Source organism: Talpa occidentalis, unplaced genomic scaffold, assembly GCF_014898055.3.
Source record: "Talpa occidentalis isolate TD23 unplaced genomic scaffold, MPIMG_talOcc4v2.1 talOcc4.5, whole genome shotgun sequence".
NCBI lineage: Eukaryota > Metazoa > Chordata > Mammalia > Eulipotyphla > Talpidae > Talpa > Talpa occidentalis.
Window position 1 is genome coordinate 54,342,608 of NW_023604861.1, and position 72,089 is coordinate 54,414,696.

Below are 72,089 nucleotides of genomic sequence, written 5' to 3' on the forward strand. Positions count from 1 at the left end.
TGAAACCATATAGACAAGAAGTTGGAAAGCTGGGCTGCAAATTTTAATACTAAGAGCTCAGTCTTTTTCAGAATTTCAAGACTGATGAGCTGGATACCTGCCATATTCTCAGTGTAAAGGCACAGAGATGTATACTACAGCAGCCGATTTCACCTAGAAGTAGATTGACTCAAACAAAATATCTAGAGAAATCCAGAGCCAGTTTATTCTCAGATTTCATTTATATCAGTAACTGAAAATATTTTCTTAATAAAGAAAATGGGAGGGCCTCCCCTGGTGGCGCAGTGGTTGAGCACTAGGCTGTGAAGCTGCCTGCCTGCAGCCTGTGCAGCGCTGGTTCATCCCCGGCCTCCTGCTAGGGTCCCACATGGGTCGCAGACCTCTCCTGCCGCACGCGCTGCTCCCGTCAGCAGCGTGTTTTGTCAGTCTGCCTGTTCTGTTCCTCGCTCTGGCTCTGGTGAATTCTCTCACCCTCCCGCGCTTCTGACTGTACCCCAGTTCTTGTATAAATAAATAAATAAATCTTTAAAAAAGAAAATGGGAGACATCATTGGAAGATAACATCTGAAGCCTCAGGTTCTTTTGTACACTGTGATTAACCTGCAAGCAAATATTTGTAGCACATAGTTACAAAAATATGACTAAAATAAAAATAAAAATAAAAATAGTTGATAATAAAGATATAGTTATTCCAGATGCTGTACTTAGCAGTCAGTAACATTGTAATGATTTATATGTTTAAGAAAATAGAGAAAAAATTGTAAAAATAGGTGAAATATAAAAGTAGCATCAGAAAATTATCTAGAATGAATCAATTTGATATTCTACAACTAAGAAAAACAGTGATATTAAAATTAATAACCCAGTATGAGTTTAGCAGTAGATAGGATGCATTAGAAGACAAGGGTAATAATGTTGAAAAGAGAACAATAGAACATATCTGAATTAATGCACAGAAAGTAAAATGGGAACCACTGAACAAGTAAATTGTCTGATGTGCTAGAATAATGCAAATATTTATTTATTTTTAAAGATTTATTTATTTATTTATTTATTTACACAAGCACTGGGTACAGTCAGAAGCGTGGGAGGGTGAGAGAATTCACCAGAGCCAGAGCAGGGAACAGAACAGGCTGACTAACGAAACACACTGCTGAGGGGAGCAGCGGGCGGCAGGAGAGGTCTGCGCACCATGTGGGACCCTCACCTGGTGGGCGGGCATTGAACTTGTGCTGCAGAGGCTGCAGGCAGCTTTGCAACCCAGCGCTCAACAGCTGCCCCACTGGGGAGGCCCTAAAGATTTGTTTAGGTGAGGGGTAGGGGGAGAAGATTCACCAGAGACAGAGTGTGGAAACAGAACAGGAGGAATGACTGAAATATACTGCTGAGGGGGGCAGTGGGTGAGTCAGGAGAGATCTGCTGCCCCATGTAGGTAGCTCCCTGGCTGGGGATCGAACTCACTCTGTGGTGGCTGCAGATAGCTTCATAGGTTGTATCTTAACCCTTTGTGCCACCAGGGAGGCCTGAATAATGTAAAGGTTTAAATGAAGTTTAATAAAGGAGAGGATGAGTAGGACAGAAGCAATATTGAAGAATGAAGAGTCAATTTAAAAAAAAAATGGAATATATCAATGTACATATTTTAAAAGCTCAGGGAATGCAGAGTAGATTAAAAAATGATCATACAAGACTATAAAGTAATAAAATATTGAAAATAAAGAAAAAATCTTAAAAGCAATCAGAACAAAAGAGACATGTTAGTATCAAAGGAACAAAAATGACCAATATCCCAACAGGAAGTTTGAAAACCAGTAGATAATATAATGACAATTAAGTTGCTGAAAACAAATTACCAAATCATAATTCCATACCTTCCTAATATATCTTTCAAAATGAAGGTGGCATAAAACATTTCCATACAAAGATTGAGAGAATATGTCAGCATCCATACTGAACCAAAAAAGAAAAGCTAAAGGGATTGGATTTTTAAGCAAAAATAAGAAAATTGAAAATATGAATGAGCAGGAGAGAATAAAGAACAAGAGAATAATTATGATGGCAAACAAGTGAATATTGATATGCAAACTATTACTATTATGAATAAATTATGTGTAGGATTAATATAAATGACAATTATAATGTACAAGGTATAAGCAAATACTTTTTAAAGTTGTAAGCAGTCCTGAGAAACAGGAAACTTTCTTTGTGATAATCCCTGTGATATTCTGAACTCCTCCAATACCCTGATGATGCCTTTTCTTTCCCCTTAAATCTATGCTGATAAATGAACCTCCTTTCTGTTCAGGAGTGGATTTTTTATGGAAAGTTGTGTGGAGATTCCTCAACCTGCTAAAGATGGAACTTCCATATGATCCAATAATTCCACTCCTAGGTATTTACCCAGAGGACACGGAATCATTAATTCAAAAGGGCACCTGTACCCCTATGTTTATAGCAGCACTATCTACAATAGTTAAGCTATGGAAACAACCAAAATGCCCAAAAATAGATGTCTGGATCAAGAAGATGTGGTACATATACTCAATGGAATATTATTCAGCAATCAAAAAAGATAAACTCATGCAATTTGTAGCAAAATGGATAGAGCTGGATCATGCTCAGCAAAATAAGCCAAAAGAAAAAGAAAAATACCGAATGGTCTCACTCATAGCAGGAACTTAGAAAATCTAAATAAGGGACCAGGAAAATGACTATTTATAGTAAAGTAAAAATCAAAATCAACAACAACTAACTATAAACCAGAGACACACTATGGGGGGGGTGAGGAGAGGAGGGATTAGGGTCAAAATAATGGGGGTGGGAATTGTATGGGGAATATAACTAAGATGAAAATGCATATATTATACGAAAATGAAAAATGATGTAAAAATATATAAAAGAAAAAAGAAGAATGGCTTTTTCATTTTGGTAGTTATCCCCGATTAACTTGTAAACAGTCACAAAATTGTCTCTTTTTTCTAGAAAAAGGATATGGAAAAGCTATGTTCTTCCAGATAATTTATGATGTACCTTTGCATTGTATACTCTTGCAGGTTATGTTTCTTTTTGAATATGATCCTGTGTTAAACCCAGACATTCCACAAATTGGTGTTGGCTTCCATGATGTAGTTTCCAGACTTTTCACTTTTTGTTTCTTTTTCTCACTTGTATATTCCCAAATCACTGATGATTGTTAACACTGTTGTCAGAGTTTGGCCTGAGTGGACTATCCCATGGCCTATGAACCTTGGGAGCAATTAATATGTGAGCCTGTACAGATGCTATCAAGTGTTTTTTATGTCTTGATCCCAAAGGGAAAATCTAAGAATGTAATGATTTTTTTGTTTTTAGTGATGACTCATTAAATTCAGGATGTTAAAAAGCAATGTGATTAATTTTTTAAAAGAATGGAGAAAGACCCAGAGCCTAGATATTACCTCTGCATATAGGAAATATATCATAGTTTAAAACCACTCTGTCAAACTTATCATAAGTTTTACTCTTGTCTAGTCTGTTTCTCTATTTTTTTAACTCTTTCCCCTTACTCTCCTAGTGTCTATGAAAATTAAATTGAGTTCAATGTTGACTTTTTAAATGTGACTATTCCAGCTTAGATAATACAGTGGTTTTGAGGGGAATTAGAAGATAGGCCCCTCAATTCATTTTTCACCTAATAATTATCTTGATTTAGAAATAGGATGAAAGCTGAGGCTGAGAGAATTGGGTAAAGGGGAATTGGGTAAAGGTTTTGATATCATGGAAGCAGAGGGACACATGGATAAATAAAGGAAATAACCTCAATAATAAAGAGAGGAACAAAAAATGGAGGCAAAGATGTAGACATTTCAAAATTGGGAAGAAAGCAGATGTAAATATCAATTGGCTTGACTTTAAAATTTACAGCTCCAGAATTACATTATCCAAGAAACACGAAATCTTTTTAGTGTTTTACTATGGTTTTAAGTTTTCTTATGTCAAGATGACATGTCCTTTTGGAGATCAACTACTCAACAAACATGAATAATTATGACAAATTGTTCCGAAAATGAAAATCAAGCTCTGTAAGTTTGGGGCCTATAGAACAATCAAAAGATAGCAGAATAAGAAATAGGATATACTCTTTCTTTTTTTTCCCCCTCTCATGGCACTCTTGAATATAAGAAATAAATTCAGAATATATTCGCAGCAGGCAAGTAGTTGTGTTATCTGCTGTTTGAAGAGAAAGAAGATAGGAATGCATGGCTTGAGTAGGGAAACAAGGTGAATTGATACATTTCTTGACCATCTAATCAGTCTTGAAAATGTATACATAAAACTCTGCTGAAGGATATTTTTGTTGGTATTTTGCCATATTATGTAAGTAATGAAGAACCTTTTAACATTTGTTTGTTTGTTTTAAAGGTAAGACCAAAAAATACACCACATCAATACTGGCAGTGATTATTTCACATGGACTAGGCAATTTTCTTCAAATGTGCAGTTTATTTTGTACAATTTTTTTTAAATGTGTACTTTATTTTGAAGAAAATATGGTTGTCATTAATGTTACTTTTATTTTTTTCTCCAATGTTCTATCTGGTTCAAGTAGTACATTTTAAATTTTGTTTGGTAAGTTTATTGCAAATCTGCCAAAATTTGACATCTGCAATTCTTAACATATGTTATGTTGAGAAAAACAGAGTGTTCTTTTAATTAGATGTAATTTCAGACCTATGAACACAACAAAAAAAGTCCTTTTTTTTCCTTTTTCTTCCAAGGAATGGATATTAATCCAGTTCAGTAGTTCTGAAACATGTTGGCATATTAGAATTAAGATTTTCCTGGGGAACATCTATAAGTTGTCATTCCTCTCCACTGCCCCACCAATACTCTTTCCAAGTTTCCTTCTAGATGCTATTTTGTGCACTTTTTAGGCATTATGCTATATTCTGGGATTACAAGGTTCATGAACCTCTTATCTTTCTTTCCAGAACCTTCTGTTGTCTTCCAATTCTTATAAGAATATCAATGATATGAGATGGTGGAATGAAAACTATGATTGGTAAAATCTACTATGGTCTAGAAACAAAGACAATCTGGCAAGTTAAGGAAAGTTTACCAGAGGAGTTGACATTTGAATTGAGAGTTGAAAGATGAATGTTGTGGACTTCTAGTGAGTCCAAGACTTGGGACACGGCAGTGAGGGAAATCAGACATGGGGGACTGTAATGTCTAGCATGCAGTAAATCATTTATTGTCTTAGTGCTCATTAAATGCTATTTTAATTGCAGCAGGTGTAACATCAAAGCATACCATATAATGATAACATGTATGAGTGATTAGTCTATTTTCTTACTAGTATCTGTTTACTTCAGACAGTAGGGTACCAGGTGGTTAGTTCTCATGCACATAATCTTATCGCCCCCTAGCCAGAGCCTGGGAAGTTCGCTCATTATTTTTGTTATTCTCAAACTGTGGAGATGTACGCAGGTCACTTCCCGGCTCTCAACACCAGGTCCTGTCACCCAGACGTTTTCCTCTGAGACACATATGTTTTCACATGCCTTAGGGACTTGGGTCAAGGCCCTTCTGCTCACTGCACAGGGTCTTTCCATTTTGTTATTCTCAGACTGTGGAGATGTAGAAGCCTGACTCCACGCAGGTCACTTTCCAGGCTCTCAACACCAGGTCCTGTCACCCAGACGTTTTCCTCTGAGACACGTATGTTTTCACATGCCTTAGGGACTTGGGTCAAGGCCCTTCTGCTCACTGCACAGGGTCTTTCCATTTTGTTATTCTCAGACTGTGGAGATGTAGAAGCCTGACTCCACGCAGGTCACTTTCCAGGCTCTCAACACCAAGTCCTGTCACTCAGAGGTTTTCCTCCGAGACGCATGTGTTTACACATGCCTTAGGGACTCGGGTCAAGGCCCTTCTGCTCACTATGTGGGGTGTCCTCCAACAAATATAAACAACTAGATAAAAAAGGGGTTTTTATGTGAGAGTATATATTTTTATGGGTGCAGTTTGGGATTATTTATTTAAAAGAACATTCCAAGCAAATATGCACTCTAAGCATATGCAAAAGTATGAAGGAGAGAGAATGTACTGTGTATGTTAATGTAGTTTGGAGAAATGGTACATGTAAAAGAAGTGGCAGCTGTTCAGAAGGTAGGGGCTATGTTCTGAAGTAATCACTGCTGTAAAATCAATTCAAAATGTAATAAAAGAGTCTACTCAGAACCAATTTGAGGACCTGATTTAGGAGAGCAATATCAGATTTCTCTGAGTGACTGCTCAGCTCCTTCAGAATTTTGGGCGTTGATTTCTATAGATAAGTTACATACACAGAAAGAGTATATATAATTTTCACTTTCCAAAGGAAAGAAGACATCTAGTTAATTTCTAACATTTACAGTTAGCTAAAGGAGGTTGGTTTCTAACAAACTTAGTTAATTGGTAAAGGAGAAGCATTGTTTATAATGTCAAAGGACTCCTTGATTGTACAGAGCTAATTGAGCGAGAGCTATCTGTATTTGAGAAGATGTAAAGATCAAACTTTATGAATCTCGCATTCTAAAAGTACCCTTTGATTGTGAGGATACGATCATGCTCCTTCTTGGAATTTGAACACATGGCAAGAGCCTCCACCTGTGGGCTTGTAGACACCACCTTTGTTTATTTCCAGAGGGTTCTTCACAGTCACCAAACTGGTGTTCTGCTGACTCCAGTCTCTTGAGGCAGCTCATGCATGGCAGATGTAGATATTTTCTGATAGATAACGATGCAAATTTTTTTTTTCTTTACCATAGGGAAGATTTGAGGAGTTACAGTAAGAACTTCAGCATTTCTCCTGAACACTTAGGGATGATTTTAAACAAAGATATAATCATATTTGGAATTTCTGCTGTCTTAATTCTCTTACTGATTGTCAATTCACTCTTGGATTGCCCATTCCAAGGCAAGGCACAATAGCTTCACTGTTGGAATGTTCTGTGAGCTTACTTCTGCCATCTTCCTTCTTATTGTCCTACCATTGATCAACACGAGTTTCTACTCTGTTCTTCTTTAGATACTTACTTCCCTTGAAATGGTGATTTTGGTTTCTCTTCTTTCTTTGTTGTCACTGTTTCCTTTCCTACCTCCTCCTCTTCCAACTAATCTCCAGATACTGAAATTCTTCAGAATGCATAGCCCTTCTTTCTTGTCTCTAACTTGTCTCCTAATCAAATCCATTTTATAATTTAAAAAAATCAACAGGGTAATACAGTATAATTTATATCTACTCTCGAGTATCATCTCTGAATTCCATTTTCTGTGTCTAAAAATTTATTTTATATGTCTACTGATATGTTAATAAAGATCCCAAGATGTATTAAGTCCAAAATTGATCTCTTGACTTTGGTGTTGACTTTTTTTCACTCTGTACTTCCCCACCTTTTTAAAAAAGATTTATTTATACAAGAACTGGGGTACAGGTCAGAGGCATGGGAGGGTGAGAGGATTCATCAGAGACAGAGCAGGGAGCAGAACAGGCAGCAGGCAGATGGATGGAAAACACTGCTGAGGGGAGCAGTGGATGAGACAGGTGAGGTCTGCCATGCCATGTGGGTATCTCCCTGGCTGGGGATCTAACTCAAGCTGCAGAAGCTGTGGATGGCTTCAAAGCACTGCGCTCAACCCGCTGTGCCACCGGGGACTTCCCTATTTTATTAAAAGTTACTATATAATATGGCCAGTTTTCCTGTCAGAATCCTGGGGCTATATCCTTGTTTCCTTTCTCTCCTTCAAACTTATTCCTAACCCTTCACTAACTCTATAATTTCTACCTTTGAAATACAACTTTCTCTTCACCTTCATTGATTGCTGAACTGTTGTTCAAGTTACAAAATTTCTCACCTGGATTTCCTCAAGAGCTTTCTCATTAGTTTTCATTTTTCTTTTATAGAGGACAGCATGACACCACTTAAAACAATTAATTTTCCAACTCGTATTGTAGTGATTCATAATATTGAGCCAAATGGCATGCTATGTTATTTAGTATCATTCTGAATTCTGTGTTCATGTATTTGTTCATGCTCTGTGTATAGATGTAACAAATATTTATTATCATACCTATGAATAAATAAAAATTGCAGCATTTGTGGAATAAAATGCTGTAGGCTCATGAATTACCAGGTGTTTATATTTGTGATTGCATCTGTGTTAGTGAGATTGGTTTCATAATGGGCCATCATTTTTGCCAAATACAAATGTTTATTAATAATATATTGTTAAGAGTTAAATAATCTCTCAAGCCTCCAAAAGAGCAAAAATATGCAGTTATTTCCAGATGATGTTTCTGTGTGAAGTATTCTTTTTGAAGGAAAGAAAAAAGGGTATCTGGAATTTCCAGAACATGTTCAACCTGGCATTGAAAATGGGCTTTCTCACTTTACCAATGCACAGAATGAGCAGATAGACTCAGAGCAGGAATCCAAGTTCTTCTGCAGGAAGAGGGCCAGTTTACACAGAATCTAATGATGGCTAGTTAATCTGAAGTCTCTTTGAAGGAATACTTAAAACCTGTAACCTCTCAGACATTTTCCTGTGACTAATAACCACCAACAGATGTATGCAGAACAACAGCTTGAGAAATACGCTGAGACCGTTTTTTTCCTCTCTTAGTGTCTTGTTTACAACCTTTTTGTCGAGGAATGACTATTAAAGATGGAGAGAAATTGAACTGACTTATTATTGGAACACTATAATTCGATTTAGAAGAAATTGTTGGGAAATATTTAATAAAATCTTGAACAAACAAATGCATTTATTTCTATCATTATTTATTAAATATTATCTACTTAAAAATACACCTGATTAAGAGTCATAGGTATATCAAGATGAAATAAGATGTTTCCTAAAGTTCAAAATGTTATAGGAAAGAATACAAATTAATGTGGCAGTAACACAAGAGTGGTTCGAATGTGAGGCAGAAGAGAGGTTCCACCCAATGCAGAATGTGAGATTAGAAGAGAAAGGGATGATTGACTGGGAAAATTAAGATAGGCACCATGACCAGTTGGGATTTGAGTTGAGATTTCAATATGAGAAGGAAAGAAATGTGGTCAATATTATACCAGGCATATCTAAAAATATGTCAGGAGTAATGAATTAGTATATCCGGTATTTATCAAGGTTTAATGTGAGGTTATATTAGTGTAAAATGGCATTTTATATCCCTTTTATTAGTTTGTTTTTATTCTATATTAAAGATTTATTTATTTATGCAACAAGAATTGGGGTACAGGCCAGAGATGTGAAGGGTAAGAGGATTCACCAGAGACAGAGTGGGGAACAGAACAGGCAGACTGACTGAAATACACTGCTGCGGGGAGCAGCAGGTGAGTCAGGAGAGGTCTGCTGCACCTGTGGGTAGCTCCCTGGCCAGGAAGAGAACTTGTGCTACAGTGGCTGTGGATTGCTTCATAGGTTAGTCTTAACCCCTTGCGCCAACAGGGAGGCCCAGTTTTTCTTCTATAGTAGAGTGAAATTGTTTCAAGTTGCTGACAATGGAATGATACTGTTAAGATTTGGAGTTTAAAAATAAAAATAAGTTGTTTTTCTTCACACAAAATATGACAAAGAAACTCTAGTTGAATGCCAGTTTGGAGATTATTGTTATGGTCCATAAAATAAATCATAAGTATACAAAGGATATTAATGGGACCCAAGGCTAGGTTTAGCGAAATCTGAGGAAAGAGATTCAGTAACTAGAGAACAAGATGAGTAATTAGTCTTATCATCAAGACAGCTTAAGTGCCTGTATGGGTACTCACTAGCTAATGATGTTATCAGATATTTTAGCCACATTTCTACTAAGAAGAAATAATGTTAGGAAAAGAATATCTTTAAGCAAGAAAAATAGGGCCTCTTTGGTGGCACAAGGGGTTGAGTCACAGCACTATGAAGTTGTCTGCAGCATGAGTTTGATTCCTGGCCAGGGAGCTGCCGACATGGTGCAGAAGACCTCTTCAGTCGCCCTCTGCTACCCTCAGCAGTGTATTTCAGTCAATCTGCCTGTTCTGTTCCCCACTCTGTCTCTGGTGAATCCTCTCACCCCTCACACCTCTGACCTATACCCCAGTTCTTATATGCATAAATAAATAAATCTTTAAAAACAAAACAAGAAAAATAATGAAAATCAAAATTTACATACCCAAATTAAGTAAATTGAAAATATGCTGTTTTTATCTTTTGATATCACTGATTTTCCATTTGAATGGATACATGCATCATGAGGGACCTAAAAATCAAATTTGAACTCTTTGTGTAAAAAGAGCAACATACAAGGAAGGCATGATGAAATCTCCAGTCCAGAAATGCTGTGAATGGCATGAGTTTTTATCTTTTTTGATTGCTGAATAGTATTCCATTGTGTATATATACCACATTTTCTTGATCCATTCATCTGTTTTTGGGAATTTAGGTTGTTTCCATATCTTTGTGCTAAAATTCTTGAAGATTGAAATCCTTGAAGAGTACCTTGTTACTCTTAGTTTCAACTTCCTATAAACAGAAGTTGAATAACTTTAACATTTAGAAACTAATCTTAATGACTAAGAAAATGATATTAATCCATGCAGGGCACTATTAATATTTGAGTTAAATCCCTGACCTCTAATAACTCATGGTTTAAATAAAAATAATAATGCACTACTGAAAAGTAAGATAAACATATAAACTTTTATCTTCGCATTTACTTTTTACTATCACTTTCAGTTTTTTTTTTTTCATATAAAGTAGATAAAGTCCCACAGAGTATCTTTCCTTAACATCCAGGATCTGCCTCTGTTCCCTGTGTAGGGACATCTCCTGAGGATGAGAATACTGCTGTAGCCTGACAAAGTCCTTTCACCCACTTCTTAATTTCTGTTGTTGGAATTTGGTTGTTTTTTGCTCAAAGCATATATACTTTACAAGTAGTCCATCATAGGAGTAAGAGAATAAGTGCTCAGACTAGAAAGTCATACTGTGTGGATTCAAACTCTATTTCTGTCCTTTGCTAATCTGGGCAAGTTACTTAAACTGACTGTGGTCCAGTTTTTTTTCTAAAATACAGATAAATATTATCTCTATTTCATATAATTGTCAGCATTTATATACAAAGTTCTGTCATTTAATGAGTGCCAAATAAATGGAATCTACTTTTAAAAATCATTCTTATTGCTATATAACTTTTTTGTTTTTAATGAAACTGTCAGATAGTCTGGGTGAGGATTGCATATATTTATGATAAGGAAAGTTGTTTCTCAGTATGTTTTTATTGAGGAAAATGGATATTAAGTAAACCAAGTCATAAATGAAAAGATGGAAACATTTATTAGAACAGAAACTCAAGATGATTGGCACAGTATGGGGGAGGCTGTGAGAAGTATTGAGCAAGGAAGCTGGATTTGTTCAGTGCAGGATTCAATGCAGATTTGAGAAAATGATCTAAGAATCAGAGGTAGGTATTGAATTTCCTGTATCCAACGTTCATTTCTTGTGTTTGGGAATATTGGCTTTCTTGTAGGAGGTACTAAGAGGTTCCTAGTTGACAATGTAAATCCAGTCAGGAAGGTTACACTTTATTACTTTTATTTTATATCATTCTGTGATTGTATTAGCTATGCCAGTTATTGTGTAAGACAATGGAACACAACGTAACTAAAACATATCTGTCTGGATAAGTAGACATTATTGTTTTATGTAATGCAAGCTATGGGATATGTAAAAGAAAGAATATGTCAGTAATAATGCCATATGCTTCCACCACAATTTTGTATTATTGCTCTTAGGTTTCTGTTTTCAAATTTAGTACTATATTTTGAGTGTCTTTTGGAGATGGTCTTGTCATGGTTTTGGTGCTTGGCGCATGAGACAGAAAATTCTGAGTTTCTTGCTGTAGCATGAATACAAATATAAAACTTTGTTCCAGGAGAGTGCATGGACTAGTGCAGCACCACTGGCAGAAATCACATGGTTAGAAACAAGGTGGAAATGTACACACCTCAGGCTGTGCTGATGAGAGATGAGCATCAAATATATTCAACTGCATCAAAGTAGCCATTATTTTCAGTTTTCATGTGTACACAAGCAGCTTAGTGCTTTTTCTGCAAACCTTGACACTGCTGAATATCCCAGATGGAACTAGAGACTCTTCTTGTTGCTATCTGCAAATTCAGTAGCAGAAAAATAATTGCGTTCAAATCTAAATGTCTTGAGAATAATTATAATTAACTAAGGTTAAATTTTTTGCCCTCATACAGAATGGCTAGAAATAGACAGTTATAAGAAAAATAAATTCTATTTCTTGGACATTTGCGTTGGAGTCTTTAAAAGTTCATACAAAGGATGCCTGATCTAAAATTAATATTTCAAATTTGGTGATCTTTCTAAACAGAGACCTGAATACTACTCCCTCAGCCCCCATCACTGTTACATCCAATGTTAGATAGTAGTTCCCAAAAAGAAATGATCATTTCAGCTGTATTACTGAGTATATGGAAACTATATAGAATTAAGCTTATTTTAATAATTCCTTCTCTAGTGTTGAAAGCATATGAGAATTCCTGATTACCAGAAATGGACATAAATAAGTCATCAACTACTATGCAATCTCTTCAAAGCAGAGCTTACATTTGTAGAAAAGGGACTGATATCTGCATGTTTACTGTATAAGAATCCAGCCAGGCAAAAAATTATGAGTATAATATGTGAGATCCCCTAATTTGGAGCACTGACAAAGTTGGCACTTTGTTTTATGTGAAAGTCAAGTAGTTACTATAAGTTTTAGGGCTGTAGCTCCATTGAATTTCTATCACAATCATTTTTTTTTATGCATACAAGAACTGGGGTATAAACCAAAGGTGTCGGGGTGAGAGGATTCACCAGAGAGAGTAGGGAGCAGAACAGGCAGATCTACTGAAATACACTGCTGAGGTGAGCTGTGGGCGAGGCAGGAGAGGTCTGCTATGCCATGTGGGTTAGCTCAAACTTGGGCTGGGAATCAAACTTGTGCTGCAGCTGCTGGCAATAGCTTGATAGCTTTTGCTTTAAATCCCTGAGCAGCCAGAGAGGCCCCTCTATCACAATTCTTTAATTCAGTCCTTGTTGCCTGACAGAAGCCATAACAGTAATAACCAAATGTATGTGCCTTTATTCCAATAAAATTTTATTTACAAAAGCAGGAAGTAGGCTGGATTTGGTCACTTTGTCTAACCTTTAGTTCATACTCTAGCTATATTTACAGGTACTCCTGTTTGGAGAATAAATTTTTTACTAATTAGTTTATTTTTTGATTGTGGTGACATTTGGATTTTCACCATCAGCTATCACCTCCATTGGGTACCTATCACCACATCCCCCGTAGTCCACCACCATAATCTATTATGCATAATTACTGTTAAGGTTATGTCACTTTTTGTATTTGAGGGAAGGCAGCAGGTTAACTGCTATATTTTTCTACCCTGTGTTAAGGCATGTTAGGAACAGGAAGGTAGCTAAGGATTAAGGATTTTTGTTTATTTAAACATATATCATTTTTTACATTCTTAGACAATATTTGCTTTCCCCCACCCCCTCAGATTGAGTTCCCATAGAATTTCCTTCCCCAGGGCACCCGTGCACCATCACCACAGTCCACTGTGCTCCTCCTTCCCTCCCTCTCACCCCTCTCCCTTCACCTCCCCTGCAGTATGTCTTAGATTTATAGTTGTCTGTTTTTGCTTTGTTGTGTTTTGTACTGTTATTATTTTTTACTGATATCTTATTTGGTTCCCCTATATTCCTGTTGTAAGTGAAACCATCCGATATTTTTTCTTTTTCCTTCTGGCTTATTTCACTGAGCATAATTCCTTCTAGCTCCATCCACATTGCTGCAAATGGCATGAGTTTATCTTTTTTGATTGCTGAGTAATATTCCATTGTGTCTACATACCACATCTTCTTGATCCAGTCATCTATTTTTGGGCATTTGGGTTGTTTTCATGTTTTACCTATTGTAAATAGTGCTGCAATAAACATACGTGTACAGGTGTTCTTTTGAATCAGTGTTTTCATATCCTTTGGGTAGATCCCTAGTAGTGGAATTGCCGGATCGTATGGTAGCTCCATTTTTAGTAGACTGAGGACCCCCCCCAGACAGCTTTCCACAGTGGTTGGACCAGTTTGCACTCCCACCAACAATGAAATATATATAGAAGAAAATATAGGTAAAACACTACAAGACATACATCTCAGAAACATCTTTAAAGACTCATCACCCAGAGCCTCCCCTGGTGGCGTAGGCAGTTGAGTGCAGCGCTCTGAAGCTGTCCACAGCCTCAGCAGTGCTGGTTCGATCCCAGCCGGCCGGCGAGGGTCTCACATGGCACGGTAGACCTCTCCTGTCGCACCCACTGCTCCCCTCAGCAGTGTATTTCGTCAGTCTGCCTGTTCTGTTCCCCACTCTGTCTCTGGTGAATCCTCTTACCCTCCCGCGAATCTGGTTTATGTCCTGGTTCTTGTATAAATAAATAAATAAATAAATAAATGAATAATTTTTTTTTAAAAGAGGGTTCATAACCCAAAGCAGTGATAGTGAAGGCAAAGATAAACACCTAGGATTACATCAAACTGAAAAGCTTCTGTACAGCCAAAGAGACACTAACCAAAACAGAGAGACATCCCACTGATTGGGGAAAAAAAAATTTGCACTCCATTCAACTGATAAGGGACTGATCACAAGATATACAAAGAACTCACACAACTCAACAAAAACAAAATAAACAATCCAGTCAAGACATGGGCCGAAGAACTCAAAAGACATTTCTCCAAATGTTCAACATCCTTATCATCAGGGAAATGCAAATCAAAACCACACTGAGATACCACCTCACACCAATAAGAGTGGCACATATCAAAAAAACAAGCAACAACAAATGTTGGCAAGGAAGTGGTGAAAAAGGAACTCTCCTACATTGCTGGTAGGATTTAGGATTTTTTATCTGAAAATCTGTTCACGTTGAGACTAATAAGGTATTGAATACTGCAGGGCAATTTTATACCTACAAATGTAACAATATAGCTATATATGGTAAAAACAATCTGTGGCTGTCCCTGAATGAGTACTATCAATATGAAGGGGGAGAGAAATGATAATTTGTAGTAAGAGAAAATCAAACTAATTGTGGTTCAAAGTGGCTTGAAACTCAAGTATTGGTGGTATTTCATGAACTTCAGGGAAAAATTTATTGAACTCTAATTTACACATTGCTTATTATCCTGTTTCTGTCCAGTTTTTTTTTTTTTTCAATTCCCATTGTATATTTCTTTTCAAGTTTGTTCTTGTCAACTACTTGAAAGTTGTAATTATGGAATTGTTTGATTTATTTTTCATGAAGTTCCTTAGTTAACTTTAGCTTTCAGATTTTTCTGTTTAGTGTTTGGTGTGATTTCAGACAAGTTAGGAAACACATTAATTCATTGTTTGGTTGCTGAAAACAAAAATCATTTACATCATTATTCACATTTGGTTTAATTTTCCAAGTATTGTTTTTGGAAACCTTGCTGATCAGAAATTACTAGTCATTTCTCATCATGGTGTAGAAATCTTATTGATGAATATTTATCAGTTGTTATGTAAGATCTTTCAAAGACCCCACAGAAAGGAAGACAATGAGTCTATTTTCAATAAAAATAAGTGCTTAAAATTTTTAAAAATATTTTAAAGTTTACAGATAAAAAGAAATATATGTTCAAAGGAATATAAGAGAATATAAAAAGAAATTTCAACAAATAAAATTGTAGGGTAAGGAAAAATGTCAGGCTTTTTTGCCATATAGTCTTTATATTTACAATTTTCTTAGCAAACATAAACAATGCAGCCATGGCCCACAAAAGCAAATACATCACAATATAACAGAATACAACAGAACACAAATAAGTCCAGGCAGGGCACCAACCTAGTGGCAAGACAATTATTGGTACCAGCAGATGAGCCACCAAATCTGCTGCCGAAGGCACTGCTCACATGAGGGAGGGGAATCACTCACGGCATCTACTGTAACATGCCAGGAGCCGTCAGGCTTCCTGGCCTTCTCTGGCTGTAGTCTCGGCTACAAGCCACACACAGCATCCACCCCCAGGATGCACTCACTCTGGGATTGGCGATTCTATTCTGTTGGGGGTAATCGCCAACCCTCAGGGTTTCTGTCTGCAGTCGCTCCAACACTCGGCCTTCATGGCCACCCATGCGACTCGCAGACCCCTGCACTCAGGCCAACCCGATGCACAAGCACATGGGGCGGGGATCCTTGGATCCAAACTCTACATTCAGCTTGGGCTCCACCCAAGCCATGTTCCCCACCCGTCCCCCAAGGACTGGGTTCCTCAGCTCCTCACCCTCACTCGACAACGAGCAGGGCATCACCCACAGGTGATTTTATGAGACTCACTGGCCCCTCAGCTTACTTAGTGCTTAACAGCCGCTCAGGGCTTCTCAACTTAGCATCAGCACCAGCTTTTGCCTTCTCAGTTGCCTTTTCTCCTCTGCCTGGCTGCTGGGCATGCACAGGCTGCTTTTGGCCATCAAGGCCCACTGGCCACCCCCAGATTCTCAAAAAAACATAACCTGCCAAGGTCCTCCGCCTTCTGGTGGGATTGTCAGTCCATGTCCATTAGTCCAAGTCTGTTGGCCTCTCCCTGCATCAGCACTGGTGAGCTCAGAATCATGGTCCTCTCTTCACCGATGATTTTTGCTGCCCCAGGGGTCGTTGGCTGGTCCTCTTGGGCATCTCCTTCACGCAAGATCTTGTCCTGTAGCTTCCGGACCTTGCCCATCTCCTGTGCCACCATGATGCCTCCAGCATCGTCACAGGGAAACAGTCTGTTACTTCTTAGTCCCTCCAGGTCTTCGGAGAGCTCCAATACCCGTCTGTATGGATCACCTTGCCAACTTATGCCAATTGTAAAGGGCTGGACAGGACACAGTGCAGGTTTTCTATGATCCAGCAGACTGGGTAAAGGAGGAGTCAGAGTCCTCAGTGGTTTTTGCAGGCTTTTTATTGGGATTTACCCGGTACACAGCAGCCAGGGGTGCTGGGGGGCTGGGAGGCTGGCTGTCCTCCCAACCCCCAGCAAATCCTCACTCTATCTGGGCTGGCGTTCTCTGCTTCTCTCTTCCTTCTCAGCTTCTGCTTCTGTTGGCATCCCCATGACGCCGCCCTTATAAGCCCAGTCTTAGCCCAGGTGAATCCCATCTACCTATGCCCACACCCTACTCCAGGTGCCCGCCATCAGGCATGCATTCGGGACCGCAAGGATCCATCATCCATGCCTGATGGCAGGAGGATAGAAAAGCCTGAGATTTTTTCCTTATCCTACAAAAATTCAACTACTATTTTGTCCAACTACCTTTGGACAATTTCATATTAGTATTTAGCAATGGTAAGAGTTCTAAGATATTTCATCTTTATTCTTTTTCTGTTAATGATGAGATTTGTGTGCATTCCATCAACATTTTCCAGTTGGTACTCCTTGTGATTAGCATTTTCCAGTTAGCTGCTTCTACTTAAAGTTGTAGTTCACTGTTCTGAAATGGAGTTAATATGACTAAATGAAATGAGACAGGACCTTGCACTAGTAGGAAAAATGGGAGAGTAGGAACTTTATTACACTCCCAACTGAAACAATTTTTCAAAAAAAAATTTTTTTCAAGAATCACATTGGCTAACTAATAATAGTGATGCCTGAGAGACAGGAAACAGGTGAGATGAGCTCTGTTAACACCCAGATATCTGTGCTGAGAGACTTTTCAGGCTAAAGTGCAGTAAAGGAGAATCCAGGTGGAACCTAACTAAAACATAGAGCTGGATGAAGGGAGACTAAGAAAGGTAGAGTTTACAGAACAGAGGAGAGAACTGCATAGAAGGAGAACTCCACAGATCTTGAGAGCACCCCCTTGAGTATTCAACAGTGGACTGGTCAGCACCTGCATGTGAGAAAACTAATAGAGGGCAGAAAACGAACCACCAGCAAGGATTAGAGGGAGCAGTACCTCCATGCACACAGGATCTGGAATAGTACCTGTATCCCCCAGGTTAGAAAACTTTCATAGTTCATTGGAAATTGAGAATAGCCTCCAAAAGAGTTATCCCTAAATAGTATGGAAAAATTAGCCTCAGATTATACAAACATCTGGTCCTGCCAAACAAATCTTTAAAGCAATACCTCAACGGATCACATTTTTTCCAAGTAACTTAACTACATCCTAGAAAAAAGTTTAAGACTATTCAGAGTGATACAAAATATCCAACACAAACAAGGAAAAAATTAAATGTCTGACAACCATTGAAGAATTACAAGGCAGGCAAAGAAACAGGAATATATGGTGAATAATGAGGAGACAATTCAGTCAATTAAACTGACTCACCCAGAACTGCACAACTTTTAAAAACAGCAGAGAACATTGAAACAGTTACTTTAATTATATTCCAAATGTTCAAAAAGTTGTAGAGAGACATGGACAATATACAAAGTGCCAAGTTGAATTCTAGAGATGAAAACTGCAATATCTGAAATGAACAATGTAGTGGATGGGATCATGTCAAGTATATATTGCAGAAGAAAGGGTTAGTAACCACAAAAACATAAAAAATAGAAACTCTAAAATGAACATACAGAGAAGAGAATAAATAAAATAAAGATACACAGCAGTGATCTATACAAAAACTTTAAAGTAGCCTAATAGTTGTCTAATCAGAACCCCAGAAAGGAGGGAGAACAAATTATTGAAGAAGTAATGATTGAAAAATTCAAATTCAATCCCACAGATGCTAGAAACAAAACATCCTAGGAAAAAGGAAACAAGGAAATTTACCCAATACACATCACAATCAGATTCAAAATCAGTGATAAAAACAAAATCTTACGTCAGGGATAAAGAGGGAGAAAGGCCATGTAACATTAGAGGAAGTGAAAACAAGAAAGAAAATAGAGGAACAATGTCTTTAGTATACTGTAAGTAAAAGCTATCAACTTAGATTTGCACGGTCAGCAAAAAATTATTTAATCACAATGGTTAAAAATAATGATATTTTCTCAGATGGAAAAAAATTAAACAATTCATTTTAGGAGATTTTGCACTAAAAGAAATATAAAATGATACCAGATAGAAATATGGATTTCTATTCATATCCAAGTGTACATAAAGGAAATAGCACAAGAAATAGTTATTAAATGTGTAAGCAGATAAAATCTTTGTTACTATTTCAATCTTTAAAAAAATAACATACTTTCAAAATATTTAGGAAGAAAATTAGAAAGTAATTTGAATTGAATGGACATTAAAACATGTAGAAGTTTGTCAGATACAACTGAGCAATACTTAGTGAGGGAATTTATACTGCTGAATACTGAAATCGGTAAAAGGAATATTCTTAAGTCAAGGTTTCAGCTTCTATCTTGAAACTATCTTGAAACTAGAAAACTAAGATCAAATTAAAATCAAATATAGCAGAAGAAAACCAATAAAAACGTAGGAGTATAATTAATAAAATTGAAAAAAAAAGGCACTCAAAAGAGGAAATCTGTAAGACAAAGCATAATCTTTGAAAAAATAAAATTTATTGACAACTAGCTAGGTTGTTTAGGAAAAAACAACAGAGAAGACACAAATTACCAAAACTGGGACTGAAAGATGTGATAACACTCAAGGTTTTTATTTATTTTTATTTTAATCTTTTAAAATTATATCTAAAAGGGCAGGTTTATTATTAAAAAAATGTAAAGGATGCTTGCACAGACACAGCAGGCAGAAAGAGCTGCCCCTGAAAGGGATAGGTTTGTGAAAAGAAACACCTGCATAGTCACAGGCAGACAGTCTTGGAGGAGAGCTGCCTCTGCTGCTTTGCAAAGGGGGAAGGTTGGTGAAGAGAAGTACCTGTATAGTCACAGGTGGGCAGGGGAGCTTACACTAGAGATTTTTATTTAATTCTTTATTTTATTTTTTAAATAAATTGATTTTTTATTTTTTACATAATTGTTCATTTTTAAACAATATTTGATTCCCCCCACCCCCTCAGGTGTGGTCCCCATAGAGTTTCCTTCACCAATGCACCCGTGCACCATCACCTCAGTCCCCTGTGCTCCTCCCTCCCTCCCTTTGATCCCTCTCCCTCCTCCTCCTCTGCAGGGTATCTCTGATTTATAATGGTCCATTTTTGCTTTATTGTGTTTTGCACTGTTGTTATTTTTTTACACTGATGTCTTATTTGGTTCCCCTATATTCCTGCTATAAGCGAAACCATGCGATATTTTTCTTTTTCTTTCTGGCTTATTTCACTGAGCATGATTCCTTCTAGCTCCATCCACGTTGCTGCGAATGGCATGAGTTTATTTTTTTTTTTTGATTGCTGAATATTCCATTGTGTATATGTGCCACATCTTCTTGATCCAGCCATCTATTTTTGGGCATTTGGGTTGTTTCCAGGTTTTACCTATTGTAAATAGTGCTGCAATAAACATAGGGGTACAGGTGTTCTTTGAATCAGTGTTTTCGTGTCCTTTGGGTAGAACCCTAGGAGTGGAATTGCTAGGTCATATGATATCTTCATTTTTAGTAGACTGAGGAATCTCCACACAGCTTTCCATAGTGGTTGGATCAGTTTACACTCCCACCAGCAATGCAGGAGGATTCCTTTTCACCACATCCTCGCCAACATTTGTCGTTGCTTGTTTTTTTTGTTTGTTTGTTTAAAAGGTTTATTTTATTTATTTATTTATTTATATTATTTAAATATTTTATTTTATATAATTCTTACATCTTTTTCATTTTTGCACAATGTATGCATTTTAATTTTGGTTATATTCCCCAACAATTGCACTCCCCCTTATTTTGACCCTACTCCTTCCTCTTCCTGCTGTTGCTTGTTTTTTGATATGTGCCATTCTCACTGGTGTAAGGCGGTACCTCAATGTGGTTTTGATTTGCATTTCCCTGATTATAAGGGATGCTGAACATTTTTTCATATGCCTGTTGGCCATTTGCATTGCCTCTTTGGAGAAATGTCTTTTAAGTTCTTCTGCCCATTTCTTGACTGGATTATTTACTTTGTTTTTGTTGAGTCATGACACTAGAGATTTAAAAAAAAAAATTGTGGAGTATTTTGAACAAAATTAGGCCAACAAATTGAAAATTGTGTGAAATGGACAAGATTCTTGAAAGACACAGGACCAAATTTCACTGAAGAAAAATGATAATCCGGATAGCCCTACATTAAGGAATATGAATTTGTAGTTAAAATCCATCCTTCAATGAAAACTCCAAGTCTATAGGTCCTATTGGGAATTCTACCAAACGTTTAAGGAAAGTATCATCTCAACACAAACACTTTCTAAAAACTGAAGAGAATTTTTCCCAACTCATCTTGTGGAGCCTGCATAACCATGATCCCAAACTTAGACCAAAAAAACAAAACAAAAAAAAAAAAACACCTATTATTAAAGACCAATATACTTCATGAACATACTTATAAACACTCTTAACGAACTTTTGCATAATGAATATAACATGACCAAGTAGAATTCACCCCAGAATGAATGAAATGAATGGGGTGGATTTAACATTCAAAATTAATTCCATATAATGCACCATATTAATAAACTAAAAAGAAAACCCACATTATTATTATCTCAATAAATGTAGAAAAATCATTTGAAATGCAGGGATTGAGAGGATTCACCAGAGACAGAGTAGGGAGCAGAACAGGCAGACTGATGAAATACACTGCTGAGGGGAGCAGCGGGCAAAACAGGAAAGGTCTGCTGCACCATGTAGGTAGCTCCCTGGCTTCTGGGGATCGAACTCGTGCTGCAGAGGCTTGCTTCAGAGTGCTTAACCCCTTGCGCCACCAGGGAGGCCCAGTTACATATCTTTTGTAAATTCTCCTTAAGTACCTAAATTTTTTTGATGGCATTATAAATGGCAAAAGTTGAGATGCAACTTTTTTTCCTGAAAAAGAATTCTAAGTAAAGTTTGAAAAAAAGCACTTTTTTTTCAACCTGATAATTGATATCTAGGAGACAAGTAGTGATGTTAACTTCAACATAAACATACTTAAAACTGAAATACTGAATGGCTCTTTTCTAAGATCATGAAGAATAAGAATGCTCACTCATAACTTCTTTTTTTTTAAAGATTTATTTATTTATTTATAAAAGAACCAGAGTACAGGCCAGATGCGTGGGAGGGTGAGAGGATTCACCAGAGACAGAGTGGGGAACAGAACAGGCAGACTGACAAAATACACTGCTGAGGGGAGCAGTGGGCGAGACAGGAGAGGTCTGCGGTGCCATGTGGGACTCTCGCTGGGTGGCCGGGATCGAACCAGCACTGCAGAGGCTGTGGACAGCTTCACAGTGCTGTGCTCAACCAGGAGGCTGAGCCCTGCGCCACCAGGGGAGGCCCTCTTATAACTTCTATTTGACATTATTTTACTATTCATATCCTGTAAAATTCGACCCCATATTATCTCATAAAATAAGACAAGAAAATAGCAAAAGCATCAAATTTGCAAAGAAAGAAGTGAAATTGTCTTTATTTTCAGACATAATTATCTGTATAGAAATATGAGGTAATCAACAAAAAGATTACTTAAACTAATAAGTTCTGGTAACAAGACTAGAACTAACAGGTTCTAGTAACAAGTGGATTTAACAAGTTTATAGAATCAAGATCAGCACACAAAAAAACCAAACAACCAGCAATTTAGATAAAGAAACAATGCCATTTATAATGCTGTCAAAAAAATTTAGGTACTTAAGGAGAATTTACAAAAGATATGTAACTGGGCCTCCTGGGTGGCCCAAGGGGTTAAGCACCACACTGTGAAGCAATCCCCAGCCTCTGCAGCACTAGCTCGATCCCTGACCAGCCAGGGAGCTACACACATGGCACAGCAGACCTCTCCTGTCTTGCCTGCTGCTCCCCTCAGCAGTGTATTTTGTCAGTCTGCCTATTCTGCTCCACACTCTCTCTGGTGTATCCTCTCACCCCACATCGTCTCTGGCCTGTACCCCAGCTCTTGGATGCATATATAAATAAATCTTTAAAAAAAAAAAGATATGTAACACCTGTACAATTAACTATAAATTATTGGTAAGGCAATTAAGGAAGACATATATAGTCTGAGAGATGTTATTTTATGTTTAGGTGACAAAATATTGTAAACATTGTAAGCCATCCCTAAATTAAAAAGAATGACCATGTTAAGTATTGTCAAGAGAAGTTGGAACTCTTGCATATTTCTGGTGGGGATGCAAAATACTAGAATTCTGTTAGAGTATGGTTTGGCAGTTCCCTTAAATGTTAATCATGTACCTTCCATATAGTCTTGCAATTCCACGCCTCCATATTAATCCAAGAGAAAGGGAAAGAAGTCATACATACAATATGATTCAATTTATATGAAAAGCAGACAATGTAGTTACTTGTAGTGAGATAAGTTAGATTTGTGGATATTTGGGGATTAGGGAATGGAGAGGTAGGGAGGCAGGAAGGTGGGAATTATAAGAGGCATGAGGAAACTTTGGAAGGTGATGGATATGTTCACAGTGTTAATTGTGGTGATGGATTTATATAGGTTTATAACTTGCCATAACTAAAATGTTTGTAGTATAATCCAATTTCACTTCAATAAAGCTGTTAAAAAACAAAAAAATAACTTTTAGTAAGAGTTAATGGGGAAGTTTGCCCAAACAATTAGCTGTTTTTTTAGGTGGACCCATATCTACATTTTAAAATAACATCTAGTTGATCCAGATGTGCAAGTTCTTTAGACCTTAACTTTGAAAATATTGCTTTATAGAGATTTCTGCTGAAACCACAGTCTTAAATTCAGTGTACTCAAACTTACCATATGCCACTTAAGCAAAGGATGGTTAGAAAAAGAGCTGACATCAGCTGAAGTCTGGCAGCACTATTGTGAAAACCAGTGTTTGCCATGCCTGAGCTTGTACTTGTTGGGAAATGGACATGTGATAAGTTGATTGATGGTCTCATTTAAGAGTGCAGGGCAAAACAAGAAATAAAAGTAAACTACTGAGTTTCATTTTCTCCTATAAAACTGGAGATAACAAAACTCTTCAGAAGCTTAAAAGATTAAATATTGTCTATAGAAGCACATTTTGCACTGCTTCTTCAATTTTTAGAAAATATCTCAATAGGAATTGAGTAAGAATGATGTTTATTTATTTTAAATCTCCACTTTAGGGTTTTAGACTTCTTTATTTTCATATATTTTTAATTTTTATTTATATTATTATAATTCTCTTTATACTTGAAAAATTGTTTTCTTGAAATGTTTGAGATAAAAATATATTTTGTAACAAGCATGTGATAGTTTTAATAATTAAAATGTTTAATAATTAATAATTCCTCTTTAAATTTTATTTTAAAACATATTTACATGTGTCACATGAAAGAATCTTTCCTTTACCATAGAGATATGCTAGTTTTTTGTATGTGTTCTAGCCAATACTGAGTTCCTTTTCCTTCTCTGGTTAAAAAAAAACAACAACAGGGCTTCAAAGTTAACAGCATTTAAAAAGACTTCAACCTCACTCCTGTAGTTAGAATTACCATGTTTAAAGTCCAACTCTTGAACATCTAGTTCATCATCAAATTAAAATCCTGAAGGAGCTAAATGCATGAATTTATCTACTATTTGTTCTATATAAATAACTTGTGATTCTCCTAGAGGGTCAAATAACATGCTCTGTTTGGAATAGCCATCTGCGTCAATGATATTTTAATATATTCTTGCAGTACCACCTGTGTAATCATTTCCTCTGAATCGTTTTGGTAAAGTCACTCCACATCCTGTCCTGTTGAGATTGAAGCCCCAGGATCCTCTGTATGAGTACTGAGTTGGTAGAACATTTGGTTCTTTTTCAGGAAGTCTAAATGCTAAATAGAGTAGAACACATCGTGAAAAATTTCAGAAAGCATTACTGTTAGATTTTTTTTTTAATGGTTTCTTTTTTTTTTTTTAATTTTATTTGTTTATACAAGCACTGGGTACAGTCAGAAGCGTGGGAGGGTGAGAGAATTCACCAGAGCCAGAGCGGGGAACAGAACAGGCAGATGGACCGAAGTACACCGCTGAGGGGAGCAGCGGGCGGCAGGAGAGGTCTGCGCGCCTTGTGGGACCCTCGCCAGTGGCCGGGGATCGAACTGGCGCTGCGGAGTCGCAGCCCAGTGCTCAATCGCTGCACCACCAGGGAGGCCCTACTGTTAGATTTTTATATTTCACTTCCTTATCCCAATTGCTCCTCAAACAAACAAACAAACAAAAAATGCTTTCAGGGAATTTAGTGATACTTCACTACTGAACCTCCCATCCAAGCTAGACATGTATGTTCTAGCCTGTTATCTTCTGTTTAGCCTTCAGTCTCTCAATGACTGCCTTCCAAAGCGTGGTATAATCTTGGCAAACTATCACTGCTCAGTTTCTCATCAGTATGTATTCTATTCCTTCACTTCTCTTATTTCATTTAGTCCAAGCTAAGGATGTTATTTTGTGAGATCTAAGTAAATTGAACCAGTCTCTTTATCATTTTCAGCAAATAGTTTTCTGCTTCTCCTTTGCCATGTAGTAGACTCTTACATTATTTCAAGTCTTAGTAGTTAAAGTTATCTCTGTGCCTCTTATATCTAGCAAGAACCTAGGAATAATTAATTGATGTATTTGTGTTTGTGAGTTACTATTTATTTTATTATAACTCATGATGAATTCTGAATTATTGATGATTTGTCTCTGCCCTTTGAGGAAAATAATTGTTTGATTAATCTCTTTAACCACACATTAAGTGTTACATTAGGTTTTCAGTTGATTAATGATTGTTTCATTGTGCTTTGATTCTTTATGGAAGAATAATTAAAGAAAAACAAGAAACGCTAAATTTATTCAATTTCCTTTAATAAGTATTTGTTATTTAAAAAACAAAAAGAGGTATAAAGTCCTGTTCCCAAGTCCAAACTTATTAATGTAAACCTTGAGTTTTTTGAATTACCCAATTTGAAGTAATTCTCTTTATACCTGAAAAATGGCTTCATTGAAATGTTTGAGATAAAAATATGTATTGCAAAGAAGCATATGGCAAATATTTCAGGAGTACAAAATTAGTTGTAGAAATAACATAATTTACTGGTAAACCCACATTGTATTAGAAATGTGTAAAGCCTTTTGTTGTGAAAGTTTGATTTTTTAATAGTGAGCACCCATTTTTTATAACATTGCATGGAGAGGTAACTGCTTGCATGCATTTTTAAAAATCATTATATAAATTCAAGGCTAGGTATTCTCGATGGGATAACAACTCATCATTAAGATTTCACAAGGATTTTCTTGAGGGATTACAAAATTAGCCAAAAATTTTAATGGTAAGATGTAAAAGCCTAAAAAAAGTGTTGTATTTTCCTCAAGTCCTATCCCCCAAAAGGCTAACCCTATAATTTCCCTCATGTTTTGCATTCAGAAAAAAAAATTAAATTTGCATTCAGAATTATTTCATGATTGCTTTTTTGTGCTGATTGTTCATTTCCAGAAGTCAAAGTGGCTCTCATAATTTCCCTTTCAGATCAGGTTACTGATTTAGGGTTTTATAAAATTTGTTGTCTGGTTCCTGGATTTTCATTGAGAACGACCTTCCCTTGAACGTCTTCTAGATCCTGATTAGGAAGGATAGAGAACAAAAGATTGCAAATGTTATGAAACATTAGAATAATGTAATTTAAAAATATGATTTTCCATGCATAGTCGTATATATAAAAATACACCATTTCTTATTGTAATAAATGTTGGATTATGTTTTCTTAATAATATTCTCAGTTTATGGTGATGAAATCAGGGTTTCTCTTGAACAAAAGTATTTGAAAATAATTTTAATGACTTTAGTTCTTTGGAAAATTTGGATGAATTTGAATGTTAAGAAGAATTTTTGTAAAACCTTCAGTTATAAATATTTGTACAATTAATTCCTTCATTCAAATGCCTATATTGCATTGGCCCAAAGACAGAGATGTCCAAAATGCTTTCATAGACCCTTCTAATTATATTAGAAATTCAACCTGTAATTTGTTAGAAGTTCCATGAGAGACACCTTTAATTTTTTGAATGTATAAATGTAAGGAACCTAAGTGGGAGATTAGGAAATGCACATATTATAGTCACAGAGAAAATTGTAGTGAATTGGTGATATATTTCTATATATATAGATATATATTTCTATATATATAGATATATATATATATGGATGGCATCTATATATTTATATAAAATTTTGTACATAGTAACACTGATATTTTTCTCTATGTGCACACAGTTCAAATCTACCTGCAACTTACTTTTGTTCAACTCTGGTATTTAAAGATACTTTTTACTTTACTTGAGTCTGTCTCAATGGTTCAATATGTTTAGCAGTTTGCCTCAATATAATTCATGATTATAAGATACATAATGAATATAATTACTTTTCCTTTGACATTTGTTAATGATAGATTTTACTAATAATGCATAACAAGAATTTATTTCCTGATTCCTATCATAAAATACTTTGCTTCAAAAGAGGCCAACTTTTCTTTCTGACAACTTTCAATAAAATATTAAACACTCTCCATTTTTTTGGTTTCTCTTAATATAAAAACTTAAATCATATCTGCACATTATTATAGCCAATACATTTACCTTGAACTCTTTTGTTGACTTCCATCTTTCTCAAAGGTGTATCTAAAATTAAATAGTTATGATTATAAATACTTTGAAATTATGACTAACATTAGACAAGAGACCGTTGTTAGGCAGAAAAGTATAATTTCATATAACCATCATTTTAAGATGTAGATATTCTTTTGAAGTATCAGACTTCTGTTTCTGTAAAATTATCCTTATAGTTAATTATACCCTTACATTATATGAGGACAACAAAATATCACTGACCTAGGAACTCTAGGAATATAATAAGCAATCAATGAAATATATGCTAACATAACCCCAAATTTTGTTCTTATAAGACCATTTTAAAAATTAACTAGTTACAATAACACTTTCATATTTAATAATTTCATGTGTATTAATAACTATGCAGGTTTCTGTTGTTATAGTTAAAAAATACTTCCCAATTCCCTTACTTTTATTTGGACTCATCAATAAGATCCCCTAGTAGGCCTAAATTCACATTTTTATTCTATTGCTGGGCACTTGAGATCAAATAATAAATGCATTTTATAAATGATTTATATACATTTTTTGGCAACAACTTAATTTTTCTGCTTACCTTTATTCTTCCTCCCCATTTTTACTTCTTGCTTTTCATATATCATCTATCCTCAACAAATGAAAATTTCTATCAAGAATAAACTTTCAATTCTCTGAAATCCCATAAAAATGAGGCATTAAATTATCACCATTTTGATTGTGTGATACCAAGTTAAAAGAAAAAAGGAACATTAACATTAAAAATAGATTTAAAGAGTTCTTTGCTGTCTACACTGGCCCTTTCTAATAATGAGCATTCAATTAACTAATTGTTAATTTATTATTACTTTATATAATATCAAAATAAGACATATTCATTGTAACAAATAAACATCTTTACAAGATAGTGTGAGTAAAGTGCAGAAAATCAGACTTGTTTTCAGTGACTCTCTGCAGTCTCAGAATGAAGGAGTTGTAGCAGGTCTCAATTAGAGAAGCAACATGTAGGAAGATAATCAAGAGTAACCCACACCAGTGCCTCTCTCCTATCACTGGCCTTCTGAAACCGGCAGAGTGTTTCAGCCCAATTCTTTGCCAGATTTTGCATTTTTACTTGACTATTACTCTAGAATTTAAGTTAGGATGTAAAATGTGGCTTTATTGACCATATTAATGTTCATTAACCATAATATTGACAGTAGCTAACATTACCAAGATCTTATATGGGTTGAGATCTTATATTAGTAGATCTTATATTAGATCTTATATGGGTTGAGATCTTATATGGGTTGAGATCTTATATTAGTCCAAAGCATTTTCATATATTATCTCATTTAGATGTAGGTAACATTGTTGTCCCTACTTTTCAGATGAAGAAACCAAAGCAGAAAGGGTCAACGTAAGTCAATTTGTGTTGGAACCAACATTGGAAACTATACTGACAACCAGATTCCTTATTCTCTTTATTTTTTTAGAAGTGGGGTACAGGTCAGAGTTGTGGGGGGTAAGAAGATTCAACAGAGAGAGCAGGGAGCAGAACAGGCAGATGTACTGAAATACACTGCTGAGGGGAGCTGCAGGCGAGACAGGAGAGGTCTGCTGAGCCATGTGGCTTACTCCCTGGCTGGCTGGCGATCCAACTTGAGCCGCAAAGGCCACCGACAGCCTCACAGCGCTGCGCTAAACCTCCGGAGCCACCAGGGAGGCCCCTTATTCTCTTTATTTATAGCATAGGTCTTTAAATATTTTCTTGGTAGATATGTTAAAATCTTCCAAAATTACTTTCTTTTCTTCCTTTTTCCAAAGCCCAATGGTATCTTAATTACGTTACCAGTTTCAGTAAATGGAGTTCTACTTAAGATAAGCATAAAAAACTCACTTCGTGGCATTATTTTAAGTTTTCTGAGATATTTCAGTGACAAATTGCAGTATTATCACCAGAGGGACTACTTAGACATGATAATAGTCATGATTTAAATGACTAGAAATACAGTCAATTTATCAAAATGTACTCTGTACAACGGTATTATCTGCTCTGGCAGAAAATATCAAATTTTGAGTAAAAACACATAATTTGGATATATTCAGTTATCTATACTTGCAGAAGAAAAAAAAAAGCCAGACTTGCATGACATGATCTTTATTCGCACCAGCTTTTTTGTGAGTTGATGCATCTGAGGATCTCAACAAAAGTATGTTTGTGACTCAGTGATGGCCCAATGGTTTTACAGAGCTGGAAAAATGAAAATTAGCATGTCCAATTAATGTCAGAGATTAGTAGCTACACTGCTGAGATGAAAAACTTTGAAAATGTTTTGATAAATATTTTTGATGTGATATTGTGGAAACTGATGCTTCATAGAAACAGGTTACAGAGTCTATTAGCTGAAAATAGAATACCGCATATTATTAACTTGAAGCAGGTATATCTTCTCTTGACTGAAGCAATTCAGTTCACTGTTTATTATGAGCTTGTCAACAGGGACTTATTTAAAAGTGAGGAAAATATACTTACCTGAGGTTGAAGCCTAAATGAAAAAGCAATACAAACAGGTGTGGCTACTAATTGATCATTCTCTAAAAGCACTGCCATTCTACAAAGCTGTTTACTATGGTAAGGAATGAAGAAAAACAGAATTCAATTTTATCAACTCCCTGTTATTCTGGCAGAGTTAAAAATTTGGGAGAAGATGAATAAAGTCTGTTTAATTTTACAGGAAATTCGGAGTTTATTATCGCTTTGGGTGGGCTATATGCTCCTAAAGGAAAGTTTTGTGCCTTACATATACATATCTTTCTACTGAGGAAATTCAACTACCAGTTGAATAAAAATGATTTTTATGATCGTTACGTAGTCTCAACACAGTTGAAGAATTTTATCTGTATTGAAATAAAGAATTAATAATTGCCAAAATTACACATGCTCCCAGGATAATTTATATATGTTTTGGACATGGATACATAACTTTTATGATTTTAATCAGAAAAGTTACCTGGATCATACTTTGAATAAATGCCAAACTTCAGTTGTATTTCTCAGTTTGTAGGTCATTTCAAGGAGTATTTTTGGCTTTTATAAATAATTAAAATGCTTGTTTCTCTAAAACAATTTGCCATCTAGATATTTGTAGTTAATAAAATAACTACATTATTTATTTATTCAAATGCCAATAGCCCAAATTATGTTTTATATATTTTATATATAATAACACTTATTATATCTTCAAATAATTACCATTTAGAGTTTGTGTAAGATTTTGAATTCTTTTTTTTCTCCATTGCTTTTAAAAGTAGGTCATTTTAATGCCATAGACAGAGAACATTCCATACTTAAAGACTAAGATTAATTTCATGTGCAAAGTAATTTACATCTCCAGGTATGGATTGTCACTCAAACTGTTAGATGAAATAGACGCCCATTCTTAAGAATGTAGTTTTGGCAAAGAAAATTACTAAAGAAATATTTTTTCTGCTAGATTTATGCACTTCAAGATTCCATAAACATGCCTTTTATTATTGTTGTGAGAGCAGTGAATACATTTTTTTAAATATAAAAAGTATTTCATTTCGGTCTTCTTTTAGCTACCAATTTAAAAATATTCCCATTTCATATACTTAAAACATCTTTACAATTATCTGTATCAAGGCAATATATATATATATATATATATATATATATTCATTGCTCCCCAAGCTGTAAACCAAAGAACTTTTTAAAGACTGTTTAAAGTAGCAATTATTTCTTCATAACTACCATTGAACAATTAATCTCTTAGAACAGCACTTGATGGTGTCTTTTTTAACCTAATTAAAAGAAAAGCCTGAATTCTCAGTCTTTAAAAAGTTGAATAACTCAATTCACCAGAACCTGTTAAGAGGTTAGTTGTTTCCCTTTTACTAACCTCCCTGAAGCAGTCTTTTAATTTCTTCATCTTCATATAAATGACCATCACCACCTTCAATGAATTTGGTGACCTTGGTGACCTCTGAGAGGATACATGTTTATAGCAGATTGGTTTAGATAAGAAAAAGACAGAAAATATGATGTGATATATAGTGTCATCTGCTCAGTAATGAATTCCAGACCAACATTCTGTTCTTTCTTGTTTTTTGTGTTTTTTTTTTTTCTGATAAGCCAATTTTTTTATAATGCTATTGAAAATATGTAACAGATGTATAATAAAACAATCAATATGAACTGTCATTGACTTTCATTCCATTTTGAAATCAGTAATTTCATTCCAAAGTACTGATTTGGTATGGCATGTGAACAAAGGAATGACATGAAGTAAAAAACATGTAAAAGCTCTCAAAGATTATTTTAGACTTTGATACAGATAGCTTAGCTGAATTCATAATCTTCTTTTTCTAGTCATACTGACCTTCTTGAAATAATTTCTTCAGAGTTTCTTCTGTTTCTCCACCACCACCAGCAGTGATTCTAGTGTATTTTATTTCAGGTCCTAGAAGAAAGACAATTTAATAAGATCTAGAATAGATTAGGCAAACTTCCTCTGCAAAGAACCAAATGTTAAGAATTTTATTTTATTTTTGTTTGTTTTTTAACTTGAAAATTCCCTTTTATTCTTTCACTTTTAGCAGCTTTATTGAGGTATGATTTCCATACAATTCAGTCATTGTTAGTATGCAGCTCCTTGGGTTTTAGTAAAATACATACAGTTACACAACAGCAGCATACATTAGACTGCTTCCACACTGAAGCATTTTAAGTTGACATCAGTGAGTAATTATTCTGGAAGATAAATGACTCATAGCAAATGATGATCAATGTGTGGTAGGGGAGGAAAAAAAAAACCTCTATTGTTTTGAATTATAGTTTCCAGGAAGGAAAATGAAGATTTCTGGCAAATATTGTCTGCAAAAGTAAAAATAATTCTGGTGGCAAATAATGTAGTATATACAGATAATGATTTACAAACATGTAAATCTGAAACTTGTATTTTATAAACCAGTGTTAAATTCAATAAAAATTTTAAGAAACTTAAAATGTTATTAAATTTTAAAAATAACTCTTTTTAAAAAATAAATGATGGGCCTCCCCTGGTGGCGCAGCGGTTAAGCGCTGGGTTGCGAGGCTGCCCGCAGCCTCTGCAGCGCCAGTTCGATCCCCGGCCACTGGTGAGGGTCCCACAAAAAAAAAAAAAAAAAAAAAAGTAAGTACAGGTATTCATTGTAATGTTTGTATTAGCAAAAGACAGTTGGGATTAGTTAATAAATGGTAGCACCTCCACTTAAGAGAATCTCATGTAGTTGAGATAAAAGCAAGGTTGCCCTGATAGTATATGTAAGGAAAGATCTGTAAGATCTATGAAAGAGGTGCATTTTGAGTGGGATATATCTTCTTATTTGTTTATATTTTCATAAATAATGAAAGAAGATAAAAGAAACTAATAAAGTGGTTCCCAATAAGGTAGGTAAGGGAAGCAAAATTAAGTGGAAGGGGGCAGGGGTAGAAGTTAGTTTTCATACTACCTGGATACTGTTGTATATTATTTTAAATTTTGAATAATAAGAATGTTGCATATTAAAAAAACTTTTAATGTGATTGCAGACTCATTAGATGATTTCATATTACATTTTCCTTGGGCAGAAGAAAAAAGATATGAAAGTAATGTGGTCAATTCACTATTAATAATCTGTGTCACAACAATACAACTCTCATTATAATATGAAAAAATATATAAGCATTATATAAATGAATGTATACACAATGTTCCAATAAATCATTTGATCAATTACTTACCGATTATCCAATTCAAAATTTTAAGGTAATTTATTTGCGGGAAACTGATACAGAACTTTACTGAAATTAGTAAACAAACTTGCATTTATTTTGGGGTATCTATGTGTAAACATTAAGACTAATGGAAAATCACCAAAGGGAAAGGCTTTTCTTCTAGAAGTCATTAACTCATTAATAAATAGCCAAGAGAATGGGCCTCCCCTGGTGGCACAGCGGTTGAGTGCTGGGTTGCGAGGCTGCCCGTAGCTTCTGCAGCGCCAGTTTGATCCCCAGCCACCAGCGAGGGTCCCACAAAAAATAAATATATAAATAAATAAATAGCCAAGAGAAGACAGAGTATTATATAATGTATGCATACACAAAATAAAATACATGGATAGTTTTGCCTACTAATTTCTAATTCAGAAAAAAAAAACATAGATTGTATATTTGGAATATTATTTTTGCCCAAATAGAAATGAAGTCACTTTAGTATCACCATGAAAATGACTTAGTTATTCTCTAATGACTCTTAGAGTTATTTTGGGATTAACTATTGTTTGATTTTTATAATCCAGGCAGAGTTCCACAGATGAAATTAAAGATCACCTGTAATGATTCGCTCTTCCCTTGTCTCTTTTTCAGTTATTTCCACAGGTATTCCATCAATGATTTTTGTGTATTTCTTAATAATTGGCTCTGAATGCAGAGGATGAAAAAATGCATTTTTTTTTATCTTCTCATGGTGTCTAAGTTGCCACAAACTAGAAATTTAAAATACATTTTTCAAAGCAATACCATTTACTATTCAATCTTAATCATTTTGGGGACCAGTCTCAAATAAATTCAGATTAAAGGTAGTGTCCTTTCCTGGGGACCACCCTGTTACAGTAGCAGTTATGTCCTGGCTCTTGGGTGAGAGAAGTTCGCTGGCAAAGTAACTCTGGTTTGTTACCTTGTTTTCTGACTGGAAAGATTATTTGGTGAGAATATTACTTCATTACAATAGAAGCCTTGTAATGAGTCCAGGCTATGGTTTATTACTCAGTATAATACAATGGCCACTTTGTCTTCTAAGTTCAATGTGTTTTTTGGTATGGGCATCATTGTTATCTTTGTATTCCATGATCATTACTTGCTTATGCAGAATGATGACAGTTTTGTTGGACCTGGTGACTTAATGGTTTGGTAAATTCCAATTTGATCTACTAAAACATAAGCCATATTTAACTTGCCTAATAAAAAGTCCATAACAGTTTACATAAAACATAGCAAGTCAAGAGGAAACATCAAACATTCAGTATATTAAATTAACACTTTTTCGAAGTAATCACAGTGAACCTGACTAGATTCTGGGAAATAAACAATGCATGTCCATGGGTCACTTCAGTTACTATTTTGCCTTCTTTAATCAGTCTGAATTTAGGTTCACCTTCAGTTTTGATCTTTGTGATTGTGGGTCCTGATGCATTGCTTTAGGAGACAAGTTATCATGTAAAAGCAGTCCTTTAATATTACTAGAACAAGACATTTATTTCAATATTTAGTGTTATTCAAATGTCAAAGTGGTTTTAGGCTTTATAAAATCAGTTTCAAACATTTTCGGTTGTTTTCAAGTTAGAGGGTATTTATGAGAATAATGACTCAGTCTATAGATGTGCTACTAAAATAACATTCATCTGTTTTAGCTTCAATTGATGTGTAAATTCTATCTATGCATTCATAATCGTAATGTATAATCACACAAATATGTATGACTTTACTTTGTAAATCCTATTATAGTATATGTAAATTTGACATAGTCTACTGATAAATAATATAGCTCTAAATTTACCATACTGATTGCATCCATTATGCTTTCCTTATTAAGTTTTTTTTAATTTGTTTCTAATCAGTCAGTATTTTACATTTTTAAATCTAATGGACATAAAGCCAAGCATTAAAAAAAAAAAAAACAAATTTATACCTACCTTTAAGACACTCAATTTCAGGTTTTATGGAAAAAATGGATTTGCATACTTACCTTCTATATGCAAATGATGCAAATATTTACTAATTAATAAATAGTCCTTCAAATGTAAAAGGTAAACAAATGTTGTATTTAACTTGTAAAATGCTTTTGTTCACAGAGAAAATCATTTTGACTCTTAGAAAGCTGATCACTATATTAGTTAATCAAAACTATTTAATAGAAGAAAAAATAAGGTTCAGTACATTTAACTCATACTGTAATGCACTTCAATAGTTTAATGTCAAAAATAATATTTGCTTATCTTTAAGATTTATTTGCTTGTCCAGAAATTGTGAATGTACACACCATTACTCAGAATTAAATAGTGTAGCACAATCTATAATAATGAAAACAAGAGTATAATTTTCTCAAACACCATAATATTTGATCTCTGGGGCAAAGGGTTACTTAGTATCAAAATGTACAGGGTTTTAAGTTGTAGTAATATCAAAAAGAAAATACAGCTAAGGACTTTAAGAACAGGAAATGACTTAACAAGATATCCAAGTTGACATTTCTTTAGTAGAACTAAAACTGAAATTCCAGAAATATCCTTTCTCCTTATGCTATATGAAAGCAGGTGTTTTTATCAAAAATTTCTTTCACATTTATTCCCAGCAGCTAGGAGAGTACCTAGCATGATAAGTACTCTATAAGTACTTGTTGAATTGAATTTCAGCTGATTTATTCTTAATTATAAAATTTGGTTATGTTTTTATAAGAAAAATATTAAAAATTTGTTTTGCAGTCTAATTTATTTAGTAATAATTAAGAGTCATCAATGATGTTGCAAAAGTTTGAAGAATGAGAACAAGTGCCAGTGGTGGAGATGGATGGCCAAACAAATATATGTTTCATTCAGTATGTGACACAGAATTAAATCTTCTGAACTTTTGAACAGATGAGTTCCTAACACATAGGTGACATGCCTCCATTTTTCATTCCTGTTCCCTTTCTAGGAAGAACTCAAGTAGAGTTTCAACTCCACTGTGTTCCTAGTTGAAGAAAGATTAATATGATAGAATCCTGCTAACAGAGATGAGAAAAATAAGTGAATTGAATAAAGAAGCCTAAAAGAAAAGAGAGGATACTTTTAAAATGAGAACAATAACGTGAATGATTTTGATTTTGGATGCTGTGTATAAGTGATTATACAAAATTTTATGCTGTCTACTTTTTAGCAAAAGTACAAAAATATTAAAAGGATCATCTTATAATTTTTTATTAAAATGATCAACATTTTCTCAACAAAATATTTGATTTAATTTTTCTTAAAAACACCAAATTCCCTTCACTAATATATAAAAACAAATGATCATGGGTATGTGTTAACAAAAATAAACAGATTTCAAAGATTACATCAATTTTAGGTCTCAATGAATAAAAATATAGATAACCAATTAGAGAGGAAATAATCTTTCATGTGTGTCTCCGGTGTTTAAGTTTTAAGTTATGACTCACTTTTAAAAGAATAGTCTAAATTATTCAAAAAGTTAGAATCATCATCTCATTCACAGAATCTTTCTGGAATGAAAATTCCAAAATCAAAGATAATTACAGTAATAGTTTTTTGAGAGTCAATTGAGGAACAGTACAAGTGAGGAATAATCTGTTCCTTTTTTAGAAGATTGCATCTACCATTTTTACATAATAAAGATGATAGCCTGCTCTTTTTTTGTGGTAAATTGCAGCATTAAAATGCATTTACATGGATATAAAACATTCTTAAGGTCTGTTCTTGCTAATTAAAATATATTAAATGAAGGTGGGGACACAGATGTAGGAATTGGCTAACAGACAATAGGGACAGAGAGAAAGGTGACTAATGTTTTAGTCTGAAGCATAAAGGGAGAAGTATACATACCTATTGTACATATATATTATATATAACTATATATGTATACAAGAATATCTAATCTCATATATATGATAAATATGTATATAAGAATATCTAATCTCATATATATATAAATATATATATAAAAATATATATATGTGTTTAGGGCAGGGATTAAGGAGTCTAAGATTTGGTTCACTGACCATATATTTACTTTTGTTTCCGGTGGTCTAATTTAAAAAAAAGTCATGTATTGCTATAATTTTAAAGACTTTTCTCAATGAACAACTTCTGTGTTCTCTTAGGTGGTTGAATGAAAAATGCCTTCACTTTTTGTGAAGAACTTGCAATAATAATAAAAAAGATCAGAAGCAAAACTTCACAGATAGTACACTCTCCAAAAGAAGTAGAAGTGTCATTTAAAAAAAGCTCAAGATTTATTTGCTTAGTGAGTATCTGGATACTAGTGCTGTTACATTGGTCAATCAGGCTCAAATGAAATCAAGTATCAAGCAAATGTACTGAAAGTATTAGGAATGCACTATGACTCTGCTAAACAATTTGCATTCTGCATTCTGCAGTCACATGAGCATGCCCTTGGTAAAGAAATATTTAGGTTGTTAGTTTCAAAAAATAATGTAGATACATTCATAGAAGTCAGTCTATTAAGTTTTTTTCCATAATAAAAGGAGCCATGTATAACATTAATTTTTACCTTCAGTTTTGATAATAGGCTGAAGACTGTCTTCAATCACTTTAATTTTTGGTTCTACAACTTTGGTTATAATTTTAGTTGCTGAAAGTATAGAAAGTGGAACATAAATGATGTTTCCATGAAGACACCCTGATTCAGTGTCCTATTTTTTGATCTGATACCCACTGAGGTATCAGATGTGATATATTCTGGCAGGCAAATCCAGGAACTATTCATGATACATTATCTAGTGTCTTCTCATGTCCAGATGGTGAACTCTGAAGTCCAGGGACTTGGATTTGTTCCAGTGAACTATATATTCACTAAGTGAAAATTTCTATCTAGAAATCTATCATTCTGAACTGCACCACTAAAGCTCTTTACCTTCTTTTGTACTTCTTGAAAATAATGGCTGTATTGCAACAGAGACAAATAAACATGATTAATATCATGTGATTCATAATATCTTAAAATGCATCATTGGATTCTTTCTTAAATAGAAGACAAAAATATTCAAAACATTTTCATGCATTTGATAGTAGGGATATAGAAAGGACTATATTAGCCAGCCAGTCATGAGCTCTATGCAACAAAAACATGATATGATATACATCTCAGTTAGAGGCTAAAATATTTTTATTTCTGTTTTGTTACCATTGCCATTTTTTAAAATAATGTATGCATTTTGAAGGCATGGCATATACCCAATTAAGATATAATATGCACATTTTCTTTAAAATAATAGTCATTATTTTAATTGTTGGTTGGCTTTTGGCTATGCAGATTAACTGGAAAGATGCCTCTGGTCCCTTACAACCAGAACTACTGTCATTTCTAATTAAAATCATTAAAAGTGGTTCTGTAAGATAATGAACTGCGAAGTCATAGCATATTGTGGCACAGTTTGCCTTTCTGTCACATTCTCAGGTTTCTGAGATGTTTAACTATGTCAACTTTTTAAATTAAGATGGTTTCTAGGCCTTAATGATGACTATATGTTAGTCATAGCTGGTATTATATCTTGAGATCTTAAATTATGAAACCTGAAATATATCAGATCTTTGTGGCCAATTATTGAGTTTTGTAAGTGGTCTTGCCACAGAGTGGTCTATCCATGAAAGTTAAAATTCAGAGATCTCAGCTTCTGCTATAGAAATGGATTAATTACTTTTCATCTTAAATTTCCACCTCATGTTAGAGAAGTTAAAGTTTATGATATTTAGTTGGTTGGTAGTTTTGTTTCAGTTTTGCTTTTCTGAAGACTTTGACAGATTTCAGGCTGAGGATTAAATGCTGCTATTTACCTCAAATATTATCAACTTGAAAACATATGCCAAAGAGCATTTTCCCCATAGAATTTAAAAATGTATGGTATTTGGGGGAACAAGAATAATGTATTTCAAGGACATTGCAATTTCAAGAAATTGCATAAAGGACTGTAAAAGTGAAATCTTTGGTGTAATTAGTCTCTACCTCTTTTTTAAGTATGCTACTAAATAAGTATACTCATCTGGAGAGGAGTTAAATACCTGATATTGGATTATAAATCTCAGAGTTGTGTCACAGGCTCTAAAGCAGGTTGGTGTGATCCATTGGACTATAATAATTTCACACAATGTAACATCCTCTGTGAGTGAGGATCAAATTTTCACAGATGAAAATAATGGTGTCATAATATTTTGGCTCATTGTAAGCAAATTAGTGCATTGGCATAAATGGATGGTAGTGGACCTACCCTGGCTAAAGTAGGAAAGGAAAAGAAATGTGGTACTGATTTACATAATTTTTGGAGAAATTTAACATAGCATTTCTGATGAATAGAGCCCATAAGAATTCTTTAATTTGTTATAAAATATATCATTAACAAGACTGCATTATTCCTTATTGAATTTATACTATGTTGAATCATAACTATTTCAGCTAAACCTAGAGAACTGTGCAGAGCCGGCGCAATACTGTAATTATGTATGTTATCATTACATAATTGAAATCAGTAAGCACAGCAGACATTTTGTTTTGCTCCTTCCATTGTCTCACTCTTTTCCAGTGTAAATCTTAATTAAATCTCTTTTCATTAAATAACAGACGCTCATGGTATAAAATAGGATATTTTTCTAACCAGGATAAATGTAGGAATTGAAATAGACTTTAGTTACTGATACGTTTTGAGAGTCTAGTTGTAGAGTCAAAACAAAATGAAAATAATTTCTGCAGAAAAAATGATAATTAAAGAAAGAGAAAAGGGCATAGGAAGAAAAAGCCCCAATTGGAAAAGAAATATCACAAATATTACGTTTATGAGAAATGAAATTTCTTTACCATTGTTAAGGAGTAGAGGTTAAATTTTGATAATCTGGTAGCATCAGAGACAAAGTACATTGGAATCTAGAAACTTTAAGTTTTATCACCAGCAAATTTTTTATTTCTTCATTCGATTTTGGATATGGAGGGTTTTTGAACCAACTCATAAACATTAGGATTTTCTGGCACACCATCTCCCATCCTACCTTTAGATGGCTGAGTGCTCGAGGGTGAAATCATTGACAAGTCCTTTGGTAATGTGATTTTTGTGTCCACACATTTGCATTTTCAGCTAACTATGAAGTGCCGTTCTGCTATTTTTTTCCTTTTTGTATCTTGTAAGTCTTTTTCTCCCTTCCTCTTTTTCAAGCTAGCTATTGTATTTGGCTGCCATTCTCTTATCTTATCATTCCTATTTTTCCAGTGAGTGGGGAAGTAGTTCATTGGAGTTAAAGGGTAAGACCAAGATTGAGAATTCTCATTCAGATCTCAAGCTCTGTTTCAAGTAGGACAAGGCTTGCCATTGTTTGGAATTCTGTATACCAGATTATCAATTATCTTTGTTTATAAATACAAAGATAATTATTGGGTTTTTATTTTTACATCTTGCCATGTATATGTGACAAATAATCGTTATGTACTTACTGTAGACAGTCATGGGTATTTCTTTGAAGGTGCTATCTCGAACAAACTGGAAGTAGATACTTACATTTAGTTACATCAAATATAGTAGTTTTATTAACAAAATCACCACTTCAATTCTTACTAAAATAAAAATAGTAAAACTACCACTACACTAATGTAATAGAAATGAAGTATTTAGATAAATCATCTTTTGATTTCCTGTTATTAGGCCAGATGGTATAAAAATTAGTAGATTTGTTATTCAACCTTAAAAATTATAGAACAGTTTATCCAAAGTTATATATATATTTATTAAATGATATGTCATATGCTTTCTGATACTTCTACCCTATACAGGTGAAGAAAAAATATATACTCTTGCCTTTAAATACTACTATGAATAGTGACTTCTTTTTGTAAGTAAATACTATATTTTTTCTATTATATTGGCAGCAATGATATTTGATGAGAAAAATATTATAGTTTTCTAGGTACATATCTTATCTATTCCACTCAATGGTAGACTTTTTTAAACAAAGGGCCATATCTGACTCAGCTTGATCTTTCCCATAGCACTTAATATATTAGTTGGACCCATATAACTTTTTAATGGCTATTTGGTGAATAAAACAATAAGGAAAGGTACTATTTCTTGATAGGTGGGTCAGTGGTATATAATCAATGAGGAACAATCCAAAGTCAGTACACATCTACTTATTAATGTTTACATTTCTAGTCTCTTATGTTAAACTTGCAATATCTGTTCAACATGTTAGGAATGAATTTAGTAACATTCTGTACCTTAATTTGGATGTCTTTGATCAGTTTATTAAGTATTTCCAGCAACTGATAATTTCCAACAGGTGTGTCTATGAAGAAGAAAATTAAATATATATCAGTAAGAAAGTGTAAAATAAAAATCTAGTTTTTATAGAAACTTACTTCATTCACTAATTAGTTCAATAATTACCAACCTGCTGGGTAGAGCAGTTTATCAACAACATGAATAACACCATTTGTTGTCATGATGTCAGATTCTTTTGATGTCAATTCATTCACCAAAAGTGTATCATTTACCTATCAAAACAGAGGTAATGTAATGAGAAATTTAATGAAAAATGAATATTAAAGTAATTGAATGATGATGAAAATTATCATAAATTCATTCCAGAGAACTTACTCCTTTCAGGTAGATTTTGCTTCCTTGTATGGTCTTCAGAATGTTAGTAACACCAGGTTCGAATCCCTTTCCAATGAAAACTCCTGGTGTCAGGTGGTAAAGGATGATATTTTGAAGCGCATTTTTGTCCCCTGGAGGAAAGATATATATTCATTTGTTTATCAAATAACAGGTCATATTTTTTGACATTTTGATACTTTGAGGAGTAAGAAAATACATTTCTGTGTCGTTAGTCATTTTTCCACAGTATAATTTCTCATTATGCTATTGTTCCCTCAGTTGATTATCAATGCTCTATCAAAATATATAGTCATTTCAATCAGTTTAGTCAAAATATTAACCAACTTACTGGGAGAGAAAATATCTAATTATTTTTGAAATTGTGACTATTTCCATCTTTGTCAACTAATTGTGAGGCCTTTAATAGAAATAACAATTGAACATATTGCCCAATAACATGATGGTAAGCAGTAATTAAGAATAATAAGTGACCCTCCACATATAACAAATGGAACTAAAGGAAACCTAGGTTTGCCATGAATATGAAAGAGGGGGCAATTTGAGGCTAACATCTGGGTAAGAACTCTGGTGGAAGAAATGAGATTGTGAAATTATGGGGTAAATAACTTCTACTCACGGATCAGAATTTCCTTTTCTTCATTAGTCATTCCCTTAAAGGCATCATTGGTTGGCACAAATAAGGTCCAATCTCCAGGTTGTGTCAGGAGCGCTTTCAAGTCTGCAGCTTCAAGTAGGCTGAGGAAGATGCTAAACAGGAATGACATATATTCATTTTATTAGCTTTAGATTTAGGTGTGCTCACCTACAATTCATGGAATAAACTAGAATTCTTGTATTGTGGAAATCACTAAAAAACTGCTCATATATTTTCATTTAAGTGCAGTTTAACTGTTCAGCAAGTTTTATTATGGGAAAATTTAAACATACAATACAATTTTAAAAGTTTTCAAACTCCTTTTATCCCATAAACATTTCTAACAAAATAACCATGTGTGTGATCAATTTTTTAAAAAAATAATTTATTTTTAATTTTTTTAGAATTATCTACTTATGCATACAAGAACTGGGGTACAAACCAGAGGCGTGGGGGGTGGGAGGATCCACCAGAGACAGAGTAGGGAACAGAACAGGTAGATTGACTGAAACACACTGCTGAGGGGAGCAGCAGGCAAGCCAGGAGAGGTCTGCTGCGCCATGTGGGCAGCTCCCTGGCCAGGGATCAAACTCGTGCTATAGTGGCTGCAGACGGCCTCACAGATTGCATCTTAACCCCTTGTGCCACCAGGGAGGCCCTAAAAAAATAATTTATATAGAAATTTACAAGCAGGGACTCCCCTGGTGGCAAAGGTGGTTGGTGCAGCACTGTGAAGCTGTCTGCAGCCTCTGCAGCACAGGTTCTATCCTGGCCGGCTGGCGAGATACCTACATGGCACAGCAGACTTCTCCTGTCTTATCCGCTGCTCCCCTCAGGAGTGTATTTCAGTCAGTCTGCCTGTTCTGTTCCCTGCTCTATCTCTGGTGAATCCTCTCACCCTCCTGCACATCTGGCCCGTACCCTGGTTTTTGTTTGCATGAATAGATAAACCTTTTTTAAAAAAGAAATTTACAAGTAGTAGTTCAGTCTACTTGAATTTTTTCACTTATTGGATTATATTATGGTGTACCAGGAAGCAAAATAAATACTCTTAAACATATGGAGTTTGAAAACATTTAAATTTCTTATTCTAAACTCTATCCTCAGAAATACCGAATATAATGCCTTTGGTACTGCTAACTGTGAAACAAAAATATGCCAATAGGTACCATTAATTCTGTGGAGGTGAAACTAATGGTCATACCTAAAGCGCTTATCCTGTTTTAATTTTTCATGGAGGGATTTCTCTGCTGGTTTGATGATCTCTCGGAATATGTGAATGGCACCATTTCTTCCTTGCTTGCTTCCTCTCACCATACATGAATTTTCAATGCAGACAGCCTAGTCAACAAAGAAAGAAACATGCAGCTTTCCATTTCCAAACTTGAAATTTCTTGTGTGGAAGTAGCTACCCAATGCACAGATTTCTGGATAGCCTCTTTGAGGAGATCACTTGACTTGTAAAAACAGCCGAAGCAGCTTCTTTCCTCTCTATTTTAAGATCTTGAACAATCTGACCTCACACTTCTAACTTAGCTGATTTCCCACTACTAAGGCAGCTAGTTTTGTTAGTAAATAAAAATCTATTCACTCCACTACTACGTTTTCTGTCATTCCTCTCTAGGTCTAATCATTCTTCTGTACCCTCTTCACAAAATTTTAATGCTTTAATTCCGTGGGACCTTCCTGACCTCAGTGCCTCTTGTGATCTTCATAGATATTTACTGTGTTCTTAACTATGTAATCCTATCAATTTTAGGTAAAACAAATGCTTTAATTACAGCATTTTTGAACAAGTGTGTGTGTGTGTGTGTGTGTGTGTGTGTGTGATTTAGAGTGGAACACATTTCCTGCATCATTTAAAATGTGTGTCTTGGAATTCTGAAACTATATCAAGCAGCTGCTGTGTGTCATATTCTATGCTAGGTAATGCCTTATATTTTACAAAATGTTTAGGTCATAGCTGCAATGTTACTAGGACAGAAACTAAAGAGCATTGCTAGGTACACTCTAATTCTTATAAACAGTATTTTCTAAAAACTTTCCCTCAGATAAAAGTAAATAAGAATGATTTTGTAGGGCTCAAAAATCTTTATGTCTATGAAAATTTATCTTGACAGTTATTTCAAAGAGATTCAGTTTCTGAATGGTGATCTTACAGTAAGAAAATCATCCTACATGTTTGATTCAATATAAAAATTACCCTATAAACCACAAGTAACTCTCTAAATCATTAACTGAATTTAGAGGAGTTTTGGTGATTTCTGGAATTGAAATAATGAATGATTTAGAACATAGTTATTTATAAATTAACAAATAAAATATCTGAATTATTATAACATAACATACTTTCCTCCAGTCTTTTCACACAAATGACTCGATTTTCTGATGTTCTTGCCAATATTTACTAATAAAACCATATTACCAAAACTCTGGAAAATATTTGTGTAATGGCATTTGTTGAGAAGCACGTGTCATTTCACATGGAGAGCTATAAGCATATTTTGATTGATTGATTCACTTACTGTACGATACACAAAGACTCTGAGCTGTTTGCCTCCAATGGTCTCAAGTTTTTGTCCATTGTAAAGCTCATTAAGACCAACTTTTACTTTCAAGATGTGATTCTGTAGAATTAATTTTAGAAGGCGCTGGTCCATGCTCAATGTATCATCTATAAATAAATTAAGGAAGGTTATTGTTTTATTTAGAAAGCATTAAAGTTTCTCTAGGAAAGAGAAAATAATGAAAATGGAAAATCCTTAATACTATTGGTATTATACATCCTACACTCATAATACATGTGCCTGCTAGATGCTCAAGTCTAGAAAGTCTATGCACCAATTGGAAACCCTATGACTTTTTGTATAAAATGACTACAAATTAATTGAAAGCAGTCCAAACAATGGGTTTCATCTCTGTGAGGGATACATAGCTTTATATGGTCATTGGCAAATGTTAAACTCTAATGCTGGCCAAGATTTTTTCTGATATTCATTAGTTACATCAAAGACTGCTGGTGAATCATTTGTAAAACCATCTTTAAAACTGGAGAGAGAATCAAAACACACTCTCTTAAAAGCAGATTAGTGTCAGCACTGTGGGTATATTTATTACTGCAAAAAGGGAACATAATATGTGCCAGAATTTGACTTTTTTATTAATAACTTCCTTTTTTCAGATTTTTGAATATGTTATTATTGAGGTAACTTTGGTTTACAATACTGTTTACAATTCAGAAATATAGGATTACATCTGTTCAGATATATGCTACTATACCATACCCACCACCAAGACACCCATAGTTATTAATTATTTCTAAATAATTTAGTATTTGGAAAAATATTGAAGAGGGGATATTTATTTCTTTAGTTGCTAATTTTTGTGTAATATGTCTTTAAGAAATATGTCTTTGAGAAATCATTTTTCTGGAAAAAGTGGCTGGTTGTTTCAATCTAAATATGACCCTTGAATAGCAGTTACTAAGTAAAATACTTAAAGCAGTTCACATCATAATATGGAAGTGTAAATTGTCTCATTTTTGTTACTTATATTTTGACACCTTGTTTTCAAATTTTTACATTCAAAATGCATCTATTTGTTCCTAGGTATTATAATGTTGGTATTGAATAAATTGTATTTATTTTTTAAGCTTTACTAATATATCTATTATTTACGATGGAAATATGGTTAGATTCACAAAATAATTCAACACCACTTATCACAACTTTTAATCTTATCTTTTAAAAAGAAATATTTTGAAATGAAATTCATTTTAGTGGGATTACATGGTGCTAACATTATATTGCAGAATTGTAAGTAATGCAGAAACGAATCAATACTGTGAAATATCTATTATTTCTTTTTGAAAACAATTATGGTGGAGAAAAATGTGTGTGAGGGGGAAGCAGGAGTGAGAGTATCCAATACATACCAGAAAATGCATTATTCATAGGTGCTAGCAAAGTGTATTCTCCATCTGGCTTCAGAGCAGATGCCAAGCCTAATTGGGCCACAAGGTCTGTGAAAGTGGTTTGCTGATTTCCAGCCAGCTCAATAACTTGTTTGGCTGTAAAATAAACCAACACCATTTTAACAATGTCATCACTGTTACTATTGTCATCATGAAATTAATAAGCCACTTCTTGACTATTTTCTAGAAGCTATTTGCAGCACTGGCAATGTGATAAGGTATCTCATCTTTCTCTAGCAAGAGAATTTTAGTTCCTTTTTTTTTTTTTTTGCAGTTGCTAAGGCCAAAGAATTTCAGAATAAAAATATCTTTCTGTCTTACTTTTTGTTTTCTTTGATTTTTATTAGTACTTCCTGATTTCTCTACTCATGTGATTGTTCTAGCTTTTACATTTCCAAAGTTGGTCATTTGGTTACATTATTTCTTCTGTTTTCAGGAAAACTGGCATTGTAAGAATCTTTATAGGGGCCTCCCTGGTAGCACAAGGGGTTAAGTCTAAGCACTATGAAACCATCCCCAGCCACTGCAGCACGAGTTCGATCCCTGGCCAGGAAAGTGACCCACATGATGCAGCAGACCTCTCCTGTCTTACCTGTTGCTCCCCTCAGCAGTGTATCTCAGTAGATCCACCTGTTCTGCTCTCCACTCTGTCTCTGATGAATCCTCTCACCCTCCAGCCCTTGCACCTCTGGCCTACACCCCAGCTCTTATATGCATAAAGAAATAAATCTTTAAAAAAGAACTTTTAAAAATAATGTAAATATTAGGTGTTAGAAACTTTTATAAATATTACATGTTAGAAACCCTGGAAAGTCAAAATGCCATATGTGGAATGACCATGACTACTTAAGTGACCTATTAGTACTCATCTCACTACTTATTTTGTGTTTATGTATCACATTTCATTTCTTACACTGTGCATTTTTTTTTCATGGACTCATTCTGGATGAGTCATTGTTAGTAAACAGTATTAAACAAAAGAATATGAAACTTGTTTTTTGCTCACCAGAATCAGGAATTAGGACCTGATCAATCAGGTGGATGACACCATTATTTGTCACAATGTCTTTTTTGTTCACCATTTTTATTCCATTTACTGTTATGCTGTCACCATCACATCCTATCTCAATTGTGTTTCCTTCCAAGGTCTCAAAGACTGCTCCTCCCATAATTGCCTCAGAACACTGAAGAGTGTTTAAAATGTGGTACTTCATGAGAGCTGAAAGACAAAATAATAAGAGCAAACTTTCAGGTCAAGTAATTGTCCAAGATAATCACATAATTTTCTCAAATCCATTATTCATTTCGGCATAAATTTAGAATGAGAAACATTGCATAATGTGTATATATTAAATTTTGCTCTAGTATTTCTTTTCAACACTTGCTAACTTACCTTTTTTAATATCTGCTACTTATTCACTTGCAAGTTGTACAAAAATTATGGTATTTAAAATATTTTTGTTTAATTATATTAAGCATTAAATAAATTATTCAGTTTCTTTGCCTAATTTCAATGATTTTGTTTTTTTAATATTTTTTATATTCCACCTCAGAATAGGAGTCTGTCTTTATTATCAAGGTTGATAATATTGGGTAATTTATTTCCTTTTCTTGGCATTCTGGGAGGTTTCTCACAGAGGAAGACATTTTAGTACCTTCAGAAGCCACTTTATCTCCCATGATTCTTTCTAGGACACCTCGTGGAAGTTTCTCAAAAGCCTCATTGGTAGGAGCAAAGAGAGTGAAGTGACCATCTCTTCCAAGGCTCTCCAGTATATCTGATGTGATGGCGGCTGCCTGAAAAACAAATGTGCTTTTTAAAGGCACTCACATTGCAAATCAAAAAGAAAATTATAACATTCTTAGCCTAGGCTGTCATGAGGGAGCTGATTCTATAGAAACTGTAGAAATTTGCTTTTGTTAGATCTTTAAAACACTACTTTTTGGCATAGCTAACTATGTCTTTTCCAAGTTGCCTCAAACTATGTTTGTAATAATGGGAATTCTGCCAATGTTCATGTGATTGTAGCAATAGCCAGCAGTACATGTAATAACTTAGATGGACAGATTCTAAATATACTATATACACTACAGTCACATAACTAGTTTTCATTTATCACATTCACATAAGTAATATTTCATATGAGGAGATGGTCTTTGCTGTATAAAATTTCCATTTTCAAAATACATATTTGTTACATTCCTGCAAGATTTGTTTAGTAGAATTTTTATTGTTTTTAGATTCTAACAGGGAAAGAGAAAGACTCTCAATGATATAAGACAATCTTCTGTTACTAGTTGAACATACCCTAAAAGATGAGAGATCATCTTCTGCTTCAATGTAGTCTTGAATTGAGGTGCCAATTTGTGTAAGGACACGGTCAATAACATGTACAACGCCATTTGTTGCAATCTGGTTCCCATGGATGATTCGAGCACAGTTAACAGTGACAACCTGTAATTATTTGAAGAAATGGAAGTGCAGAATTTAGAACTATCCATTGACTGCTGAGATTACCAACCCATGCCCTATTTTTCATTTATAATGGTAAATGCAACTTGAAGGAACCAACATTTTGAGTGTAAATGTTGAGAATGAAAATAATATCATTATTTCTTAAAAGGAAACTAAAAGGAAATGAAACCAGTTGCAAACCCGCATCCAGTAACACATACCATGTAGAGAAACAAAAGTAAAAGATTTTTTCATTCAAATTATTGCTTTCACTCTTTTTTTTTATAGAAGAAGTCTTAAACTATTTCTAGTGTAATACAATGAATTGCATAAAGAACTGAAATTAGTCCTAAATATGTTCTAGACAGAGAAACAAATAATCATTGTATGAATATAAATGGTGCAATTCCAGCAACTTCCTAAATGTTACTTGATTAGTGACCCTTAGTGTCCTGGCAGATTCCCTCTGACCCTGTTGGAAATTTCTCACAAAGACTTCTATCCAAACATGCAAGAACCCAAATTAGTACAATAGGCAAAATATAATTAAAGGAATACTCATCCTCTGATTATGCTTTGATAAATTTTCTTTGATAAATTTTTACTTTAATTTTTTCTGATATTTTTCAAGCATATCACCTACTAAAATTTTGTTTTGTAGAAGATCTACTGTTGATTCTCAATTAATTGTTACTTTAATTTCTTCCTCACAATCACTCTTTTGTAGAATCAGTCACTGAATTAGAAATCCACATGTCTTAAATGTGGGAGAAAATCATAATATGACACATATTCATTGATGTTTTATTATTTCTGTAAAAATTATACAAAATATGTAGATAAAATTAAGGGGGATATGACTCAGAAACATACTTTTTTAATGAATAAAACTTACCCCATTAGGATAGTGGTTAATGAAAAGTCCCAGATTGTTATACATTGAAGGAACAATCATGCCATTTTTTAAGTCCTTGGTCAACATTCTCTTATTAACCATATGGCTATGTAAAGCATTCAATAACTCAACATTTACGTTGTTCTCCAAACCTCTACGAATATCCTAGAAAAAAAAGAAATGATAGATGTTTATTTTATTGTGATTAATTATTATAATTTTTATAATCATGCTATTTCTACTAATAACTTTCTCATTAGATTAACCAGATGATCAAATCAAATTGACACAAATAATATTTTCAATCAATTAAGAAATTTTCTACGTTTAGGTACTCCATTAGAGTTCCATTAGAGTTCATATAGAATGCTTGGAAATTTTTAGAGATAAAACAAAATCATTAAATAAATATACTGGTCAAGTGTCATCTTTATGTAAATGAAAAGTTTAGGGGGATCTGAAATTATTAGATACATAAAATATTTTGAGGGATAAAATAAAAATGGCATCATATTTTTATATAACATTTGGGTTTAATGAGAATTTTATATTTATTCCATAATAAACTAAAGCATTCAACCAGTTTGGTTAGCATATACTGTTATGGGTTAACATAAGAAATTTAGAAAGTTATGTGGGGCAGTAAAATGGAAAATTTTGTTTGAGTAAAACAAAAAGAAACTTGTAATGGGGAGCCACTGAAAATTTTGTGGCATTGGAATATAATGATGAGACTTGGCTTTAGGAAGGTTAAGTTGGTAATAACGCACAGCAGAAATCAGAGAATTAGGTGGATGAAACATGAGACATGGGTGACTAATAGTAATTTGAAAGAAATGGAGAGAAATGAGGTCAGGATAATTCAAAGTTTTCAAGTTTCATAACTGAGGTTGGTATTGCCAATTATGGGGAAATAAGAAGCAGAAAAGCAGTTGTTTGTGGAGAGAAAGAAAATGTTTTACATAATCTTTTTTTAAAAGATGCAAATGGTGTGCCCAAAGAGAGTAAGTACAAGAAACAGATTTCTTGTTATATGAACTAAAGTGATAGCTGAAATCATCAGTAGTATACATAGAGACATAGTATAGTTCCTGGAAGAGACTTTAATGAGACCCATTCTTAAAGCAAAGAAACAGAGTTAGCAAAGCAAACCAGGAAGACATTTTACTAAATATTATTTAAATCTAGTGATAATTAACAGGCCATCTTCATATCAACTATCATATCTTATCAAAGGAAGAATACTTCTCTCTTTAAATTTTTTGTTTTAATAATTTTCATTTCATTATTAAATTTTTTTTGAGGTAGCACAAACTTACAACACTGTATATTTTTAAAGGTATAAGACATACATTTCAAGTGCATGTTACTACATTCACCACTAAGGCAACCTTAACCCTTCACCACTGTGCCTTTACCATACTTTAATCTCCTCTTTCTGGTAACCTCAATTCTGGTTAGAGTTCTAGGGTTTGTTATTTGCTTTGGTTTTATCTGATGTTTGGTTTTATTTCTCGATCTTCCACACATACATGAAACCATGGGTATTTTTCTTCCTCCTTCTGACTTATTTCACTTAGCATAATACCCTCCAGTTGAATCCGTGTTGTTGCAAATGGTGTTTATCTTTTTTTAATAACTATTAATAGATAGTGTTCCACTGTCTATGTAATTTCTGTATCACTTTTACGGGTTTAGAAATTGAGCCATATTCCATTCATTAGAAATCTTAATATGCAAAAAATGTCTGAAAATCAAATGTATTGTTAGGACCCTTCATTTAAATATCCACACATATCTGTACCTAAATAACTATATATACTGACATATAATCAGAATTGTTATTTATACTTGTATAATGTAGTTTATAATAAATTTTAAATGCCACTATTCTTAAGTTTACACTAGACATGGAATCTAAAATTAAACATATTTCTCCAAAATAGAAAGAGGAAAGGAGTAAAATAGAATAATGGTGCCTGTTCACTCCACTGTTGGTTTGTGTTTTCTGCTAATCTGTGAACCTTCTGGGGAGTTATTCCATTTATGGATGTATTAAAATGTTTTACTAATACTCAGTTACCCATCCTTTTTTGTATACTCATAAATGTGTAATAGAAAGATATAAAATTTCTATTAATTTCCAGGTTAATAAATCAATTCAAATGAAATAACAATAACAACAGAAATTATTATATTAATAGAAACAATGAATTACAGAATCCAAGTTGTCCCAAGCCTCATTACTCGGTGCAAAATAGGTGAATGATCCTTTTCCTTCAATCTCGTCCCTCAGTTTGGAGACATCAGAATAGTGCTGTGTTGTGGTTGCTCCCACAATGCCCAGCGTACCATAAACATGGTCAATAGGCATGACTGAAAGAATCAAGAGATGAATAAGTGCTTAGGGTTATACTTCAAAAATATTTCTCAATCTTCCATTAGGTTTCCCAACACATTTAATTGATAATTTTAGCAATAAAATTCTATAACTCATCATTATGTGTAAATTGCCTTTGAGTGCTAAAGAATCAATTTCTACTGAAAACTTATTTCATATACCCACTGTGTTAAAGGAAAGTAAATTTAAAATATCATCCAGCTTATATTTCATATACCTTTACCTTTCATATAGAATGGAAACAGCAATATTTTCTTTTATGTTCGTCTAAAGTTACTAAATAGCATAATACTGCTAGGTAGAGGGTTTTAAATTTCATAGTTAGATTCCAAAGATGAAATAAGTAGACCTGCTATTTTCATCATAATTTTAGGAGTAGATAGGTTAAAGTGTCTAACATTTCTAGAGTATTTTCCCTGAACTTAAGAAAGAATATTACTGTATGAGTGCCAACCAGAGGGTAGGTACAGTCAACTTATTTTTCTTACCCTGTCTGATTTGAAAGTTAATGGTAATTATGATAATATCACAGGAGAAATGGTTATTACATTTGTGACTATACCAAGACTAAGTGACACATTTAATTTATAATTATAAAATCAGGATTTAAAAATACCCCCAAAGAATCGGGAAAATGAGTCAAAATGAACAGGCTAACTGTAATGAGGTACAGTGTAAGTCATGTTTAAGCTGGAAAAAAAATCCTAAATAAAAAATTGACTTGATAGTATTCATGTGAAAAAGATTTACAATCAATTTTAATTGAACACAAATTCTGTATGAACTAATGACATGACATGGTTACCAATGATATTAACCAAAGTTCAGGAGCCCCCCAAATTGAGGTATTTGTCTTGATAATCTCTTACCTGCTCAGATCCACATGGATTGTAGATACCAGTCTGGGATTAAATTCAGACAAAAGATAACTGGGATAGAGGATTTTTGTGAGTTTGTGTTCATAATGGTGGGGACCCCAATATGTATGTCACATTAGAATAATTGGGGATGATTAGTCTGGAGAGAAGATTTTGTTAGAGAAGATAAGGTAACTGGAGGAAAGGTGCGATGATTGGTGTGAAATATCCAAATAACTGTTATTTCAAAGAGGAAATAGATGAACTATTTTTTTCTCTGGTAAACAGAGTTATAATAAACTAACTTTCAATATGAAGAAAGTTATAAGACCAGAGCTATTCAATTAGAGAGGATTAGGCTTTGCTAACTAATCAGCTTCATCTTTCTAGACAATTTCAAAGAAAAGAATTTTTTAGAGGGAATTTTCTTTCTTGAAATTTGAACTAGCTTAAATTTATGACTAGGCTTCTGTTATATGGTCTAGCATCCACTGCACAAGTATGTTTGAAAGCTTTATCATGAGTAACATCAAATGGTATATTTTGGATTTATCATGGGGCTAAATACACACATACACACATAAACACAATTGACTTCTCTGCAAATCGAGATACCTCAACTTTTTTCTTATATAAGAAAAATTCATCTTTTAATTCATTAATTGAAATTTTACCTGCTGGACAGCCTTTCTTTCCTTCCATTCTCATATATCCAGGGCAACATTCATATAACACAGTCCTATACATTGGAAGAAAATTTTTTAATGGAGGATGGAAACAGTTTGAAACATACTTTAAAAAAATCACTTATTGCAATGATTTATTGAGAATGTAGAATAAACATTCTTAATGACACAATGGTATTTAGATTATTTTGATCTTTCTCTGTAGCTTCATGGCAAGTTTCTATATCTTGAACCAGAAGAATGGAGTTTGATTTCCACTTCTACTCCTTGGTAGATATGTGACCTTGAGCAAGTCATTTAATAACTTTGGGTCTCAGTTTCCCCAGCTATTGAAAACAGTGGATATAGTGGCTACAATACCTACTGATAGGATTATTGTGAAATGAGGAAATACAGACCATTTTGTAATTTTGATTGAGAAATTCATGTCACATAAATTAAGAGAATTACTTAAAGAGTAACTTGTAATTTAGTGATTAAACATACAGGATTTAATTCAGGCAGTATTTTCTTTCTTGTTATCTAGTTGTGATAATTTTGCTCAAGAAATGTCAATGAAAAAAAGACTGACTATATTTAAGATAAATATTGTCAAATATAAAAATAACACACTCTCTCAGTATAATAAAATTTATAGTGAGAATAAATTTTTGAAAAGTCAAATTTTTAGTGATGTAAGAAATATTCTTATATCATTAAAGGTAAATAAGCTTTTAAATTTCAGCCAGGTCTATTAATTGGCTATCCATGTTTTTGATCTTTGATTCTTGTTTAGCTCTGTTCTAATTGTAAATTTTAAAAGCACAATGTAATGTTGCTTTGAATGTACATATATAGTAAAATATGAAAACATGGATGAGAAAAAATCTTGTCATGAAATATTGGCTTAACAATAGTCATAAGGGCTTCCCCGATGGCGCAGCGGTTGAGCACTGGGTTGTGAAGCTGCCCGCAGCCTCTGCAGCACCGGTTTGATCCCCGGCCACCGGGCGACGGTCCCACATGGCGTGCAGACCTCTCCTGCCGCCCGCTGCTCCCCTCAGCAGTGTACTTCATCAGTCTGCCTGTTCTGCTCCCCGCTCTGGCTCTGGTGAATTCTCTCACCCTCCCGTGCTTCTGACTGTACCCAGCGCTTGTATAAATAAATAAATAAATAAATCTTTAAAAAAAAAAAACAATAGTCATAAGAGGACATGGACAAAGTAAGTGGGAAATGTCATTTCAATTGTTCTCTAATATAAAATAATTTTCCAAGAATAGTTGGTATTGAAAATGTATGCAAAGTATATGAGAACCTTATGCAAATCCTAATTTGAGATCAAAAACAATTTCATTTACAGATTCCCATATAAATAAATTTGAATATTTGGATACAAGAGATTATGAAGTGCTTATATATTAACTTTGGCATGTACTGCAAATAATACAGAAATGAGATACATTATTTTTACATAATATGATAATAATACTGCAGTTACATGATAATGGTTAAACAGTGATAGAAGGTGAAACTATTAATATAACAAAAATTACCATAATACCTATTGCTATAACCCAAGGACCAGCCTTAATGCAGGGAATTAATACACTACATAGAATAAAATTCCAAAACAGTCTATTGCAATTTTGGCTGACAGTTGAACAATACTTATCTTAGTTATCTTAGCTGATATTTTTAAATAGTTTTCTCAGGAGAACATTTATGCTACACAAAACTCAAAGTTCTGTACAGTCAGTAGAACCTAAAAGGAGTGAATAAGCCCATAAATAATAGTGTGAGAAATGTATTCTTCTTATCTAAAATCTCTTGGAAATGTTAACTGAAAATGTTACTGGCATTTTAAAAAGAAATTCTACAACATACATTATCACTAAACCAAACTAAAATATCTTAAACAGAACATTTTATAATTTTCACTAGACCTACCCCATTATTTCCACTAAATCCCCAAAGCAACCATTCAAAACTAGAAGACAAGCACTTCTGTCAACTGATACATTAAGTCCACAAGATGTCTTTGGGAAGTTTTATAGTTGCATGTAGGTGGCAAATCAGGCTTTCTTCTTGTCAATATTATTGATTTCTTTTGTTATTTGAAATTTGTAACTTGCCTTTACACTTACTGCAGAGTATAGACATAAATGTGTTTATGAGAAGAAAGTTATTTATGTGAAAATAAGCCATTATAATTTAACAAAGATAACACTTATACTTCTTGGGTCTCCCTGGTGGTGCAAGGGTTAAGACGCAAACTATGAAGCTATCCACAGCCACTGCAGCATGAGTTCTATTCCCGGCTAGCCAGGGAGCAACCCACATGGCACAGCAGACCTCACCTGACTCACCTGCTGCTCCCCTCAGCAGTGTACTTCAGTCAATCTGCCTGTTCTGTTCCCCACTCTGTCTCTGGTGAATCCCCTTACCCCCCCACACCTCTGGCCTGTACCCCAGCTCTTGTATGCATAAATAAATAAATCTAAAACAAAAAAAAAACACTTATATTTCTAGTAAAAACCTGGTTTCAAAGCAGGATTTTTGTTTTTTTTTTAATGGAAAGCAAGAAAGAATCTTGGCATATGCTCTGTACAAGCCTTGGCATCTCTAACATATTTGGAAAGTTAAAGTAAGATTATGTCATACTTTGCTAGTCTCCAATAGAGAGACAATAAAGATTTCCACTAAATATGTCAGAGAGCGGGTCCTTTCTTAAGTAGTTCATGGACATTTCCAATATGCCCCACTGGTAGCCAAGAATATAAAGAACAAAAGAAGGAAAACCCAAAGCTTTGCAGTTCTCAACTGGTGCCAGTCTATAAAGTGGGCAAGATCACTGTAACCACTGAATTATGTTGTAATTATGCGAATAACTCACAAGTCTAGGAATTGTCTTCAAACTAATAGGAAAAATGTTCAGGTCAAACAGTAACATCAACTGAAATCCTATTAAGTAAATGAGAAGGGAGAGGAAGCCAAGTTCTGTGGTGTCTTTGACATGGATGCTATGGAGAAGAAAGGTCCAGCTAAGGTTATATGCCTTGAGTACATGATTCTTATTTGGAATAAGATAATTCTGTTCATTTAAAATACACACATGGTCACAACTCCATTTCCTATTATCTATCTATCTATCTATCTATCTATCTATCTATCTATCTATCTTCATTTAAGTAGTTTAAATTTAGGGGCAATGAATATTATTAGAGTTACTTAACAATTTCACATTTTTTAATTCATTTTACCTTCAGTAATCTGTATGTATTAAATCCCTATCTCATAGGTCAAGAAAACTCTAAGAGGCTGTTACCATATGTATTATTTGTATTAATATTATTAGGAAAAAGTTGTTAATAGTCCCCCAATCCTTCCACCTATGTTGATAACTGGACCTTAATGATGATTGCTTTATCTTGTTCAATTTAGTTGACAAGGCATACTTCACTGAGGGTGGGGTCCAAATGAACAGGAAGCCTTTCCCATTGTTTTCTTGACTGTGATTGCACTGCTTAGCATTTTGGCTTAATGAACTGTTCTATCTGTGACTTGGCACTTTTCTTTGACAATAAAGAAATAGGATCACATGAATAATTCTCAACTTTTATATGCCTAGAATTGTGCTTTTTCCACCAATTTTCTTGATGAAATCATTTAATAAGCTTCTCTACTAAGTAATACAATATGTTTTCCAATGTTAACATGATTGGCAAAATATATAGCTAATGTAAAGAAACAGTAAATTTTTTGGCTATTGAGAAAGTAAAGATAGTGTCGGGCTTCCGTGATAGTCTTTGTGGAACCCTAGGGATCTGGCCATTTGGAATGGAATGACAGAATTAAATGAAGAGATGAAATGTCCTTTCCAATCTAAACTTTGAAGAAATAGTGAGGTCAACTGGTATACTTTCAATAATTGCCAAATGACTGTAGGCAAACATTTAATTTTTGCTCTCCATATCCTAATATTTCACTTCAACTTGTTCCTCTGGATCATTTTTCACATGAAATGAGTAAACAGAGGCAACAAGTTAATTAATTTGCCTAAGATAAAAGACAACCAACTCAGGAGTGAAATGACAGAATCAATCAATAGCTCATATTCCTTCTATGCCAAATTCCATTGTTATGTGCTTTGCCTCATTTGGGTCTCCATGACACACAGACTCGGGGATAATGACAGTTCCACTAGTGTAAAGAGAAATATGGGGAGACAGTCTATATCTATGCATGTGATACATTCTTTTTTTCAAAGTTCAGAATTTGGGAGCATATTTTCAAGAATGGTTCATATGCCCAAGGAAAGGCATGGATATCATAATGTTCTTTTTGGAAATGGCTCATTAAGAAAAAGGTGATACTTACGTTTTCTTTCCACAGATGGCACCTTGATACCAGTTCCTACAAGTGCTGAAGTATTTCTTTTTGGTGCCCAAAATCTGCTGAAGGGCACAGACATTTGGGCTGGAAGATGGATGGAAGGAAAGAGTTAATATCTTAATGATGACTGGCTTTCCATCTTTACAGATCAGTGGTTAAAAAAAATAGTTAATATGTAGATTTGGTTTTTAAAGATGTAATTCCGTTCTTGCACAAATATGATTCTTGACCCAATTCTACTGAATCATTGGAAAATCTAGTTTATGGGCAACATAGAGAGAGTTAGGGAAAGAAAACACATTCTTGAGAGTAAAAAGTCTGTGTTTCTCAGTCAAGCTAGTAGGAATATTCAGGTAGCATTAAGTTTAACATAATTTTATTTTAATGAATCTTATTATTTTTAATAGTAAATAACCCACTGACCTTTTTAAAACCAAACATATGTTCATTTTGGGTGTGGGGATGGCTTTTCTGCTCTCTGGAACAATGGGAAAGTAAAAAGCCAAAGAGACGAATTTTACTGTGTCCAAAGACACAATGCTTTGTAATTATCTAGATAATCACACAAGTTCTAAAATTAATTTAAATGATATGGCTGTACAAAGGAAACTTATTTCTTTGGATGGAAATAATAGATCAGAACATCTTCTGCCAGAATTTTAAGTGATTTTTTTCACTTTTTTAAGAGATGAAAGTCTTATTTGTACTGTGAGCAAGGGAGGTTTTGAGCTTTATGAAAATCCCCCTAAGACATAGGAAAAAGTGCCAAGATCCACTTAGAAATAATTACAAATGGCTGGGTAAGTTTCTAAATTATGTTTGATAACTTTTAAAATGCTAAATGTAGTTGAATTCATTTTATTATATATTAATTGATTATATAATTTTACAGAATGCTAAATTTAAGAGTCAAGTAATTCAGAAAACTAGTTGCATTACCCCTTGCTTGGTTTTTATATGTAATTTAAATGAAAATTTTTTCTAACTTCTTAAATATTTCAAAGTTCTTTAATAAGAGCCTCTAACCATAGATTCTTTAATTTTGAAAGTCTCTTTCCACATTTTTGGAAGGAAACAGAAGATAAGCTAAATCATAAAACAATGCCTGCTAAATGTTGTTAATTGGATTAAAATTATAGAATGTTTCTTAAAAGCAGTTATATACAAGTTATTTTGACAGCAATTCTGAAGGTTTAAAATACACACATAAAACACAGACTACTCACATTGTCCTTTCTCTGAATACTTTGTTAGAAGTAGAAAAAATCCTGAGATATATAAAGAACTTTATGTACTTATACATATGACATACTAAGGGTGAAAATAAGGTTTGTAAAACCAAACCACTGACTTACCCCTGGTCCCGGCCCCTGATACGGCTATGAGCCAAGATCTTGTCATAATGACCATTGGCATTTGCAGGGTTAACAACAACCAGCAAGAGTAGAGAAAATATTGTTAAGAAAGGAATCATCTTTGGTCTCTGTTGCAGTTAGTCACGAAGAGATCTGGCAGTAGGCTTTGGAGAGCTCAGAGTTTATATACATGTCAGAGTTGTGGGAGGGAGCACTAACTACATCAACTTGGGAAACTGAACTCTTTCCAGAAAACATCAGTAACTTTAAGTTGCCAGCTAAGATCTGCTTTTGTTGGTTATGTTTACTGAACATATTGAGATGCTTTTACTTCTTCTTAGGAAGAAGATATTTATTTTTATGTCATTTATATTTCTTGATGTTTAATAGATGACTCACTACATGTTCATAGTTCAGTTTTATTCTTTTGTAATTTCAAAGTATTTATGAAAATGATTCTGTTTGAGTTTTAGAGAATCTGCAATCTGTCTTTTCAGAGTGTATGTTGCTCCTCAATAAGATCCTTATTTGATGTTATCATACCTTGTCACATTCAATTCACATCAGAACTAAAAGTTACTATTTTCATAAGGAAACAGAGGTAGATGCAAGTTTGATAATTACAAGGGAGTACTGTTTTTTGATTAAAACATGTTCAATTGATTTAAAATTGGCACAAAATATGTAAGACTTCTGACTTGCTGGCAAATCATGCAGGAGAGATCAGATTTTTCCTAAACTGGAGGAGACATCTCCCATTTTACGTTTTTAAATTTCAAGAACTAGCTAGAGTTAACATAAATCTACTTCTGGCAAGATTCCCTAACATTTGAAATGAAGCAGGCAAGGAAAATATTTGTATTTTATTACTTTTTCATTACATACTTCATGTAATGTTGAACATCTCCAGTCAGCACATCTACTGATAACCACTGAACAAAAGCAGCCCCTACTGGAAACAAGTATTACTAATCTCACTGTAATAGAATAACCAAATGCGTATTGAAAAACAGAGAAAATACCAGAATCCTTCTCTGTGTGATTTTATCAAGAGTATCTGAAGTCTTCATGCAATACTATGATTCCTAGGCAAGTAAACATGCATTTTCACCACTCCCTATGTGTGTTAAATGTTCAGAACTTTGTATAAAAGAAATCTGAATGTTAGAAGTCAAGAATAAACAATAGGGCCTCCCCGGTGGCGCAGCGGTTGAGCAGTGGGTTGTGAAGCTGCCCAAAGCCTCCACGGCGCCGGTTCAATCCCTTGCTGCTCCCCGGCCACGGGAGGAGGGTCTCGCATGGCGCGCAGACCTCTCCTGCCGCCCGCTGCTCCCCTCAGCAGTGTACTTCACCAGTCTGCCTGTTCTGCTCTCCGCTCTGGCTCTGGTGAATTCTCTCACCCTCCACGCTTCTGACTGTACCCAGTGCTTGTATAAATAAATATATCTTTAAAAATAAAAAAAAGAAATTGCTAGTATATTAAAAAAAAGAATAAACAATAACTTCCAAGAGCCTCCTTGAATACACAAGTTATGCATTGTGTAATGTCAAAGCACATTACCAATAGATCTTGTTACAGGTGTTCCTTCTATAATGTCTATCAGTGTGTTTCCCCATCAGCAGTGCAGAGTAATTTTATGTGGCTTCTCCATGTTGTCCAATTGGAAGGTCTTTTAGGGGGAGGGTGGACTGAGCCAGAGAAGATTCCAAGTAGCAGAAGAATTATATTAAGCTTATTATATGATATTACCTTGGGGCACTAAAATAATTCTACAACTTGTTGCTCATTTCTTAAGAAAGCACACAATGGAATGATGTATTCTGAAATATGTTTCAGAAGGCTCTTCTCAATTTGAAAGTGTTGGCATTAAAGCATAGAAAATGTAAAAGCAATATGAAAGGAGAACTGGAGAGAAGATGGCATAAAAAGTAAATTCTTTTTCTAGTCCCTGTCAAAAGAAAAGAATAGCTCTATTATTTATATTTCTCTGAAAGGAATTATTCTAACCTCATCTGTGTCTCTGGTTTGCTTTATATAATAGGTTTCTATTACTTTTATGTTGTACAATTGCTTATTGAGTAGGGTAAAAGAAACTTTTTTAATGAAAATAAATTCTACTTAATATCAATAAATTAGTTGTTAGAAAACTATTGATCAATGACACAGTTACATAAAATATTCAGTTCTAGACTGGTCAGACAGTATAATGTATAACAGATTACTGATTTTCCAATCATAACAATGGGATTTTGGGTTATAGAAAAATATTTGTATTTTAATACTTTTCAATCAAAAAGTATCTTACAGCTATCTCTCTGAGATCACCACTGTAAATAGTGACTCATTACTGGTATTACTCACTACTATTAATGCAGCCCTTTTCATCTTGGACAACTCTAACTGTTAATGTGCTTTTCTGTAATGAAGCAGAAATCTGCTCAAATCCAATGACATTTGATTGGAAAGAAAGGAATGAGGTACATAGAATGAAAGAGGGAGATTTGGTTAGTATGTATCCAGAATAAAAGAGCCCTTTAAATAAAGTCCAAAATGATAACAGATAAATTTGATAATGAATATAGGGGTAGAGACAGAATCAATCATTCCTTGCTTTCTTAAGATTGTCTTAATAAGTTGAAAATACATTAATCATTTGCAAGAACAAATTTGACCTACTTGTTTGTGACCCTAGCTTTTTCCACTGGAGTCAATGGCTTCCATTCATCCTGATTCCTTCAGTGGTCTAAATGGACAAATAATTGCCTGAGATGAATAGTGAGAATAGGAATGTACTGATATTTCAAAAATTGACTACCTTTTGACTGGAGATTATGATTTACTTTTTGTAAAAAGCATGATAGATGCTATACTATAAAAAGCAGGTTCTTAAATCTTTCTTTTCAGACTTTCAAATAATAGCCTTAGTATCATATTTAGAACTTGTACACAAGTCCCACAGAAATTAACAAATGCTAGTCCTTAACAAATATTTACACTTTGGATGAGCAGTGCCATCAAAGAAGATTTTGAAAATGAGGACCAGATCGTACACATCTGGAGATCGGAGAACATTCCATGAGAAGGAAACTTTCGGGAAAATATAAAAACATTATAGCACTACAACTTAAAAAGCTGAACCCAGCCCCAAAGTATAATATTATATGATAATATATAGTAGGAGAAATTCCAAGCAACTGTGGTAGCCAGAATCCTGGCTTTCAGGAGGCTAATCATTAAACCCTGATCTGTAACTGGCAGTTTGGAATAGGGTGAAGGAAAAAAAGCAGTGCCAGAGAATGGAAGAAAAGATTGTCTAAGCTATAGAAAAAAGATTGAAAAATCCTTGGAAGGACACAATTTCTACTTTCAGAGAAGTAGTCAAATCTCCCCCTCTTGTGTGCGTGCGCTCTCTCTCTCTTTTTCTCTCTGTGTCTCTGTCCCTCTCTCAACACTATACCCTTATTCTTGTGCCTTATGAAACAAACCTGCCTCAGGGTTTGCTGCATAATTTTCTTAGCAGTTTGGAGGCAGATTGAAATGTTGGTAATTAAATCTTACGTTCAGGGTTACAAGATCTGACCCGGAAATCTTAGTCATTAATGAAAAAAAAAAAAAGGTTTATTATGTAAAGAAAAATGTCTGAAAGACTGAGACATTTGTTTCCAGCTATCAGATGCTAATTTACTGGCAGTTTTGGAATTATCTGGTAGATTTTAGTAGCAAAGCTTATGACTGTAAAGTCATTGTAATATAAGAGCAGGCTGTCACCGACCTTAAACATGCCCTCACCCTTAAGGTTAGGACAAAGTCTATGGATTCAACAAACCTGTATACTCAAACCAAAAGCAGATTTTTAAAACCAGAATGGTTTTGAATGGCCTAGAGGAATTTATCCCAAGTTATTTCAAACCATATTCTTTTAAATACATGGTCTGTAGGTGATTACCATTTCTTGAATTTCACTTTTCTTTCTTACTGGCCTATTTGCAAGCTACAGGTAATAGATATTGTAAAATACTATAAGGTCCTGAAGTTAATGCCACACATTCTTGGGGGCAGCACTCCTCAGGTTGAAGTACCTTGGGGAGAGAGGGTTTCAATCTTTCTCAGTACCTGGGTTTGTAGTCTTGTAAATTAAAGTTCTGGCAAAGATGCTGTGATCTTCATTTTCCTGCAGTGAGGGAAATTTTTTCTTCATACTATTAGATTATGCTGAACTCAGTCAACAGAAGAAATCCAAATTAATCAAAAAATAAATGTTGTGATTTTTTTCCTCTTTAAAATATTCATATAACTAAAATAAAGTTAATCGATGGCCAACTTAAAGAAGTCACAGAGACTCAGTACTTGTGGGCAACACATTATAAAGCCTACAAGAATTGGAACTCCCTGAGCCATCTTTCTCATATATTTCCAGTGGGTTTCATTTACTTGCTTCCATGGGTCTTTTGGGTATGCTCTGGCCTAACATATATAAAATAATGAAATCATATTCGGAGAAAGAGATGACGACTAACTTCAGCCCAAAATAAACATAAAAGGGTGTCTCTTTAATGTCAATTCAGTTAAAAGCAGGACAGAAGGCTTTCTGTGATAAATGTGAATGTCATTTTTCTCCGTAAGTTTAGATTTTCATTTCCTATAAAAATCTATCAAGTGACAGATTTAACTCTCATACTAAGTAGTCAGTGGATATAGTTGTCCCTAGTTGAACTAGATTCTTTGAAAACTAAAACTGGGTGCTTATTAGAAGCAACTCATATTAGAAATATTTACTTGTATTTCTCTGGAGACATCTAGTGGAGAAAGTGCAGTATACATTGTTTTCAGAAGCACACACACATACCAGCTATTATATTTTGATGAAATAATAATTAAAAGTAAACATGAAAATCTTAAAAATTTTACGCACATTTCAAAATGTCAAAATTATGAGAAATAGGATCGCGTATATATTATCTCTTATTGAGGCAACATTGGTTTACAGCACTGAATATGATTTAAGGACCTGAGTTCAACCTCTTCAAATGTGTGTTACCACACCACACTCATCCCCAAAGCAAAGATGGCTCAGGTTGACAATAAATAATGTCCAAATCCACAGCCTTGTTTTTCTATGAGTGTGACTGTAAAATGAATTGCTTCATTTTTTAATGAGGTTTATTTTTATGTTCTATACTGACATAGAATAGTGCTAATAAGAATGAAATAGTGAAATGAGAAATCAGAAGTTTCTACTTCAAACTAATAATAATATTATTATTCCATAATAATTGGAAATAATCATTTTCACAGTTTGATTGTCACTCATAGCTTCCCCCTCACTTTTATTCAGTCCTTATTTCTCACCTTTGGTGTGCTTGATACTATTAACATTGTGCTTTTCATTTATTATTTGAATCTAGACTACTACGTTTTGGAGAAATGACCTTACTCATCATTTGTCTTTCACTCACAAAAAAACTTTAAATATTCTTTCAGATCAAACTGTATGAAGAAGAGATAGATAATTGCTGCAATTAAAAGAACTCTCACAATACTAAAATTCCTTACAATACTAAAATTTCAACATCCCACCTGGCACGTTTTGTCTACTCAAGGAATGGCTTAAATTATGATAACTCCTTAATTCATAATCATCAATTTATCACACTTTGAACCCTTTCTCTCTGAAACAAAAATTGTTTAACCTGATGTTTAGACCTCACTTCTGTTGCCCATGTTAGCATTTTCCTCAAATTCTCTTCATCCTCTATGTCAGCATTTGTGATACACAGTCTATATTTCTCTCTACAAGTGAAAAGTTTCCTGTGTTTCTTTCCAGGAAAAATGTCAACCAAATGTGGGTTACTTTTCATTTTCTTAATCATAAGTTTTTCTCGAAGATGTTGACTATATTCTGCTCTCAAACAAATGACCCTTTTCCAGCTCCCCAGATAATGATCTTATATGATTAATTTCTAGTTGCAGAGATGCAGTATGTTACTGTTAGAGATTCCTTCTTCTTCCCTTCTCCATATATCATGAGAATTCCTGCTTTCTTAGCTCAAATTTTCCTTCTCTAAGAGGTGTACATCTGATGAGGGTTTTTATTTACTTCAATATTTTTACATGCAAACCCGTCTTAGGGTACTGTGTTAGCACTGTGGAGAACGTACGTAGAAAGCCCTTATATTATTTTTATATTAAAAAATTTGCAACGGTTTTTATATTTTTATTCTTATTCTTAGAGATGCCCACACTTGTAGAAAAGGTGACATTAGAAGCATCACAGGCCCTCAGGCCTTGTCTTTATGTGTGGCCTGCATGGTGGTATGGGCATCAGTTTCCTAGTGTATAATGAACAAGAAAGGTGACCTTGCTAGAAAAAGTTCTGGGGAGGAAAATTATTCAGTGGACATAGAAACTAATTCTATGCTTCTTATTCAGAAAAAGAAAGGTTATGGTAGTTATGGAAGCTGTGACCTTTAAATGGGAAGAGAATCTTTGATGCTCTAACTCAGCTTTTAGATTTCATAGAAACAATTCCATATAGTTGACATTTTTGCCTTTAGCAAATCATTTTCAGTTTAAGTAAACAATTAAGTATACAGACATTGGTTTAAATAATAACAATAACATATTCATTATAATATATACTCAAGTAATAAGCAATGTTTGAAATTCACACACAAAATAAAATGTAGCAGGAAAATCATTATTTTGGGTGAGGCTTGATATTGCTGGGTTTATAATAAGGAACTTATTCTAAAACCATAGAAGTAGTAAATGAATTATTTCATCCTGAGAGAATATTTTGGAAACTTCAATTTTGAAACAGATTGTCAATTTTAAAGTTTTATTTGAATAGCTATCAGCACATAATTTTTACCACAGGGCAGCTTTTTCTCTGTTTTTCCCTTTCTACCCTATTCTTACAAAGGTAATGGTTAGAGACCCAATAAGAAGAATAAACAAATCATTTATCCAGGTTTTCCTACATTGTGGATATTTCTGTTTTGACACAGGCCCATCTGAAGGGAGGGAGCTCAGCTGATTTCTCTGGGTGGTCTAGTTATCTGGCCTAATACATAACTCCAAACTAGTGGCACAAAATAACAACCACTTGTGGTTTCTATGAATGTCAAGGATTCCAGTGTTGTACAGTGGGATTTGCCTATATACCTTCCTGTCACTTCTTGTCTGTGATGGCATCTGAGGAGATCAGAGTGACTGGTGTCATTCCATTGACTGCCTACTGCCCTGGAACACCTCAGACTGGACAAGCTTTCTAAGGTGGTGTCTTCTCTTACATGTCTGGCACATTGGCAAGAATGACTGGAAGAATAGCAAAGTTGAAACTATCAGCAAGACTAGGCCCATGTGTCCTCTCTAGCATGGCAACCTCAGAGTAATCGGAATTTATATGTGATAGCTCAGTAATCTACAAGCAGAATATGCATGGTATTTTGAGAGTTGGCTTCAGAGCCCACATGCTCATCCTCTGTCAAATATGCAAAGACAGACGTTGTGATAAGTCAGTCCAAATATAAGAACACATAGATTCCACTTAAAAAATCAAGATATTTGTGGCCATGGATGAATGGCATAATAGCCCTGCAATTCCTAATAGACCAAAAATAAACCAGAGCCCTCTAAAATGTGGTTAAATGAAATAATGTATATAAAATTATTATAATCTAATAGTTACTAATTTTATTTTATTTTTAGCAAATGATTAGAAAATCACCATACTGATAGCACTTCATCTTTCTGTTTCTGAATCACCTTTCTTCTAGGAATTTTAGAGGTTAGATTAACTGGAGCATAAAACATTTATCTACCCAGGCAGAGCAAATCAGAATATAGAATTCTAAACTGGAAGACTTTAAAATTGGAGGATCATATTGCAGATTTAGATATCTGACCTCTAGTGGCTGCAACTAATTTTTACAACTATAGATTGGTATGCATTTTGAGAGATTCTTTTTCACAAAGTATTTGTTGATGATGGAAGCTATCACAAATGGCTGATTTTTTTCAACTTAGTTTTTTAATTATCATTGATAGCAAATATACAAGTTGATTTTTATATTAAGCTTGTATTATGCAATCTTGGATAGTTTCTGTATATCTTATTGCTGTTAGTTTCTACTTAATTTTGTTATGGTCATCGGACATACTATGTATAATTTTAACCCTTTGATATTAATATGATATTTTATATTCATCATGTGGGCTATCTTGGTAAATTTTTCATACTCATGAGCAAATAACATATGTTCCACTTTTGTTGGATAAAATGGCTTATGTCAATGAAATCAAATTGGTGGAGAGTATTGTTTTATTCTTCAGTGTTCTTATCAATTATTTGAGTATTTATTTTTAAATCAATTCTTGAGAGAGGAATGTTGAAAACTTTTCTTATCAGTCTCTCCAGAGGCAGGTATGATTATAAAAATCCTTAACTTACTTGAATGTCAAGGGAGCTGACACATACCATCGTGGGGCATTCCCAGTAGAACAGGGTTTCACCAATGTGATGAGAAGATGAACAAATATCGTGGGTAATGGTATGGATTTTATTATGTTTAGAAGACGGGGTCAAAGTCTTGGGTTGTTCCCCTAGACACTGCTTTATCTGAAATACCCAAAAGGCAAGGAAGAGAGCACCACTTAAGGTATTTCCTATCAGGTCAAAGAGGTTACCCTGCTAGGGGCAGGGGAGCAGCTAAACATCTTCTTCATTGAAAAATGTGGTTACGCTCTAGTTCATTTCTTTCCATTTTTGTTTCATGTCTTTTAAAGCTCGGGTATCAGTTACTTGTAAGTTAAGGATTTTTATGTCTTCTTTGTGAATTGTCTCTTTGATGATTGTGAATTGTAAATCTCTATCTCTGATAATTCTCTTGTAAAGATGCTCAATATCGCTCATCATCAGGGAAATGCAAATTACAACCAAATAAGACATCATCTCACCTGTGATACATGATCACCTAACTTAAAAATCTGATAAGTTCAGAATTAAAAATACTTTTTAAAATTTTTCTTTTAGCATCATTTGATGCTCTTGATTTCTAGTCTTCTAAAGTATTAGTTAAATTGTAATAGCTTTCCATTAATATTAATGTTGTTAAAACCAAAATAAATTATTTGTTTTCCTTGCAATTTTTTTAAAAGTGCTGTCATTTGTTCAGACATAACTCACCTAATTCCTTTGAATTTTTTTTTGATAGAATAAATGCAGGATGGAGTAGATAAAATTATTTTTATTAAAGTTTAGTCACAAAAATTCTAAAGTTTGGTTTTTAACTTCTGCATAAAGCTTTTTTATTTAAACTTTTACAAATGTGAGAGTTTTAGACTTAAAACATTGGGAAAAATATTTTGACTATCCTCCAGATAATTTAGGCTATAAAAATATTATTATTGAAATGTCTAGATGTGTGCTTGTTGGGTCTAATTACACATTAGAATTATCTGAAGAACTTTTGAAAATACAGGTAGCCAGAAAAACAATTTATAGGGAAAAAATAATAAATCAGTACTTCCCCAAAGCAACAATGAGCATCCAGGATTGAGAGCCACAGTTGCAGGTAATTCTGTCACAAAGTGAATTACTTGGATTGAGTTGTTGCTTTTCAGTTATTCAATCAAATGCTTTCAGTTTCTAATTATTTTAGCTTTTAAAAAATAATCTCAAGCAGAAATAAAAAAATTTAGAAACTGAATCTTAAATTTGTATTTTTTGAAATTAGTTCAAAATAAAGCATTTAGGTGTAATTGCTGATTTTTAAGATTGTTTTGATTAAACTTGTTATGTGACTTCACACAGCTGAAAGGTGTGAAGGTGAAATGGTGTTTGAGGTTATCCTCTAGACTGGTAGAGACTAAAGCCATCAAATCTAAAACAGAAAAGAGGGAAAGGGAGATTAAGAAAATTCCTGCTGGATATGTTTTCAGAGACCAGCAGAGACACTATTTCCTTCTTTCCAAATATTTCATCCTGCTAACATCCCCCTCTTTTTGAAGCAATCTGAAATTCTAATTACAAAAGCTTAAGAAAATATTGTGAAGATAGTATACCTTTGATGAGAAGTTAGAGTGTGACTTGAATTTGTTATCAGATGTTTATTTTTTAAGGCAAAAATGAGTTTCCCTGTTTGAGATCAGATTCTGATAAGAAAAAATAGGAAAAACTCAGAGTAAACATGAAATTGATACTGAAACCAGGCCCTGCAGCGCAAGCTGCTGAGCAAGACTGATTCTTTTCTGTCTGGCCCCAGAAGCTGCTTTCAAGCAGTGGAAGTGATAGTGGAACATGGGCATTTTACCACTCTCCACCAGTGGCTCAACTAGGGCTCAGGCTGCAGGCAAAGGTCGGTAGTGATGGCAGATGGATCCTCTATTACACCACCCCAGGGCACGCTGCCCCTGGTTTGAGGCTGCAGGAAGGAGCATGGGGCCCCACAAAGCCAGCTCCAATGTTGTGGCTCCCTCCAGCTCATGGATTTGGTGTATGGAACATAGAATGGACCAATCAAGTGCAAGTTCTGAGCTGATTGGTGCTATAGGCTATAAGTTATAACCTATAGCACCAATCAGCCATGTAGGACTGAAAATGGTCCAATCAGACTTGTTGGTGGAGGACTCTGAAAGAGGATATAAGGCAGGGTAGGCCCCAGCTTGGGACTCTCTGGACACTTGGGCTCTCAGACATTGTGCTTGAAAAGGACTCTGTACCTAATCTCTGAAGAACTCCCAAGGAAGAAGAGGGGCACCTGCCTCCAGTCGGCCTCTGACATTGCCTGAAAGGAGCACCAAACGCCTGGGCCTGGCGTCTCAAAGACTGTTTGTTGTGGGTATGAGCCAACAACTGTTGGCTGTTAATGCTGGTTTTTCTGACACCGCAGCCTCCTAGTGATCTGTGGTGATGGGCACTATTGGCCAGTGCTGCCTGGCACTGTTGGTGGGTGTAGGGTAAGGTAAAAAATATCAGGCTTTTCTGCCCTCCCACCATTAGGACAGATGCCAGTACCCTGCGGTCCCAAATGCATGCCTGATGGCGGGAACCTGGAATAGGGTGTGGGCATATATAGATGGGATTCACCTGGGCTAAGACTGGGCTTTTTTTTTTTTAAAGATTTATTTATTTTTACACAAGAACCAGGGTACAGGTCAGATGCGCGGGAGGGTGAAAGGATTCACCAGAGACAGAGCTGGGAACAGAACAGGCCGACTGACAAAATATACTGCCTAGGAGAGCAGCGGGCATGACAGGAGAGGTCTGCCGCGCCATGTGGGACCCTTGCCGGCACCGGGATCAAACTTGCGCTGTAGAGACTGCGAACAACTTCATAGCACGGTACTCAACTGCCTGCACCACCAGAGGAGGCCCCTAAGACTGGGTTTTTAAGGGTGGCGTCACGGGGATGCCAGCAGAAGAGAAGCAGGACCACGAGAGCAGCAGAGATCACCAGAGAGCCGAGAAAGAGTAAAGACTTGCTGGGGGCTGGGAGGACTGCCAGCCTCCCGGCCCCCCAGCACCCCTGCCTGCCGTGTGCCAGGTAAATCTAAATAAAAAGCCTGAAAAGCCACTGAGGGCTCCAGGACTCAGTCCTCCTTTACCCCGTCTGCTTGGGTCATAAAGAACCTGCTCCATGTCCTTCCTGCTCCTACAGTGGGTGACCAGTACTCTGTGTTCGGGTCACCCCTGAGAGCTGTGAACTGCTCCCAATACCGTTACCTCCATTGCTCTGTGATCCAGTGTCTGGTGCTCCCCTTCCTGACCTTCAGTTGTTGCTGTGCTGCTGTGGCATTATATCAGTGGCCCCACCTGTGAGTGCCTTCAGCTGAGATGAGTTGCTGGAGACTGTTGCCTGTTAGCTTCCACAAGCTCCATATCCTTGTGGGTGGGATGGTGCCATCTTGAATGAGCAACCTTTTGTTTGGGACTTCTGAACACTGTGGACATTACCTGAGGCAAGAAAGCTGGCCACTTCTGGCCTTAGAAACTCTTTGTTTTCCCTGTTTGTTCAACAGATTCCACTGTTATTCTCTGCACCTGAGTAGTCTTGCAATTGTGTGTGCAGGTGAAAACCTACAGACCTCTGTTGGGCACTGTCCTTTTGAGGCTGTAGCCCCTCTATAGCATCACGCTCACCTCTCCTCCCAGCACTGTTTCAAAACTATATCCCTTAGCAAACTTTTTCTCTTCAATCTTTTCTTTCATTCCTCTCTATACAAAGGTATTGGATCATTTTTTCATAGGAACTTATATATTACTGATGAAGTTCAAAGTGAGATTAGAATATTAAAGGTAAAAAGACTGAGTAA

General features: G+C 34.5%; 1 protein-coding gene across 6 annotated transcripts; it reads right to left on the reverse strand.

The window, feature by feature from the left end:
• Positions 1-25,941: 25,941 nt before the first annotated feature.
• On the reverse strand, positions 25,942-59,952 carry POSTN (periostin). Of its 6 annotated transcripts, XM_037527210.2 has the most exons (22): positions 59,774-59,952; positions 58,404-58,502; positions 54,035-54,099; positions 52,321-52,478; positions 50,103-50,267; positions 49,061-49,207; positions 48,408-48,549; positions 47,759-47,971; positions 46,714-46,848; positions 45,305-45,453; positions 43,984-44,120; positions 42,762-42,892; positions 42,125-42,255; positions 41,919-42,021; positions 41,746-41,813; positions 40,966-41,011; positions 38,041-38,121; positions 34,087-34,176; positions 32,117-32,197; positions 31,637-31,720; positions 27,726-27,767; positions 25,948-26,710 (listed from the first exon to the last, which is right to left on the reverse strand). In XM_037527210.2, the coding sequence occupies exons 1-22, from the start codon at positions 59,890-59,892 to the stop codon at positions 26,673-26,675; spliced, it is 2,424 nt and encodes an 807-aa protein (XP_037383107.1). In that variant the 5' UTR covers positions 59,893-59,952; the 3' UTR covers positions 25,948-26,672. The 6 variants fall into 6 exon arrangements, with proteins under 6 accessions (XP_037383108.1, XP_037383111.1, XP_037383110.1 ...); XM_037527211.2 differs by lacking the exon at positions 38,041-38,121 and having other exon boundaries at positions 25,942-26,710; XM_037527212.2 differs by lacking the exon at positions 31,637-31,720.
• Positions 59,953-72,089: the final 12,137 nt, after the last annotated feature.

Excerpts from the sequence above, each read along its gene's own strand:
- POSTN (XM_037527210.2), bottom strand. The coding sequence starts at position 59,892 with ATGATTCCTTTCTTAACAATATTTTCTCTACTCTTGCTGGTTGTTGTT. Across the intron at positions 49,208-50,102 it reads TTAACCACTATCCTAATGGG|GTTGTCACTGTTAACTGTGC; the intron begins GTAAGTTTTATT and ends AAATAATTACAG. Across the intron at positions 42,893-43,983 it reads AAACAGGATAAGCGCTTTAG|CATCTTCCTCAGCCTACTTG; the intron begins GTATGACCATTA and ends ATTCCTGTTTAG.